At 36.7% G+C, this 71012-nt stretch overlaps 6 protein-coding genes across 8 annotated transcripts; 3 read left to right on the top strand and 3 right to left on the bottom strand.

The window, feature by feature from the left end:
- Positions 1-31330: 31330 nt before the first annotated feature.
- Positions 31331-33110, top strand: LOC121991447 (D-aminoacyl-tRNA deacylase 1-like; the record flags this gene model as incomplete). The annotated part of the gene is made up of 4 exons (XM_042545447.1): positions 31331-31505; positions 32780-32805; positions 32884-32939; positions 33065-33110. Coding segments are annotated over 4 exons (303 nt in total), but the record flags the coding sequence as incomplete, so codon positions are not given.
- A 4497-nt stretch (positions 33111-37607) lies between these two features.
- On the bottom strand, positions 37608-40587 carry LOC121991446 (RNA-binding protein 25-like). Its single transcript, XM_042545446.1, has 2 exons — positions 40328-40587; positions 37608-37986 (listed from the first exon to the last, which is right to left on the bottom strand). Exons 1-2 carry the CDS (start codon positions 40585-40587, stop codon positions 37608-37610), a joined length of 639 nt encoding a protein of 212 aa, XP_042401380.1.
- On the top strand, positions 37620-47401 carry LOC121989166 (signal recognition particle 19 kDa protein-like). Of its 3 annotated transcripts, XM_042543041.1 has the most exons (5): positions 37620-38003; positions 39454-39497; positions 45593-45789; positions 45883-45982; positions 47004-47401. In XM_042543041.1, exons 3-5 carry the CDS (start codon positions 45613-45615, stop codon positions 47135-47137), a joined length of 411 nt encoding a protein of 136 aa, XP_042398975.1. In that variant the 5' UTR covers positions 37620-38003; positions 39454-39497; positions 45593-45612; the 3' UTR covers positions 47138-47401. The 3 variants fall into 3 exon arrangements, with proteins under 3 accessions (XP_042398975.1, XP_042398974.1, XP_042398973.1); XM_042543040.1 differs by lacking the exons at positions 37620-38003; positions 39454-39497 and adding an exon at positions 43047-43230; XM_042543039.1 differs by lacking the exons at positions 37620-38003; positions 39454-39497 and adding an exon at positions 44278-44387.
- Positions 47402-48758: 1357 nt separating this feature from the next.
- On the top strand, positions 48759-51408 carry LOC121991445 (sucrose transport protein SUT1-like). The gene is made up of 14 exons (XM_042545445.1): positions 48759-48947; positions 49086-49151; positions 49229-49327; positions 49405-49469; positions 49543-49627; positions 49703-49736; positions 49826-49925; positions 50011-50086; positions 50175-50348; positions 50432-50575; positions 50657-50893; positions 50971-51034; positions 51099-51142; positions 51231-51408. The coding sequence occupies exons 1-14, from the start codon at positions 48759-48761 to the stop codon at positions 51402-51404; spliced, it is 1551 nt and encodes a 516-aa protein (XP_042401379.1). The 3' UTR covers positions 51405-51408.
- A 298-nt stretch (positions 51409-51706) lies between these two features.
- Positions 51707-55616, bottom strand: LOC121989165 (cyclin-A1-4-like). The gene is made up of 11 exons (XM_042543038.1): positions 55213-55616; positions 53990-54359; positions 53725-53858; positions 53351-53443; positions 53152-53285; positions 52977-53052; positions 52828-52904; positions 52715-52748; positions 52441-52590; positions 52183-52317; positions 51707-52106 (listed from the first exon to the last, which is right to left on the bottom strand). Exons 1-11 carry the CDS (start codon positions 55396-55398, stop codon positions 52044-52046), a joined length of 1452 nt encoding a protein of 483 aa, XP_042398972.1. The 5' UTR covers positions 55399-55616; the 3' UTR covers positions 51707-52043.
- Positions 55617-57621: 2005 nt separating this feature from the next.
- On the bottom strand, positions 57622-61372 carry LOC121989164 (50S ribosomal protein L21, chloroplastic-like). The gene is made up of 5 exons (XM_042543036.1): positions 60997-61372; positions 60802-60882; positions 58286-58387; positions 58132-58206; positions 57622-58037 (listed from the first exon to the last, which is right to left on the bottom strand). Exons 1-5 carry the CDS (start codon positions 61306-61308, stop codon positions 57954-57956), a joined length of 654 nt encoding a protein of 217 aa, XP_042398970.1. The 5' UTR covers positions 61309-61372; the 3' UTR covers positions 57622-57953.
- Between the last annotated feature and the right edge of the window lie 9640 nt (positions 61373-71012).

Genomic DNA, 71012 nt, shown 5'->3' with positions numbered 1-71012 from the left:
TGTAATTAGGAATTAATTTATCTTAACTATATAATTACACTAGTACACTTAGAGTGTATTGAGTAGGACCATTAGAGGTCGTTTCTTTTATACTGACTTTATAAAGAAACAAAGACCTCAGTTATTATGGAAGTGTGTGCTCTTAATCCTAATATAATAACAAGCAAATATATTTGATATTTATTTCTTTAATTTATCAATGGGTGAGATTTAGTTCGATGAATCAATAAGCCCGATAAGTTGGGAAATAATATCACTTATAGTGTGTGTTGTTGATTATAGAAGGAAACTGTGTCCTAGAGATACTAGGTTGATAATGCCCCCAAGAGGAGCTCATAAGGATTGTCATGTTAAACCCTGCAGGTGGACTTAGTTCAACATGATGATAAGGTTGAGTGGTACTACTCTTGGACTAAGATATTAATTAAATGAGTTGTCAGTAACTCACTTAATTAGTGGACATTCGATATCTTAAACACAAGGAGACTAACACACTCATAATAAGAAGGAGCCCAAAAATGTAATTTGGGATTGGTGCGGTAGTTCAATAATAGTTCTCTAGTGGAATGAATTATTATTGATAAAATTAAGTTGTGTGTTCGGGGCGAACACGGGATGCTTAATTTTATTGGGAGACCAAAACCAATTCCTCCTCTCGGTCCCTATCGTAGCCTCTTATTTATAGAGTACTATACCCACCTATACCCACCTTCTATACCCACCTAAAAGGGGGCCGACCAAGCTAGCTTGGAATCAAGCTAGGTCCGGCATAAACATGGTTGGGGGTGGCCGGCCCTAGCTTGAATCCAAGCTAGAGGGGGTCGGCCATAATTAAATTAAAAAAGAATTTTAATTTTAATTTTTATTATGTGGAAGATATAATTTATTAAAGAGAATTAAAATTAAAATATCTCTCTTAAAAGGATCTACAAAAGATTAAAGAAAGAGATTATATCTCTTTCCTTATTTGTAGATTGGAAAGATATTTTATTTTCTCTTTAAAAATTATTCACATGTTGAAAAATTAAAATTATAGAAATTTCTTTTTATCAACCATGAAGGGATTATAAAGGGAAATTTTATTTTTTAAAAATTTCTAAAGACAAATAAGGAAGTTTTAATTGTTGATTAAAATTATCTTATTTGCTCTACATGAGGTGGCCGGCCACATACAATTAATTAGGAAATTTTATTTAATTAATTGTTGTCAAAGAAAGTTAAGGAAATTTTATTATAAATAAATTTGTTCATTTGCCAAAGCCAAGGAATATAAAAGAAGGGGTAGGGGTGCCTTCATGGGTTACAACTTCTATTGTTTTCTTCCCCTTTTCCTTGGTGTGGTGGCCGGCCCTTCCCTTTCTCTTCTCTCCTCTTGTTGTGGCCGAAATCTATCATCTCTTGGAGCTTGGAGGATGTGGCCGGATCAAGGAAGGAAAAGAAGGAGAGAAAGCATGCATCCCTTGGAGCTTGGTTGGTGGAAAATTCTTCATCCTTTGGAAGTTCTTGTGCTTGGCCGAAACTTGAAGGAAGAAGGAAGAAGATGCCTAGGTGGTTCTCATCTTGGAAGATCGTTGCCCACACAACGTCCGAGGTTAGAAGAGGAATACGGTAGAAGATCAAGAGGTCTTTCTAAAAGGTATAACTAATAATTTTTCTTTCCGCATTATACTAGTTATTTTTGGAAATAATACTAAATACAAGAGGCATACGATTCTAGTGTTTCGAATTTGTTTTCGATATAGTGTTCTTTTGTTTTTCTTTTCCTTGTGATTTGATTATTCTTTTCGGTTGACCTAAAGTTATTTTAGGAAATTAAATATTAGCTTTCTTTAAAAGGTTTTGTCTAGTCGGTGGTGGTTGCTCCCATATCCAAGAAGGCCATGTGCCTCGCCATGTCAGTACTGGGAACCAATTTTGGAAATTAATATTTAATGGAATTAATAACTTAGGTGATTTGGATCAAACGTGTTAAGTTCCACAGGAGATCCAAGTCAAAACCTAAAAGAACAAATAGATTAAATTTTAGATTAAACGTGTTAAGTTCCGCAGGCGATCCAAAAATTAATTTAAAAGAACACATGGTAGCTAGGAAAAGGTTCAGACCTTTGTACAAAATTTTTGTACAGTGGAACCTCTAGGTTTTCCGAGTAGCAACCAACATCCTCATAGTCACTCCCCTCCAGTGACTTACCTTCACTTACCTATCAGACGTCCGGTCAGCCCTTCGACCCGTCTGGACTTCGCGCCAGCTATCCGGTCATCTCGTCGACCTAGCTGGACTTCGTGCCAAACGTTCAGTCAGCCCGTCGACCCGTTTGGGCTTCGTGCCAGCTATCCGGTCGGCCCGTTGACCTAGCTGGGCTTCGTGCCAGATATCAGGTCAGCCTGTCGACCTGTCTGAACTTCTCCTACACACTTGGTCAGAGTGTTAGATAATAACGAAACTAACTTAACCTATTTTATCATTCATCAAAACTCAAGTTAGACCGTTAGTGCTAACCGCACTAACAATCTCCCCCTTTTTGATGCAATGACAATCTGGTTAAGTTAGTGAAAGATATGCAAGTAAAAAAAAACAATCATAAAGTTGTTAAGTTGGCGTTTAAGTTTTATTAGTGTTGTTTGTTTAACTAACTTAACCACCTAACCCTCCCCCTTTGACATTCATCAAAATAGCATAGAATAACAAGGTAAAAAAATGCAAGGTAAAAGAAATGTAAGTCAGATTATCTCGGGGGAGTATAACATAGAAAAATGGCTTGAGTTTTTAACTTTTATCTTTTTCAAAAATTAGCTACGTTTAATTTTTTAAAAAAGATAATTATAATTTAAACTTTAAACTTTAATCTTTAAAAAATTTTGCAATTTGGAAAGAAAATTTGCAAAGATAGTGAAAAAAAATATATTAGGGTTAAGTTCAACTTACAAGTCAAGCTTTTAAATTGAGTAAGATACGTTTGATTTTGTAAAACTTAACTAAGTAAAATAAGTTTAAGTTTGTAAAAATTTAACTAAGTAAAATACGTTTGAGTTTGTAAAAACTCAATATAATTTTGTCTGACTTTGTAATATGTTTTGGAACTCAAATAATATTTTCAAAACTAAAGAATCTAATTTTCAAATATAACTCTTTTAAAACTAAGTTTAGAAGGTTTAAATCAGAAACCAAGATTAGAAGGTGTCATTTTCAAGAATGAATTTGAAAAGATTAAAATTTTGAAAATAACGCAGGTTTTCAAAAACTGATTTTGAAAACTAATTTTAAAATATTTGAACACTTAGTTTTGACTTGATTTAAAAAGAGGTAATTTAAAAAAAAATAGAAAAATAATTGACTTCCCCCTAAACCTTACATTACAAAATCTATCTAACTAGTTAGCTACTCACTAACTATTAGAGGATAATAACTTTCACTTGGTTAATCAAGTTAAGTCTAAGTATCAGGTAGTGTTTGATTAAACTGAATGACTTAACTTGATTAATATCTATTTGGTATTTAACGCCCAGACTTATGTTGATGCACTGACATAAGTATCTTAAGTCCAGGCAATTTACCTATGCATCTGTAGCGACCACCCTTCTTACTACTACTCTCTATGGGCGACCGTTACTTAACTACTATAAAATTCTTACTTAACTAGTATAGTAAACGACCAAACCTCCCTACTACTCACTAGAGGTGGACGCTACTTAACTACTAACTCTACTTAACCAATATGATCGAAACCACGAAGAGTCTTTATCGAAAAATTTCGGCAGCATCTCCCCTATACCGGTGACCATAAACTGAGATACATACATAGTATACATCAGCCACAGGTGGCTGGAACATATATCAAACACCCACGCAATTAAATAAGTGTCAAACACCACTCACATAAAAAATAATCCAAAAACAGAAGAGAACTATCCATCTACCATGTCCTAATAACAGCAAGATAACATACACGATCCCAAATACTTCTAACATAGCAATAAGGAAAGAAAACTAAAAGAACTCCTTTCTAGCCCCAAGATCTCCATAGTCCAAGCATCGCACATCCACCACACACCTCCTTGTCGCCTTCCTTCTGGCTATAGCTTCCCTTTACCTTTATCTGCAGTAAGAGGAAATGCAAACTATAAGCGAATGCTTAGTAAGCGCTGTCTAACTCACAAAAACTCAAATGTGCATGTCTACAAGAAGAAACTAGAAACTGAATGCTCTAAAAGAAAACATATATAGTTGCTCATGTTAATCTAATATCAAAGAAATAGCATTATAGTTCAATACTGCTCTTGCTCAAATCCATAGCAAAGGAATGGAAATAAGATTCTATACTGCTCATGCTCAAACTATAGCAAAGAAATGGAAATAGAAAATGAAATCTGATTATGCATATTCAATAGCAAAGGATCTAGAAAATCTGCTCGTGCTATACTAATAGCAAAAATGAAAACTGCACATGCTCAAATAACAGCAAATGAAAACTGCACATGTACATCTATAGCAAAAGAAATTTGCACTTCTATTAGCAATAGAAAACTACTCATCTAATAGCAATAAGAAAATCTGCTTGTGCCCAACTAATAGCAAAATGAAAATCTGCTAAAGTTTAAAACTTATGTAAGGCTTGTTTCATTTGTTTCAAAAACTTATACTCTTATACTTCAAAGTAATAATAAACTTCTTCTTGGGCCCAGGCTTAGTACCAATGCGCGCTCCCTAATAGAGATTGTGGTAGCTAGTCACCAGTCCTACGAGGGTAAAGACCTTGGTCTTACCTAGGCTAAGACCTTGGAATTGGTCACCTGGATTTGTTTAATGACAACGTTGGAAGTCGGGTACTAGCCTCTTCAAAATAAAATACTTATTATCTTTTATTACTTCTAATATATAATTCCTCGGCATTTCTTCGAGCACCTGGCGTGCTGCTGATCCCAAATTCTGAAATTTAGGGATCCTATCAAGACCTTGGCCTCTCTTTATTATAGCTACTTATAAACCTCTAAAGAATTTAATAGAACTCTTATTTTTTTTCACCTACAAGCAGATCCTGGAGTTTTTTTATAGAGCAACAGGATTCTTTAAGCATGTATCAACAGAATAAATCAAAGGAAAGCAAATCTGACTTCTTTAAGCATGCTACAACAGACATAAATCAAAGGAAAGCAAATCTGACTAATTAAACCTTGCAGTATCTTGTCGACAAGAAGCTGGTGGATCATAATGGACATTAAGAAGTGTTCATCTCCTATGTTTCCATGCCTAAACATTATTATAGGAATTGACTAAGGCTAAAACCATATAGAACGTGCATATAAGTTTCAGTAATTATATACAAGTGTAGCTTTAGGCATGCAACGATACTGCTCAATGAAAATCAAGGAATAAAGTTACCGTATTATACCATTGCATGAACACAGAACAAATAATAACATCTATCATATCATCACTTGCTCAAATAGTTTTGGTTAATAAAGTTTTCTAACGTCTAAGGTAAACAAATGGTAAATCGTGAATCGAACTATAGAGTAACCTCAACCTGATTAACTCTAAGATAGTAATTAAATCCGAACCCTATAAAATCTGAATTCCACTAAATTATAAAACTAACTAAAGCATTAAACAAGGTTGGGATCATGCACTTGAAGCAAATCAATCACACATGCATGATAGGGTTCCACGGCTACCATGATCTTTACAGCAGCAAGGAAAGGAAATCTCGGAACTACTCTTACTTACAGTGTTATTTCTTGGACTTACAGCCGAGGAAGACCTTTAGGATTTCAGAGAAACCGCAAGACTCGGCCCTTCCTTGTGCCCATGAACTCTCCTCGACGAAAGGATCGTGAGGAGACAAAGGACTCTCAGATCTAGACCCTCGTCGGCCGTCGGAGAGAAGCCCTAACTCGGCTTTGTTTTCCGCCCAAGAGAAGTCGCCGACGCTGCGCACACGTGAGGGAGAAGAAGATTTTGAGAGAAAAGAAAATAACCTAATCCCTCTATTAACTTATCCTTTTATAACCTTAAATATTTCTATTATCAACTATCCTTTAAATATATATCGTCCCTTATTTGATCAACATCGCTCGCTTGCACACTTGGTCAGCCGGATTCGCTTAGGGTTCTGCTTAATCCGAGGTCTCCGGTTCGAATCTCAGTTTGGACATTGTTTTTTCGAAACTTCTTTCGTTTAGTAAAAATACCAAACGACCTCCAAAAATTGCATAAAAATACTCTAAAAATTTCAAAAAATCTCTAGAATATTTCTATAGCATTTCTAAATACTTTTAAATACTATTAAGACTCGAAATGAGGAAATTTGGGTTGTTACAGCATCTCACCCCTTTCTATATTTTGCAATCACAAACAAGAGAATCCTAGGGTGTTGGTGAGATGCTCAAGTACTAGCCCTAGGGGAATATGCTTTCTAAGGGATTAATCTAGTTTAAGGCTAAAACTTTTTTGAAATTCTAAAAATAGGAAATTTTGAAAACATAAAAGCATTTTACCTTAGAATTTGAAAGTAACTATTTTTTAAAATAATTTTAAAATTCCTAATCTATTAAACAAATCAGAATCAATCATTTTCAAAGTTGAGATATACCTAAGTAGGTGTAGTCCAGAATATCATAATTCAATGTCAAAGTCAAGGTACAATGATCATGATAAAATATATATAGTGGTCAGGATGTCTATCAAGATGAGGAGGAGGGGGGTGGTCCGCGTGGTCCGGATCCCAAGGAACGGAACATCTCGATCAGCTCAGTGTGACGGGTCTAGGCATCCTCTCGGGAACTGGATAGATCACGTCGAAGGTCCGAGATATCCCGTCTCACGTCTCGTCGCAAGTCAGAGACCTCCTGCCGAAGACTCGTCATGGGTAGCTCGAGTCCGGCAACTCGATCACCTAGAGTGCAATGAGCGAGACGAGGTGATCGGCCTAGAGGTGGAGGTGGTATAGGGGCCGAGCGTCCTCACTGAACAGCGCAACCATGAACTCATCCTACTCTGCCTCCTCCTAGGCATTTGGGTCTGGCTGGTGCTGTGCCCCCCTCCGCCAAGACATGACACCATCATCATCTACATGGACACCCACTAACGAGAAGCTCCTAGGTCCTATGACGTCGAACTCAGTCATGGTCCAAACATTACCTCGGGTGACGTCAATATGTAGGTGGGCGAAATATGCCGTCAAAATATGACAATACGACATATGGACTCGAGCGCTGGTGATGTATCTAGCTGCGTAGATAATGGTCTGAAATATATGTAGACTAATATCTATGTCTAATCTATGGCAAAGTGCGTACAAGAGAAAGGAATGAAATGGACGCATCATCGCTATGTCGCGAGTGGATAGTGGTAAGACGCAGAAAACTAAAACCCTATAGAGTGCATAATCATGAACTTGAAAGCCTACTGACCTAAACATAGTCACCGTGGGTGCTCGCTCCCCTCCGAAAAAAATACGAGTAAATCGTATCCAGAGTAATGTGTGAGTAGGGATCACCAAATAGTAGATCCCTAGGAGGGTAACATTGAAAAGGACACGTAGATGGTCGTAACTCTAACAAGTCCTGAATAGTAGTAGGAGATAATGTAATATCCATACCGGCTACCCTAGTAACATAAGTGAGATCATCTACCCTAACTAAGTTATTATAAAATTCAGCACATAAATCTATGTTTACTGAACTAGTACAGTAAATAAGGTTCCGCAAGTTATAGTGGCTAATAACCTCTACAACTGGAACACATGAACGTAAGAAAAACTCTCTATCTAGGCACTTAGTCCTAATAGGCATATAAATGGTCGACTCAAACTTAATCCTAAGTTCGTCAGTAGGGAACCTAGGGTCAATACTAGCAGTTGAGGGTCCAACACCAGTTCTAGAGTGTTTTCTACATTATTTAAAAAAATTATACTTAAGCAAGTAATCAATGAAATAGTTAAAGAAACTTAGGAGAAAAAAGAAATTTACCGAGGCATCGAGACTAATATTTTAAGAATTGACGACCTCAGTTGATTCGCAGCAACATAATAACCGTAGAATAAAATTTTAATTTTGATCACTCTTGTGGTAAAGCTCGGAAAGAGCCTTAACAAGAGTGAAAAGTGTGTGGTGCAAAGGGTGGGGGTGCCCCTGCCCCCCTATATATAGGGGACTCTGGGAGCCCGGACTGTTCCCGAGCGCCTCGGGATTAGCCGGGGCGGGGCGCCCGGAGTCCCTTCCGCGCGCCCTGGAAGAGAATACCAGGGGCACTCGCCCCTGGGTTTTGACTTCGTTTTAATTTTTTTTAAAGAGTTTTTTAAAATGATTTTTAAAGTTTTTTTAAAGAATTTTTAAAATGATTTTAAAAGTTTTTAAAAGAATTTTTAAAGTTTTTCAAAGAATTTTTAAAATAATTTTTAAAGTTTTTCAAAAGATTTTTTAAAATAATCTTTAAAGTTTTTAAAATAATTTTTAAAGTTTTTAAAAGAAAATTTTAAAATAATTTTTAAATTTTTTAAAAGAATTTTTAAAATATTTTTTAAAGTTTTTAAAAGAATTTTTAAAATGATTTTTAAAGTTTTTCAAAAGAATTTTTAAAATAATTTTTGAATTTTTAAAAGAATTTTTAAAATAATTTTTAAAATTTTTAAAAGAATTTTTAAAGTTTTTAAAAGAATTTTTAAAATAATTTTTAAGGTTTTAAAAAGAATTTTTAAAGTTTTTAAAAGAATTTTTAAAGTTTTTAAAATAATTTTTAAGGTTTTTAAAAGAATTTTTAATAGAATTTTTTAAGTTTTTAAAAGATTTTTTTTAAGTATTTAAAAGAATTTTTTAAAATGATTTTAATTTAATTTAATTTAATTTAGTCCTTAGTCATCTCACCTGATCTACGTTTTCAATCAGGGAATCGTATAATTTTGTGAGATGAATTAGGTTCAGTTTTAGGGTTTAGTTTAACTTTGTGTTAGATTCAAGTTTAGCTTTGGGTCCAACAGATAGACATTCTTTAGATAAACTTCTGGGCTATGGTGAGTCACTTGGACATTATTAGAGTAACCATGCCTTCGAGGCTTTTCAAATAGTCCTATCCACTGGACTTAGTACAAAACCTTGGTCTAACTGGTTAGGATCCATAAAGGGTAGCTTCAGTCAGTTCCACTTAGCCAAATGCACCAGGTCGAAGCCAAATCTTCTTAGACATGCATAAACTAAGCTTCCCTAACGTACTATCATCCAAAAATTCGCCAGTACCATGTCTTTCTAATTAGTCCTAATTACCCTGCCGGGTAGCTTAGTTTGGGTTACCCTGCCGGGTAGGTTAGTTTTGGAGGTGCTAGCTATTCTGGAGCCTCCCCCTGAATTATTGGCCTTTATTTAATTTTTGGTTCTTGGTTTATGTCTATTCTTTTTATAATTATAGTTGACTTAATGATATTCTAAGTCTTGGTGTGATTTAAAATATTTAGATTTTGAATTTGTTGGTCTAGGTTTGTATTTTATTTTTTGATTTGATTTATTTGATTTTATATAATATATTTTTTCTTTAAGTATGTAGTATTGGTTGAGTCCTACTTGCGTGGTTAAGCACGCTTTCAGAACCCAAGCTTTACTTGATTGTTTGTGTTGGGTTATTAATGATTTAAATGTTTTATTCGAACTTGACTTGTAGCCAAGTCCAGTTTTGTTGTAAATTACTTTTTGATTATTTAATATTAAATCTAAATTCTTAGATCTAGTTGTAAATTTTTCTAACATTTCTTTTAATTTGTTAATTTCTATTTTTAGTGATAAATATTCCTCCTCAAGTGTTAGATCTTGAGTTGGATTTGATTTTGTGCTTTGTTCCTTGAGATTTTGATTCTCCTCAAGGAGCAATTTATTTTCATTTTCTAAAGTTATCAATTTCTTATTCAAGCAAGAATAATTTTAAAGAATTTTTTATTTAAATTAACATTTACCTCGTCGGGGCTTTCAGAAACGAGTACGGACTCGTGGCTCGATTCGGGTTCTGACCCGTCTTCCGATTCTTCTTCAAAGGTCATCAGCGCGAGGTGGCTCTGGTGCTTCTAATCTTCGGCCTCCAATTCGTCCGAGGAGAAGTCATCCCAAGTCGCTTTGAGAGCCTTCTTCTTCGATGCCTTTGTCTTGTCGCTCTTCAGTTTCGGACACTCGTTCTTATAGTGTCCCTTCTTGTTGCATCCGAAGCACGTTACGTTCTTTGGTTCGGGGGAGTTAATCTTCTGTAAGTCCTTCTTGCTGAAGCTGTTCTTGTTAGAGTGTATACTAAAAGCCTAGTTTTTGGTATAAACATTTATCTAGAAATAAGAATCACATTGGTCAAATGTCTACATTAATGATAAATGAAGTTGTTCAATTAATTTATATTGTAGATAACATGGTGTGTGGTGTCACACACAGAGGATCATGTTATCAGTACCTTATAAATTATAAACAGTAGCTCACGACCATAATGGAAAGGAACAAACCATTGGAAGGTCGTAGTGTAATTAGGTATTAGTTTATCTTAACTATATAATTACACTAGTACACTTAGAGTGTATTGAGTAGGACCATTAGAGGTCGTTTCTTTTATACTGACTTTATAAAGAAACAAAGACCTCAGTTATTATGGAAGTGTGTGCTCTTAATCCTAATATAATAACGAGCACATATATTTGATATTTATTTCTTTAATTTATCAATGGGTGAGATTTAGTTCGATGAATCAATAAGCCCGATAAGTTGGGAAATGATATCACTTATAGTGTGTGTTGTTGATTATAGAAGGAAACTGTGTCCTAGTAATCTAGGTTGAGAATGTCCCCAAGAGGAGCTCATAAGGATTGTCATGTTAAACCCTGCATGTGGACTTAGTCCGACATGACGATGAAGTTGAGTGGTACTACTCTTGGAGCTAGATATTAATTAAGCGAGTTGTCAGTAACTTACTTAATTAGTGGACATTCGATATCTTAAACACAGGGAGACTAACACACTCATAATAAGAAGGAGCCCAAAATGTAATTTGGGATTGGTGCGGTAGTTCAATAATAGTTCTTTAGTGGAATGAATTATTATTGATGAAATTAAGTTGTGTGTTCGGGGCGAACACGGGATGCTTAATTTCATCGGGAGACCAAAACCAATTCCTCCTCTCGGTCCCTATCGTAGCCTCTAGTATATAGAGATTTATACCCATCGCATACCCACCTTCTTACCCATCCAATGGGGCCGGCCAAGCTAGCTTGGAACCCAAGCTAGGGCCGGCCAAGACCAAGTGGATGAGTCATGTAGGTGGCCGGCCACTAGAATATTAAAAGGATTTTTATTAAAATTATTTCTTATGTGGATATCATGATTTTAAAAGAGAGTTTAAAAATTAAAAATTTCCTTTTATAACTTTCTACAAAAGATTAAGAGAAGAGATTAATCTCTTTCCTTATTTGTAGATTAAAAGGATGGTTTTAATTTTTGGTAAAAACTTTCCTTATTTGTAAATCATCTACATGTTTAAAAGAGAGTTTAAAATTTGAAATCTTTCCTTATTTGTTGATTAAAGGAGGATTTTAAATTTTAAGAAAACTTTCCTTTTTAACCATGTTCATGATTTAAAAGAAAGTTTAAAAATTAATAATTCTCTTTTATTAGTTTCTACAAAAGATTGAGAAAAGATTTGATATCTTTCCTTATTTGTAGATTAAAAGAGATTTTAATTTTAGAGATAACTTTCTTTTTATCCACATGTTTAAAAGAAAGATTTTAATTTATTAAATTTCCTTTTTATAAACCAATCATGAAGGGATTAAATTATTGAAGAAATTTTATAAATTTCTGGAGACAAATTAGGAAGTTTTAATTAATTAAAACTCTCCTTGTTTGTAGCTTTGGTGTGGCCGGCCATGTAAATTGAGAAAAGGAAAATTGTTTTTAATTAAATAAAATTTTCCTTTTCATGGCAAAAGAATTAAGGAAGTTTTTAATTAAATTTCCTTATTTTCCAAGACCAAGGATTATAAAAGAGGGGGTAGAGAAGGCTTCATGAGAACAACCTCTATTATTTCTCTCCCTCTATTCCTTGGTGTTGTGGCCGGCCAACCTCTCTTCCTCTCTTCCTCTTGGTGGTGGCCGAACCTTCTCTATTTGCTTGGAGCTCTTGTGGTGGTCGGATACTACTTGGAGAAGAAGAAGAAGAAGGAGAGAAAGCTTGTATCCCTTGGAGCTTGGTTGGTGGAAAAAGATCTTCATCTTTTGGAAGCTTTGTGCTTGGCCGAAACTTGAAGAAAGGAGAAGAAGGTGCTTTGGTGGATTCTCATCTCGGAAGATCGTTGCCCACACAACGTCCGAGGTTAGAAGAGGAATACGGTAGAAGATCAAGAGGTATTTCTAAAAGGTATAACTAATAATTTTTTCTTTCCGCATCATGCTAGTTATTTATGGAAATAATACCAAATACAAGAGGCTTACGATTCTAGTATTTCGAATATATTTTTCGAAGTTGTGTTCTTTTGTTTTTATTTTTCCTTGTGATTTGATTGTTCTTTTCGGTTAACCTAAAGTTATTTTAGGAAATTAAATATTAGATTTCCATAAAAGGTTTTGTCTAGTCGGTGGTGGTTGCTCCTATATCCAAGAAGGCCATGTGCCTCGCCACGTCAGTACTGGGAACCAATTATGGAAATTAATATTTAATGGAATTAATAACTTAAGGTGATTTGGGTCGAACGTGTTAAGTTCCGCAGGAGATCCAAGTCAAAACCTAAAAGAACAAATAGATTAAGTTTTGGATCAAACGTGTTAAGTTCCGCAGGCGATCCAAAATTTAATTTAAAAGAACACATGGTAGCTAGGAAAAGGTTCAGACCTTTGTACAAAATTTTTGTACAGTGGAACCTCTAGGCTTTCCGAGTAGCAACCAACAGTTCTTTCTCCTTGTGAACATCTTCCTTACCAAATTCACCAGGTACTCTTCATCTTCGGTCTCTTGATCTGACTCTTCTTCGGGTTCAGGCTTGTTTTTAGATCTTTCCTTGGAAGAACCTACAAACAAAGCTACACCTTTCTCGGTCCTTGCATTAGTTTGCTCATGCAATTCTAATTCACAAAAAAGCTCGTCTAATTTTAGTTTGGATAAATTTTTAGAGATTTTATAGGCGTCCACGATAGATGCCCACAAATTGTTGCATGGAAAAGCGTTCAGGGCATACCTTATTAAGTCCCGGTTCTCCATTTGATGTCCTATTGCGTGGAGTCCGTTGAGGATGTCCTTGATCCTTGTGTGGAGCTGACTTGCCGTTTCTCCTTCCTGCATTTTAATGTTAAATAATCTATTTAAAAGCAAGTCGCGTTTTGTTACCTTGGCATCGCTCATTCCTTCGTGTAGCTCGATCAACTTGTCCCAAAGTTCTTTCACATTCTAGTGAGGTCCTACCCGGTTTAGTTCTTCCTTCGTTAGCCCGCATTGCAGCGTGTTGAAGGCCTTGAAATCTGTTGAGGCTTTCTTCTTCATGTGTGGAGTCCATTGTTTCGGCTCCAATGGAACTCCGGAGTTGTTGACCGGCGCCTTATAGCCTCTGGTGACGCTGAACCATTGGTTGAAGTCCGTCTTCAGATATACTTCCATTCGCTTTTTTCAGTACGAAAAGTCATCCCCGTTGAACAGGGGAGGACGTACTGTGCTGAAGCCTTCAAGTTGAGACATCCTGCACACAAGTAAAAAAAACAAACAGAGTCCCAAGACTAGGTCTTGAATTATTAGTGTGGGATTAAAATAGAAATAAATTGAGAAACTGATTTGGTGTTCCACCAAATCAAATTAATAACAACGAAGAAAATTCCCAAAAAGGTAATAATACCAGTTTGAGATAAAGACGAAAAATTGAAAAACGTCAAAGAACAGGAAAGAGAATTACACACCCCCTGTCTGATTGGTGGTTGCACCAAATCAGAGCGGTACCTGCTCTGATACCACTTGTTGGATCGTAGCGTTCGATAAGGGGGGTGAATATCGATTAAAAAATTCTCAAGTAAAATGCGCAGCGAAAAAGCAAACAAGCCAAAGAGAACACAAGGATTTACTTGGTTCGGAGCCTTTGGCGACTCCTACTCCAAGGCCCGCACACAAGGGTGCTTTCGATGGGCAATCACTAATAATTCGAAAATTTGTTACAAACTAAGTACAAGAATTATGTAGTAAAAAGGAAAATCGACAATTATGAAAATAAGACAGGAAAGAGAGAAAACTTTGTCAGAGATCTTTTCTCAACGTCGTAGGAGCACAAAAAAGTAGACTCTGAGTTGTTGATCTGACTCCAGCCTTGACCCTCCTTATAAAGGTGGTTCGGGGCGCTTAGAACCTTCAGGGCACCCTGGTTGTGACGTAGCTGAGCCAATCAGTGAGCTCCACTTGGCGAGGCGACGCTGGGATAAGTTTTCACCTCCGGACACCCGGAACCATCCCGGGCGCCTGGACCCTTATTTTTCAGCAGATTCATTCCTGCAAGAAAACGTTAGTCCGGAGATAAATATAAGATATATATCCTACAAAACAGAGTATTAGCACAGTTAAAAATCATATAGAATATTAATCAGATTCCGTCTTTCCGAGACCGGAATCTAGTCAAGATCTCGACTTAGAATTCCGAAATGGTTCTAAGTTGGATCGGCGCCTAAGTTCCCTTCCTGGGAATGCATCCTCACAGTCACTCCCCTCCAGTGACTTACCTTCACTTACCTACCAGACGTCTGGTTAGCTCTTCGACCCGTCTGGACTTTGCGCCAGCTATACGGTCAGTCCGTCGACCTAGATGGACTTCGTGCCAAACGTTCGGTCAGCCCGTCGACCCGTTTGGGCTTCGTGCCAGCTATCCGGTCGACCTGTTGACCTAGCTGGGCTTCGTGCTAGACATCAGGTCAGCCCGTCGACCTGTTTGGACTTCTCCTGCACACTCGGTCAGAGTGTTAGATAATAACGAAACTAACTTAACCTATTTTGTCATTCATCAAAACTCAAGTTAGACCGTTAGTGCTAACCACACCAATAATTTTGATATTCAATGTTCTAGTCTAGTTGACTCAAATTTCATTGGTGCTCTTAAAGACTCAAGACAACCATCTATTTCACAAGTATATCCTAAAGTCCTCTTATATGTGCCTACTTGTGATAAAACCCTAGAATTTTCATCTACTGATTGGTATATTGACACTAGAGCAACTTATCATGTCACATCAGATTATAATATTCTTACAGACATAATGTTATATTATGACTCAGATATGATTTAAGTAGACGATGGTTTAGGTTTGCAAATTGCTAATCTTGGAAACACATATGTTCATTTATCTAATCAAATTTTTTTACATGTGGAATGTCTTTCATGTTCCATCTATCACTAAAAATTTACTTTCTACATGTTAATTTTGTCTTGATAATTACAATGTCATTTTTGAGTTTCATCGTAATCATTATCTTATAAAAGATAGAGGAACAAATATTATTGTGTTTTATGGGAGAATAAAAAATGGCCTCTACTATCTTTAGAGTTCTTCCATCAAAGCTTTTATTGGTGAACGCACAAATAAATCAGCTTGGCATGCTCAACTTGGTCATCCTTCCCTTTGTATTGTTCAGTCAATCATCAATAGGTTTGGTTTACCTACTTCTATTACCTCCTCTCCATCTCACTCATGTAGGGTCTGCATAGAATCTAAAAGTCATAAACTACCTTTCTCTTCATTTGATTATGTTTCTAATTTCCACTTGAAATAATTCATTCTAATGTTTAGGGCCCTGCACCTATTTTGTCTAATCAAGGTTTTCAATATTATGTTACCTTCATTGATTATTTTAGTAAATATACTTGGCTCTATCATATGAGAAGGAATATGATTTATTTGATATATTCTGTAATTTTTAACTTCAAGTTGAACGATATTTTAATCGTAAAATACTCTCTTTTCATTCTGATTGGGGAGGCGAATATCAAACTCTCCATCGTCATCTTGTCTCTTGTGGAATTGTCCATTGAGTTTTTTGTCCTCACACTCCAGAACAAAATGGTCCTACTGAGAGAAAACATAGACATATAGTTGAAACTGCCTTAGCTCTTCTTCATCATGCATCGGTTCCGCGTAAATTTTGGGATAAAACTGTTAGCACTGCAGTTTATCTCATAAATCGATTTCCTACTCCATTGCTCAATCATAAGTGTTCTTTTGAAAAACTTTATAATCAAACCGTTGATTGTACTTTCCTTCAAATTTTTGGTTGCGCATGTTATCCATTGTTACTCTCCTATTCTAAACATAAACTTGACTCTCGTTCACTACAATGTGTTTTTCTTGGTTATAGCAATTTGCACCATGGTTATCATTGCTTGCATATACCAACAGGATAAATTTATATTTCACAATATGTTACTTTTGATGAGTCTCTCTTCTCTTTTTCGGTAGCTTCTTCGATCTCTCCTCCAGATACAAGTGGCACATTCTTAATGCCACCTAATATTATCAGAAGTGATGACATCCTAGGTCCTACTCCGAAACTCTCTAATAACTCCCCTATACCATCAGAATCACCTCAAGTCGCTGCTCCAATCTTGGAAGCCTCGTCGGTCGAAGATAATATGCTCCCTAGTTCTAGATTCTCGGATAATGCAAGTTCATCATCTACATCACCATGTCAGCCTATTTCCTCGTCGCCATTAACAAGTGATTCAGATGATAATGCTCCTCGTCGCATGTTTCCTGTTAGTGGCATTTATAAGCGTTGCCCACCAAATGCAACTCGATATCCCCTTCCACGAGCTCTAATGGTCTCTTCAAAATTTATTGAACCAACTTGTTTTACACAAGCAAGCAAGGATCCAAACTGGCGTAGTGTAATGGCTACAGAATTTGATGCACTTCTTCGAAATGGAACATGGAGTCTAGTTCCGTGCACTCCCTCAATGAATGTTGTGGACTCTAAATGGGTATTCCGTCTTAAGCATCGAGCTGATGGTTCTCTTGAATGACACAAAGCTTGACTTGTAGCTATAGGATTTACTCAACAACCAAGTATTGACTTTAATGACACTTTTAGCCCAGTCATCAAAATTACATCTGTCAGACTATTATTATCAATAGCTGTTAGTTCTAATTAGCCTGTACGATAATTGGACATTTCAAATGCGTTTCTCCATGGTCATCTTGAGGAAATTGTATTTATGGAGCAACCACCTGTGTTCATTCATCTACAATTTCCATCTCATGTTTGTCAACTTAAGAAATCCTTATATGGTCTTCGACAAGCTCCTCGTGCATGGTTTCATCGACTATCTAATTGATTACAAGCTCAATGATTTTCTGTATTAAAGACTGACTCATCTTTAATTCACAAATATAATAAAGGATCTATGATATTTTTTCTTATTTATGTGGACGACATTTTGATAATCGGCAATGATCACAAGGGTATTACAACTTTATTAAGTCTTCTCAATCAAGAATTTCTTACTCGAGATTTGGGTATTGCTCATTTTTTTCTTGGTATTGAGCTTATTCTATATGAGGATGGCTATCTTCTCTTTCAGAGCAAATACATTACTAGACTTCTTCAAAGAGCCAAAATGGATGGAGCACGTCCGGTCTCTACATCAATTGCTATAAACAACTCTCCAACTTCATCCTTTTCTACTTTGTTTGATCCACAAATTTATCGAAGTATTGTTGAGCCTTACAATATATCACTATCACACGCCCTAATATTACTTTTACGGTAAATCGTGCTTGTCAATTCATGTATGCTCCAACTGAACAAAATTGGGATAATGTAAAAAAGAATACTTCGCTATCTCAAAGGTACTATTCTACATGGTCTTCTTTTATATCGTCAATCGTCTCGAGATTTACATGCATATAGTGATGCAGATTGGGCAAGTTCTCCTGAAGATAGATGCTCTACTAGTGGATATGCAATATTTCTTGGATGAAATCTTATTTCATGGAATTCGAAAAAGTAACCTACAACATCTCGTTCAAGCACTGAGGCAGAATATAAAGCTATAGCAAATACAACGTCAAAAATTATTTGGCTTTAATTACTTCTCTCTGAACTTCATCTTGCATCAAATATTGCACTAAAAATTTGGTGCGACAATATTGGAGCAACATATCTCACAGCAAATCCAATCTTTCATTCTCGTATAAAACATGTAGAAATTGATTTTCATTTTGTTCATGAATGTGTGGCCACAAAGCAGTTATCTGTCTCTTATATTTCTGCTGAAAATCAAATCGCTGATATATTTACTAAGCCATTATCTAGACAATGTTTTAACAAGTTAGCAACCAAACTCAACGTCAAAGATCTCCCGTTAAGTTAGTCGGAGGGTAAAAGAGATAAAAGAGAATTACCAGAATTGACCAGATTAAATCACCAAATCAAATCAAATTAGTATTTGGATTATTCTAATAATTATGTTATAATTATTAGAATAATTCTATTATTTATTAATTGGTTAATTGACCAAGTACTTTTTGAACATTATGTATTGTATTGTCCTTAGGGCAAATATCAATGAACAATAGATTTTATTACTCTCATATTATTCATGCTCTTTCTCTATTCTTCTTCTTACATCCTTTATATCAACATATGTCAATTTATAATAAGGAAATGTTGGCTATCATACATGCCGTTACAAAATGGGGACCCTATCTTCTTGGCCGATCAAGAGAAATTTAGGATATGATTATGAAATCGTTTATAAGAAGGAAACAGAAAATACAGTAGCTGATGTTTTATCTCGTCTTCTTAACCAAATAGAGTTTGCTACTATAACTTTAGTAACTTGCAAAAACATGGACAACATAAAAGATATTACACTATTCAACGACACAGGCTCTCATCCAAAACATATTACAAAATTCATTGGCAGAACCCCACTATTCTTAGGATGGAGAAATTTTGCGATATAAAAACACAATCTTCCTTCCAACAAACTTAGTTGAAAAGGAAGTAATACTGGAGGAATTTCATTGTTCACAAATTGCAGGGCATTCTGGCTTCCTACGCACATATAAATGGATTTCAAGAGCTTTCTATTGAAAGGGAATGAAGAAAGACACCAAAAACTTTGTTGCTAAATGTGATATATGTCAAAGAAACAAAGGAGAAAATGTAGCAAGACCATGTCTTCTTCAATCCCTTCCTATACCTGAACAAATATGGGCTAACATTTCCATGGATTTCGTAGATGGGTTACCCACTTCACAAGGACAAACTACTATCATGGTGGTCGTTGATCATCTGACAAAATATGCCCATTTTTGTACATTATCACATCCTTATACAACTGCCCGTGTTGCTTAGCATTTGTTGACCATATAATCAAACTACATGGTCTACCAAGATCTATTGTCACTGATAGAGATCAGGTTTTCACAAGTAAATTTTAGAGAGAATTATTCCAATTGCAAGACACTAAACTTAATTTTAGCACATTCTACTACCCACAGTTTGATGGACAAACAGAGGTGGTTAATCGATGTTTAGAGAATTATTTACGTTGCTTAACTAGTGATAGACCTAAGGAGTCGGTTTGTTGATTTCCTTGTGCAGAATAGTGGTACAATATGACCTACCACTCAGCTACTAAGATTACCCCATTTGAGGCCGTTTATGGATGTATACCACCCTCAGTTAGCTCATACACACGTGGATCAACAAATGTGCATCAAGTCGACCAAAACCTACGCACAAGGGACACTACAAAAAAAACCAGCATTACCGACAGATTTATCCGTCGGAATTCCGTCGCTATAGACATATAGCGACGGAATTCCGACAGAATAATTTCTGTTGGTAAAATATCCGCCGGCTTCTATTACCGACGGAAACAGAATTCTGACGGTATTTTATACCGACGGAAATTAAGTTTCTGTCGGTAACGTACCGACAGAAAATACATTCCGTCGGTATAATAACGATATTCTCCATCACCGATTGAGCGACATTCTCCGACGGAACAACATCTTCCGTCGGTAAATACCGACGGAAAAGGCTGATCCGTCGGTATTTACCGACGGAACAGGATAATCCGTCGGTAATTACCGACGGAAAATCCCTTTTCCGTCGGTAATTACCGACGGAACAACTTTTTCCGTCGGTAATCACCGACGGATCATCCTGTTCCGTCGGTTGCCCGAAGTGATGCATCGAACTAAAAGTTCGATAATTACCGACGGAATATTTTCCGTCGGTAATCCGTCGGAATTTCAAAAAAAAATTTCCAACTTCTTTTCGTTTACACGTTGTTCCCATATACATTTTCCACATATATAAACAAACCATCACACTCGATGGTTTCATACAATATCCACACAACAAATACAATCCACAATAAATATAATCTACATCAAATATAATCTACACACATATATCTATCATATGATAATCACAAACTAATAAAATCCACAAAAAAAACCATATTCCATATAATCCATAGCTAACTAAATCTACAGAATATATATTCTACACATATCCATATCAAAAATCAAGTTTACATAACACATACCGAACTAAAATGTAGTCCCAATAATACAAGAACGGGAAATCGTAGAGAAAATCCTGTAAAAAGACAAATACAAAATGATGTTTAAATAAACAGTTTGCATATTTATATATTAAGAATTTTATATGAAATAATACCTGAACAAAAAGTGAGCAAATGATGTAGTGAAGAGCCAATATGTATATATAACTGAACGTGACTCCTGAAACATATAGTAATAAAACCTTTAGAAATAAACATGTTATAATATCAAAACAGGCTCACGTTCTATATAATAAATAAAAAACTAAAGTATAGCTGAACTAACAAACCTCAAAAAGCTAACGACCACCGTCTGATAGATCTGGAGTCTCCTGTGACTCAGATCCCTGTGATGCTTGGGTGAAAGAAGCCACGATTGCCCGCATTTGGGCCATGAGATCTTCATTACTCTTGTCACGTTCAGCTCTCTTCTTCTCCTCATCAGCTCTCCACTGATCCATATCAGCCATCCTCTGATCCATTGATTTCAGCTGAGACCGCAGTTCTTGATTTTCACGTCTTAAAGACTGCATCTCACCAGAAGAAGAGGAACTAGCACGGCCTACTGGATTCCTCAAATGATCAAATGCCACTTTGGCCTGAGAGCCAAGGCCGTAGAGGGTGGAGTTTTTTGTCCTTCCACCGACAACATCATAATATATCTCATTTAGATCGTCGGTGGATAAAGACTGTGACTCTCCACCCTCTGCTGATGGCTGAGATGCCTGAGCCACCCGTTCTGTCATTTCTTGCTGCATAAAAAATAATATAGTATCCAATTTGATATGTATTACTAATTACTAATCAAGATATAAATGAACAAATGTAATAAAGTTAATTATCTTACATGTAGAATTTGAGATCGAGAATCAACAAATGACCCATCTTTCTTCTTGTGGGTCTTCAGAAAAATCTCCATACATGTAGGCTGTCGGGCAAGCTCACGTTCCTACATTTATAAATTAAGGAAAAAATTAATATGCTCAACAATACAAGGTTGGTAATAAATACAAAATTTGTTATAAAGTATAATTTTAAATTATACTCACCAGATCAATGGTATGCTCAACAATAGATCTGGATCCTGACGTATGCCGAGCGGTTCCGGTGCTCGGGCCACCTGGTTCTGTATTCCTATTTGCTTTTGCCTTTTCGGCATTAGCTTGCCACCTTTCTGCAGCCCAGGTGGCCGTCCATGCACTCCATATCACCTCCGAAACATACGCAGGCCTAGTGCCCTTCTTTCTCATGTAATACATATGATCTCTGTAGAGTTTGGCACAATAAGTATTCCATGTAGCTTTAAATTGATCTTCTTGTCCGTCCACCCAAGTATATCTTTTCTATAATTATAAGTTAAACATTTAGTTTAAATGATATAAATGATAACTATATTATAGAATATGAATTAAATATATTAAATTTACTCACCACAAATTCATTATAATAAAATAGCTTCATCTCCTGGTCTACATGCCTCCATGTAGTACCAGACGCGCTAACTCGTTCCTTAAATTTTGCAGTGATATATGTGGCAACTCTGTGCCCATCCGGAGTGAACCTGCACAAAAATAGACCTTTAGGTTATGAGAAATATATTATAACTAATGTTATATATAAACTTGAATAATTAATAAGACAATATACTTACGAGTCCCCGACAACGGTAAGGACTTTGTGGCCACGGGGTGCCACAGCCTGCTGCTCTGCCATGATAATATCTACAAAATAACATTGCAACACATCATAAAAGGTCTAAAAACCTGATAATATAAATACAAAATATTAAGGAAATCTACTTATCGACGGAAATAATAATGTTAATATTTAATCATCATTAACATCTGACTAGTCAACATTAACAGTTTCTATGTCCTCATTGCTAGATGAGCTTAGTTCAACTTCATCCTCACTGTTGGACATCTCCCCATCATCCATCTCTTCGTAAATGTCATTAGCATCTACAAGCAATTGAGAAGTAGATTGGTGTTGTAAATCAACTGAATATATCTCCACTTCATTATTCTGAAATGCATCATGGTTTTGAGCAGTGATTGTATTCGGCATCTCTATGGTCGAGCGAGGCTTGATTCGACAAACAGACAACCATTCACTAGATCTTCTTCTCTTCGTAGGGTATTCAAGATAAAAAACTTGACCCGCTTGTATTCCGAAAATAAAAGGCTCAAACTTGTTGAATCTTTTATTTGCATTAACCTCAACTAAATTATAATTTGGATGAATTCGAGTACCTATTCTTGGGGTCGGATCATACCATGAATATTTGAACAACACACATCTCTTTATTGGTAATGCAGGATATTCAATCTCTATGATTTCATCAAGTCTACCATAATAATCAAATTCAGTGTTATTGTTGTCCACATATCCTTTGACGCAAACACCAGAATTATAAGTTAATCTTCGTGAATCTCGTTGTGCCACGTGGAATTTAAGACCATTAACATAGTAACCAGAATACACCTTTATTTTACGAAGGGGTCCTGATGCAATATTCATTATCCTATCATCTTGCACATTTGATATTCTACGATCTTTCACCTATAAAAATAAGTAACATATATCTTAGTACACTTCTTAATAAACATGAACTTAAAAATTTCACAAATTTTCTAACTTACATATATTTGAAACCACAATGCAAATTCGGTCTCTAACTTTGTAGCTACCTCAGTTGCACCAATTGATGGATTTTGGAGATATAATTGTTGTTCGTATAAGCTGAGAAAATAAGTAATTATATTAAAATTGGGATATCAAGCAAAATAATTAAACAAATGATAATTGTTTGATTTAAGAAGTTTACTTACTTTATGTATGGTTTGACCTCTTCACAATTTAAGAGTATATATGTTCTTGCAGCATGATATTCTTCCTCGGTTAACCATCTAGCAAGCGATGCACCCATTAACTTACCAGAAACTTAAAAATAGAAAGCATAGATGGATCTATCGACTGACAAGCATCATCGAATTTCTAGGACACTTGCGATGTCTTGTTTGCACACTATCAACAAAATAATATGAGCAGAAAGAAGATGCTTCTTCTACTAGATAAGCATTGCATATTGACCTTCAACTCTTGCTTTGTTACGAACATTATTTTTAATTTCCTCAAAAACCGTTCAAATGGATACATCCATCTGTACTGCACAGGACATGCTATTTGTGCCTCGTATGGTAAATGTACTGGTAGATGTTCCATTGAATCAAAAAAACTTGGTGGAAATATGCGCTCCAGTTTACATAATATGAGTGGAATGTCTGTTTCTAGCCGAAGCATATCATCTATCGTAATACACCTTGATGTCAAATCTCTAAAAAATAGACTCAATTCAGTGAGTGCTTGCCAAACATTTTGAGGAAGTAAGTCATGGAAAGCTACTGGAATAAGTCTTTGCATAAATACATGACAGTCATGACTTTTCATTCCAAACATCTTTAATCTATTCATATCCACGCATCGACCCATATTTGATGCATAACCATCTGGAAATTTGATTTCTTTCAACCAATTACATAAAGCTTGCTTGCCATCTTTGTCCAATGTATAACAAGCCTTTGGAAATCTATTAGTTATTTCATCTTGATGCAACTCTGGTCTATTGACTAGGTCTTTTAATTCCTCACGTGATTTTGCAGTGTCTTTAGTTCTTCCAGGCACATTCATCACAGTATTAAAGATATTATCGAAGAAATTTTTCTCAATATGCATAACATCTAAATTATGTCGAATAAGCAGATACTTCCAATACGGTAACTCCCAAAAAATACTCCTTTTCTTCCAACCACACTTGCACATCCTAACAATATATTTATTTATCTCATCAGAACCAGATTGTGATACTGGTAGAAATCCATAACTATCAATTTGCTCAATGATTTGTTCACCTGAAGCATGGAGTGGCGGGGATTTTCTGACTACAACATTTTTTAAGAAATTTTTCTTATTTCGCCTAAAAGAGTGATCAAGTGGTAAAAATTTACGGTGATTATCAAACCAAGACACCTTCCCACTGTAAGGTAATGAAAATGCATCAGAATCAGTCATGCAGTGTGGACATGCTAATTTACCAGCTGTGCTCCAACCCGATAACATTGAGTATGCTGGAAAATCACTGATCGTCCATAATAATGCAGCATGCAATCTAAAATTAGTTTTGCTTGCAACATCATAAATCACCGACCCTACATTCCATAATTCATTTAACTCTGCAATAAGAGGTTGTAAGAAAACATCTATCTTCTCTTTGGGATTGGTTGGACCAGGAATAAGTACTGTAAGGAACATAAATTCATCTTTCATACACATCCATGGCGGTAAATTGTAAGGTGTTAATATAACCGGCCAAGATGAATATTGTTGTCCTGACTGTCCAAATGGTTGAAATCCATCTGCAGAAAGTCCCAATCTCACATTACGTGGTTCCATTGCAAATGAAGGAAATACAGCATCTAGATGTTTCCATGCAGGTGAATCAGAAGGATGACACATTATACCTCCATCGTGCTCATGCTCATGATGCCACGTCATATGGCAAGCTGTAGTAGCAGATGCATACAAACGTTGAAGTCTAGCAGTTAACGGAAAATAATACATCACTTTCCATGCTATTTTTTTCTTCTTCTGCCCAGGTATGCGAGTATCATGCTTATAACGAGGGTGTGTACAGATTTTGCATTCACGCAGATCATTGTCTTCATTCCAAAATATCATGCAGTTATTTATACAACAATCAATTTTCTCCACAGGCAAACCTAAACCTCTGATCAATTTTTTTGTACTGTAAAAACTATCCGTCATTATGTTATCAGCAGGAAGCAATTCTGACATCAACTGACAAATGTCGTCGTAACATCTTTCTGAAAAATGATGTTCTGCTTTCATATTTAATAACCTTGCAGTAGCTGATAATTGAGAATGACCTGAGGGAATGTCTTTCCACACTTCTCTTTCACTAGCCTTTAACATTTCATATAGTTGCTGATATTCAGGTGTTGGTGTTTCATCTATATTAGAATAATCAACTGTAGCATTTATCGTATCATGAACCATTGATTGCATTGCGATATCAATATTAATTGATGCTTCAGGATCAGTAACTGTTGCCCTGGATGACGAACCACCAGAAGGTCCAATTGGTTCATATAAATAAGGTTCTCCGTGACAGTACCAATTGTAGTAATTTGGCACAAAACCATTTCTACATATATGCATTTTTACAGTATCCTCATCACGGAAAGCTCTATTTTGACATTTTTTATGATTGCATGGACACCGTAACTCAGCACCATTCATACATTCAGGGTGACTTTTAGCAAAGTTCACAAACTGTTCAACTTCAGCAATAAAATCATCTCTGATAAATCCTTTTTCTAATCGATTGTACATCCAAGCTTTGTTCATAGACATTTTTACCTAAAACTAATATATTGAGAACTAAAAATTAACATACATTAAGATACTAACACAAAACAAACAAACGGACTATATTATGCTATAAATTAACATACTAACATAACATATTTCTAACTTTAATCATGTTAAATGACATACAGTATAATTTAGTAAATTTTACCGAATATGTGTAGGTCAATTGGAGAAGAGCAACAAATGCTACATGTTTACAAAATAAAAATAATTTAGCTCGGAGAGCGAGAGGGAGGAGGACGAGGAGAGCGGGCGGCGGCGGGGTAGGTGGGGGCAGGGGGGTATAGGGGGGAGGGGGAGGCCGGCGCGAATTGTCCCCAGGGCGGCGAGGAGGAAGAGGAGGAGAAGGAAGGGGAACGGGCGGCGGGGGAGGCCGACGAGGAGGCGGCGGCCGCCGCCGGGGCGGGAGGCCTGCTTGCTGGGTGGCGAGAGGCCGAGAGAAGCGGCGGCGAGCGAGTGGAGGATCGCCGACGGCACGCGCAAAAACCCGCTGCGGGCGAGGAAGCCCACTGCGGGCACGCGCCGCCGCGTGTGGGCGAAGGCCGGCGGCAACTGCCGCTCGCCGGAAAAAAGGAAAAAAAAACAAAACCAAAAACTAACCTGCGATCGGGAACGGGAGAACGAAGCGATCGGGAACGGGAGAACGAAGCCGTCGGGCGCGCGCGCGTGAGGGAAACAGGAGGGAGGTTAGGGTTTTTTTAGGGGAACTTGCCGACGGAATTCATATTCCGTCGGTACACTTTAAGTTTACCGACGGAATTAGTAATTCCGTCGGTAAATTACCGACGGGATCGCTTATTCCGTCGGTAATATCATTAGTTTACCGACGGAATATTAATTCCGTCGGTATCACGCTGTTATACCGACGGAATGATTTATTCCGTCGGTAAACTAATGATATTACCGACAGCATATTAATTCCGTCGATAATTCCGTCGGAAACACTGGTTTTTTTTGTGGTGGGACCAAATATTGCAACTTTTGAAAAACAACTTATGCAATGCACAAACAAGAATGAAGCAACTGGCTAACAAGCATCGTTCGGAAAAAGAATTTGCAATAAGAGATTGGGTTTTTTTAAGACTTCAACCATGCAAACAAGTTTCAATCCGTCCTTCAACCTCAATGAAGTTGTCATCGAAATTTTATGGCCCTTATAAAGTGATAGAGCGTATTGGACCTATTGTTTATCGCTTGGAGCTTCCAAAAGATTCTAAAATACACCCTGTATTTCACATGTCTTGTTTAAAGAATAAATTAGGCGATAAATTTACTTCTCAACAATACCTTCTTGAAGTGAATTCAAATGGTGAAGTTAAATTTCAACCTTATGCTATTTTAGAAAGGAGACTTGTGAAGAATAATCAGGTGACGGTTGAGCTATTAATTCAGTGGGACAATTTATCTATCGGCGATGTAATATTGGGATTTATATGATACTATTCAAGAAAATTTTCCAGAGTTTATTGATAAACAATCTTAAGGATAAGGTTGTTTTTAAGGGCGGTGGAATGATAAGACCCTTTAATATATCTATTCAAATAAATCCTTTAACTTTATTTCCTTTTTTAAAATAAGTTTTAGACTTTTTTTTTTTTAAGATAAGTTTTAATAAGACATTTTCTTTTTAAAATATATTTTTTATTTTATTTTTCTTTTAATTTTTTTTTTGAAAAAGTAGTTTAGGTCTTTATTTAAAAAGACCTTATGTAATTTTGGAGGACAAATAATTTCTCTTTTAGTTAATCAATTTCATTTGATTATTGAAGGTCGATCCCCTCGAAGTGATCACTCTATCCCTTTTATATTTTTTTTCTTTCAATTTTTCTACGTGATATACCTCGGGTTTCTATCAGTAGCGCTGTAGTGCAGAGAGGGAGGAGATGGCGTGGAGTAGTGATGAGCATTCGGTCAAAATCGAACCGACCGAACCGAATAGACCGAAAACCGAATAAATCGATTTTGTTTTCAACCAACCGAACCAACTGAATTCTCTACAACAACTGAACCAACCGAACCGATAAAAGATCAGTTAATTCGATTTTTGACCGAATAAACCGATTAAACCGAATTTTAAAACTTTATTTGATTTTAATTAAAAAAAGAAGAGATTTTATTTTATTTATTATATTTTTAAATAAAAATAAATTAATAAATATTTTTATTCGGTTTAACCGAATTACAAAACATAAAACCGAAACCGAACCGAATTCATCGAAAACCGAACCAAATTTAAAAAAAAAAAATGAAAACCGAATTAACCGAACCGAATTTCTAAATTCGGTCGGTTCGGTTCGGTTAATTCGATTTTACCGAATTTTTGCTCACCCCTAGCGTGGAGAGAAGAGGAGACGATGTGCAAAGAAGAAAGAGCGTACTAATGATTTAGGGTAACAAAAATTAATATGTTTATTAATTTATAAGTATAATGACATTTATAAAATTTGTCACGGTAAAGGATCTAATTAAATATTTTATTTTTAAAATTAATCCATTTTAATAAGTGTCATTAAAACATAATTATAGATCTCACAGGTCATCCGAGTTGGTATGTGGTGGGATGCTTGCCACATGAAATCATGGGGTCGAAACTCACCCACCTATCACATGTTCGCTCAGGATGCTGTGATTTATGGAAGAGTCGAGACATGAGGGCGGTGGTGCAGCGAGTCCTCTCGGCCAGAGTCGAGGTTAGTTTTCCCCGTCGATCTATGGAAGATTTCTCTTCCCAACGGTCTACTTTGTGTGCAGGTGGAGGACCGCGTGGTGTCGGAGATCGGTCCCGGCCTACTCGTCCTCGTTGGCGTCCACGAATCCGACACCGATGCAGATGCCGAACACATGTACGCTTGCCTACTTCTTTGATCTTTCGTTTGTTTACTTCCTCTCTCTTCTAGTTGTTGGATTCTGTTTACTTGACTTGTGCCATGCACCATTCATTTGTCATATTTACTGGGATTTCCATGTAGATCCAAACTTTTTCATGTTCAATTGAGACGGTTACACATTAACGATTCTTGATTGAGTTTATGACTTGTAGAAGAGCAATTTCCGTATGAAATGGAGCATGTGAAAATTGATTTGAAGTCGTTGACATTTCATAATGGAAGACATTTATGTAGGATTAGTGATGGTGCGTGTTACAAGTGGTTTATTCTTTACAGTTTATTGCTTGAGAATTAATAGAATAAGGATGATACTGGTAATGGGTCATCCCAAAGAAGTCAAAATAAGAACCAAAGAAACTAATCTATAGGGTTGGGCTAAAGTAAAACGTGCCTTATCTGATAGTGCAACTAGAGGAAACAGTTTGTAAGGCTAGATTCACTATGGAGTTGTTAATGTAGACGAATGATTTCCTTCTCTAGTCCATGCTTGTTGGATGTCATGTCATTCCCATGGGACTGAGGATGTGTAAGATGCAAGGTTACAAGAGTTGTCAACGCCCCTATCAACAATAAGAAAATGAGAAGGTTCTTAAAAGATCCATCATATTTTACATGTGAATTATTGAAAGCCCAACCACACAAATCTGCGAAAATCTAAATGCAGCATTCCATGTGAATTATTGAAAGCCCAACTACACAAATCTGCGAAAATCTAAATGCGGCATTCCATGTGAATTATTGAAAGCCCAACTACACAAATCTGCAAAAATGTAAATGCAGCATTCCAATCCAACGGATCTCACTATCAAAGGAAGGTGGGTGAAGAATCCTGGGCGACTTGACAAATCACACCAAGTTAGAACGGGCAACCATACTAGTGGCATGACATCACAAGGCATGTGATGTGTACTTAAGTCAGCATGGGAGAGTGTAAGACAAATTCCCTTACACCTTGCACAAGAGGGTATGATGTAGTGGGAAGTGTGTTAAAAGTGCTTAATGCTTATGGTATACAAACTTCATTGGCAACCCAATATTTTCGCCCTCCCCCCCAATTTTCATACTAGACTTAGGGTCGATTTAGAGAGCTTGATATTCCTATGAATCTCATTCCTAGAAAAAATGGAAATATTCCTAGGATTATTTCTCCAAGGAAAGGTTAACACAACCATGTCTTGACACAGAGAGAAATGGTAAAATATCTAATTGTTTTGCGTATGTTTGACAAATACCAAAACATCCTCTCCATAACATGCAAAGCTAAATATGTAATAGCATCTAGTTACATAGAGAAAGCCATCTAAATGGTAATATCTTTCTAATAGGAAACTACACAAACCAACCTTCATTTGGCTTGTATGCTTAAATTGATTTGAAATAGTATTTTACCCTTTTTTATTGCTTAAATGTAGCCCATCCAGTTAGACCTACCTGCATCATTCCAATCAGGATGCTAGAATTCTTAGTGCAACTGTTTAACTACATGATCATCTACATCCAGCCTTGATGGTTTATGGCACCACCACATCATGCTTTGAACTATTCTGCCCTGTTTGCCATAACTTAGCCAAGGGTACATGATGTTCCTTCTCCTCCTCACCCACATGTGACTCTGAGGAAGACCTGACATCAAGATAGCTTTCAGACAAAGGTGCCAGCTTTACAAAAAAAATAATAAAAAAAAAACTCAGTTTGTGCTACTTTATTAGCATACTCCTTTCCTCTCTAGCTGGACCTGGACGGGTTGGAGTAGATGGTCCAAGCCTAAATAACTGATTTAACCGTTTCTTTTCTTAGTTAGTGACACTGCCAGTGCCACGAATAAATTTACTGCTTTTAGAACATGGTAAAGCTGATTAGTTGACAACTTATCCTAAAACCTCGTCCAATGAAATATAATTATGCAATTTATAGTCAGATTTAAGTAGCTCTTGTGCTGTATACTACTAGTTTTTTACATTCTTTCCTATCTTACCTTCAGATTCATTTGCAACAAATGAAATAATTATTTTTTTCTGTTTTCTAAACCAGATCTGGTATTGATGGGTTCTTACAAACAACTTCATCTTCTTTATGGGTTAGATATAAACAAATGCATGCAAGGGAAGATATAATGTTCACTATTAAAGTAATATGTAACATTTAAGCATCCTTTTTTGCAATTCCAGCTGCAGGAAGGTCTTAAATATGAGGCTGTTTCCGAATTTAGACACTGGGAAAGGGTGGGATCTGAGTGTAAGCATTTCCGGCAAAAATAAACTGCAATCATCCTGCCTTGGAAAAAAAAAAGCCAGAACTATAGATTAAAATTTGTTCTAAATGTTATCTTTCTTTTAAATCTATGGCAGGTTAAACAGTGTAATTTTGGAGTGCTGTTGGGTATATCTTGCAAATCCAAGTTTCCTCGATTGAGAGTCAAATTTCATATGCTATATAGTCCTTGCTGAGCTATCTCTATTGTTGCTTCTTTCAGTGAGTCAGTTCACCCTATATGGAATTTTAAAGGGTAATAAACCAGATTTTCATGTTGCTATGCCACCACACAAAGCAAAGCCTTTTTATGAGTCACTTGTTGAAAAATTTCGCAAGGCATACACTTCAGATGCAGTTAAAGGTATGAATCATATCTGATTTGATAAGACACTCATTATGGTCTCTCTACCATGATACATCCGCTGTGAGATGTACAGATAAGGTGCTAGAGCAGCATATTTCTTCTCCAATAATTGTATAGTCATTGATGAAATGCATCTATGAATCACAACTGCTATACCTTTCGTTTTTTGCCAATTTTTTTCTCTGAAACACACAAGTACTTGCAAATTTTTGTTTAGTTATGTGTAATGTTATCATTCCATGGTTCCTGATGTATTAATAAGTTCCAGCATCCTATGGCATCACTTTCAGACATTTGGATAAATAGAACAAATAATTTGTTTCTGCATGTTTCCATCTTCTCAGGTTCAAAATTTATACTTAATAGTTGAATGGATGAAGATCAAGATTTGGCATTATAAAGAAATCAGCCTTCTTAGTTGAAAAATGTCTTCGTTTTCTTTATTCTTTGCTCAAGAAGTTGAGGTGGTAGAAAGTTGGATTCCTATTCATTCTTCTTGAAGTGAAAACCATACAAATAATAAACTGAGTGATCACTTTTGTTTGGATTATCAAATGGAGCTGTGATGTGATACAACTTAATTAGGTAGATATAACATCTTAACTCTAGTTTCAAATGCCTTCTGGCGTTACCTTCACATATCTCCTCTTTCATCTAGTAATTGAAAATTTGGTAGTATTTAACCTAATATATGTTTTTGATGCTAGCAATTGTTGTCCTTCATTTTTTTAGTACATCAAATCCTCATCATTATACATATCCATTGCCACCATGAGATGCCCAATTTGTCTGATGGAAACACAATGAATTACATATCATATTCTTGCCGATTTCTAGTAAGATCTAGTTCTCTAGATCTGATTATCCCCTTCATTGGTTCTGTGAATTGTAAGATTAACTTAAACATGCTTTTGTATGTGTTCATACGTAGATAACTAAATTTATATATTTTCAGAAATACTACTTGGCTTTTATTTATTTATTTCCCCCCAGCTTAATTAAATCATATCAATTTAAAAGTAATGTTTTCTGCCATAATGGGTTTCTGAGAATAATAACTATATCTGATCTCCATAAAGTCCTGATCATTTTGAATTTTCTATTTTTTGGATCAAAACTTAATTCCATGATATTTCTATAACATCCATTTTTGTTATTCTTAAGAGGCTCCTAAGATAGTTTGGTTGATCATGATTTATTTCTCATCTTTCCTTAGTTATCATGATAATTATGCTCACTATATCCTTATCATGCTATCTCAATTTGTGCAGATGGTGTTTTTGGAGCAATGATGAAGGTCAGTTCAGGCAAAGGAATTGTGATACTTCATGTGCCAGTCTCCCATTACTGTTGCCTCTTTCTTGAACTCATGCAGGTTAATTTGGTAAATGATGGTCCAGTCACAATGCAACTTGATTCATCACAATCACGGTAAGTACATTCCAGTGAAAAAAAAATCAACAAAATTTATGACATCTATTTTTTTTTTTTCTTTTTTGACATCCTTGATTTAACTTTATTCTGCTCTTGGAATGGAACATTTTGATTGATCTCAGTGTTGGCGCTTCACTGGAAGATGGGGAACATGATCTACCATTGTGAAAAATGAGCAGGGGCCTGTCTTCAAACATGCCAATTCAGACTCCCATTCATTCTATCCAAAAATTCCTTTTCTCCATCAAGCTGTTTCACTAAACAACTTGATAAACTGTATTTTGTATCAAAATTATGTCAAATATCATCTAAGTTAATTTTTGATGTAATTCCGATCAAGATTTTCAATTTCATATTCTTGCAGACTTGTTTTAATATCTGAATGCGTTAGTATTATCTAGGACAATTTCAATAAAAGTTTGATATGAAATATGACTTTTCAAGCTGTTTAGTTTTTTGAAATAGTTTGATAGCTTGATGAATTTTCAATTTCATATACTTGACCATTCGTCTTAATATTTCAATGCACAAGTATTTAAAAGGACATTTCCAGTAAATTTTTGATATGGAATATGATTCATCAAGCTGTTTAATGAAATCATTTTGACAAAGAAAGTGTTCCGGTACCATGGGTTAGAAGGAACATAATTAGGATATTTTCAAATATGATGTCTGAACTTAAAATTCTTTGGTGCAATGTGGCCTGCTGTTCTAAGTGTTCGTATTTGATAACAAGTGTCAAGCCAAATCCAAGCAAGTAACAAAACTAAGTGCAATTCATATGCATAAAATTATCAATAGTTTGATAATAATTTATTTTTTTCATAACAAATGTGTTAATGTTTGATCAACCTATGAAGCAAAAATTGTGATTTTGCTCCCCTTAGCGGTCCTTATTGTTGGTCTCGTAGTAAGATAAAGAGAGATAAATTACATATCAAGTGACCTCCTATACGGGAGGACATTTATTCTCAAAGAAATGAGTCTCGTGAGAATTTATCTCTTTACCAAATGAAGCAACTCTATCATCTAAGTATTGACTTGGCTATACTATGGAGATAATATCTGATCAACCTATTAGAGTAGAAAGGTGAAGCCATCATCTTAACGACCCTTTAAGGATGGATCCACATTCTCTAAAACGGGTCAATTATGAATTACATTTGTCCTAGTACAGTGCCTATTTATATGAAAAAATTAGACATCCAATGAAGTATTTTATCCTCACTAAGAATTGGTCCTAAAATATGTAATCAACCTAGAAAGTTCAAGGTGGAGTGGAAGGTGAAAAGAGGAGTATTTATGTATCTATCTTTAAACATTTCTGCATTATTGCTCTTTACCTCAAAAGATGGGAAGGGAAAGGAAATGAATTAACGGGGGAAGAAAATTAGTAGGGAAGGGTAATGCTATATTTACTTGGAAGAGCGTAAAGTAAGACTAAGGAAAAATTTTTACAGTGAAAAGTTTTTGTTGTTTACTTCATTAAAATTTTGAGAGGGAAGAGAAATTTAATCCATCAGCGGATGATTTTAGAGCCAAAATCGATCACCTCAAAATTGGGCTGAAAACAACGGATGGAAAAAAATGACACATATACATTTTTTATTCACAAAATTACATCATATATAAAAAAATTGACGCATGTACCCTTTTAACTCACAAAATTATACTATATACCCAAAAAATGATACATATATCATTTTTCAATTACAAAAATTACAAGGGAGAGGGGAAAGAATAAAAGGACTCCACGGAAAGAAGGGAAAGAAGCTAAAGAAGAAAAAAATAAAAAAGAATCGCGAGGCCAAAGCGTCACTCCTTGTAAAAATCGTTGCACGTCTTCTGTTTGATTTGTCGGATGGTATTTCTACCGCTCGCTGGTGGTACGATTGTTAAGCTGAGCTCATGATCTCGGCACCGGTGATCGTGAATGTTGGGACTCGGGATTGGAGATCCAGTGGCAGGTTTTGAGATGTGGCAGGTGACTGCGATCACATGAAGGCAACGAAGATGTACCTGATGAGGTGGGCTAAGGCAGAGGAGGAGCGGGAAGCACTAGCGGGATGTCGGGTCTCCAGAAATCCAGCAACAACACTAACTTTCTTCTTCTCCCATTCACTAATATCAAACATCAAGTGTAGTAAGTTTGTTTTTCCTCTCCTCATAGCAACAACAACGATTTCCAGCCGTTGCTTGCCGTCTCCCTCTCTTTCTCCTCTTCTCAAGAGCAGCACCTTATTGTTTTTGTTATCTTTTCCAATTGATCCATTAATAATGAGGGTCCCACCAAAGATAGGTAAAAATAAGGAATATCGACTGACGTGGAAGACAGAGTGAAACGAGGTATCCAAGTCGGCCTAGCAGACCGTGCATGGTCGAGCGGGCTAGGTACAACCAAGTGGGTTGGTTACTATCGAGCGGATGGTACCAACTTAAGAGATAAGTAAATCGGGCTCTCCTCGGTAAGGTAAAATGACCCTCTGGACAAAGAGAGCTAAGTAGTAGCTGGTCGTGCCAACCGAGCTCCACGTCCGGTCAAAGCGAGAGACTGACAATAGTCAGGAAGCAAGGTAAGAGATGAGTCGGCAGGTCCTAAGGAAACTGCTGAGCAGAGGCAGCCCAGCTAAGCAGACTCCGGTCGATTGCACATGACCTCACTAAAATATTTTTTCACATCCTTTTGGGAGTTTGTGCCGCTAATAACAAAGCATGTCCAGCAAACAATCATACTTTAGAAGTTTTCCCACTGTCACATCAGAGGATTGTATGATTGTTTAAGGAATGGTGTCAGAGACACTTTTTAACTTACCTTTTTCTATATCTAGGGAAACATGCCTATGCTTTGGGATGCATGCATGACCACTATAGTGACATTATAAAAGGGGGTTTCCATTTACAGGGAAAAGTATGTGCAACTTCGTTTTCTACATCTCTTATCTATAGTTCTCCATTTCTTGAGATCGCTGGAGAATGACTTGAGTATCGGAGGGTCAATGTCAGGAACACCTTCCTGGCCCAGTACTGACACTTTTGTATTGCAGGACTACATGGAGTCTTTACTGTGTCAACTTTAAAGCCACATCCTTAGCTTGTCATCTTCGCTGTTTAAGGATAGGATTATATTTGGCGTCGTTTGTAGAAATCTTACCTGAATATGAAACGTAGAGATGGAGGAGCTGGAGGACTCACCACCGTGACATTGATGCAAGATGAGTTGGCATGCTGATACAAGCACGGGCGACTAAGATGTTGGAGCAGCAGCAGGCGATAGTTGATCGTCAGGCAAATGAACAAGCAGCATCGGCAATAGGTCAACAAGCTGATCATAAAGGTCGAGGAGAAAACATTGCTGCTGGTCGTCCGGGCAACAAGCCGATCGACACATTTGGAGAGACACCGAATGTGCCAATCCCCTACCACCGAGGGTTGTTCCGCACCCCTTCGGAGGAACAAGGCCGAACGGATAAAGCACAAGGATCCTCATCGGAGGAAGCGCCCGCTTGGGACAAACATAAGGGTAAAGCACTAAGGCTCGACGATTCTCCTGAACGAATAAATAGGCAATTCTCTCAAGAGATCCTGGACGATCGGCTGCCGCAATATTACTCGCCGCTAACAATCAGAGAGTACACAAGGGCAACCAACCCTGAGGATCATCTCATCAAATTCGACAACATGGCCATGCTTCATCAGTACATCGACAGAGTCAAATGTCAGGTCTTCCTCACCACGTTATCCGGATTAGCGCAAAGGTGGTTTAGGCGGCTGCCGATGGGGTCGATCTACAGTTTCAAGGACTTCCGCTCAGCATTCCTGCAACACGTCGCGAGCAGTCACAGTCTCCAGAAGACGAATGTCAACCTGTTCGCGGTTAAGCAAGGGTCTAAGGAAGCCTTGTGGGCCTACATTAAAAGATTTAACCAAGTGGCTATGGAAGTCCCATCAGCCACTCTGGAGATACTTGTGAGTTCATTCTCACAAGGGCTTTTAGAGGGCAAGTTATTTTGGTTGCTCATCTGGAAGCTCCCATGAGACTTCGATCACCTACTCGGGCGGGCTACCGAGTACATCAATATTAAAGAGGCCCAGGCGGCTCGGAGGAAAGAATCGGTCCCTGAGCTAGCAGCCGTCCCTAAACGTCGAATGATCCATTCAAACCCACCACCAAAGGGGGCTAGAGTAGAAGCAACACAACAACAACAAGAGCTCTGTACACACGTGGTCCAGCATGTGGAAGCCGAGTGGAGAAGATCCACTGAACGATGACAATGGATGCCGCTCTTTTACACCTTTCATTAGGTGGCGACACACAACACTAGAGATTGTTAATAATAATAATAATAATAATAATAATAATAAAATTTACCTATGTGGGGACATGCCACATGCGGACATTGATTAAAAAATAAAAAAAATACATTGAACGCATTGAATGAGTAGGCCAGTGTAAAATACGATAACAAATAATAATTAAATAATAAGGTTTAATAGACAAATATCTTTAACAGAATTTTTTAGAAATTTTTAGAAATTGTTTTTAGAATTAATCTCTAACGGCGTATTTAGATGAGACTTATGGGCTCGAGAAAAGCCTGTTTGAAATACTCGGAGATGAGAGTTGATTGAGAAATGGATCTAGGGTTTAATTTTAAAAGCCCTAAGTTATAAGATTTTCTCCCGTGCACTATTCTCCTTCCCACGCCGAAACACCTTCTCCTCCTCCTGACCTCGCGACGTCGCCTCCTCTCCTTCGCCGACCCCAAGCCGTTGCCGGTCTTCTTCTCTCTCGAGCCGGAGTTGTTGGTCTTCTTCTCTTTCGAGCCTCAACCGCCGGCCTCCTCTTTCCCGAGCCCTCACGTGACTTCCCTTCCTCGCGATCTCGCCACGCCGATCGCCTTCTCGCGCTCTGCCTTCTCTCAGCATCGTCTCTGCCTGACATCGCCGGCGCCCGACGTCGCGCCACTCGTCGTCCATCTCCGATTCAGCCCTAGCAGCGGTACTCATCCTGATCCCCTCCCTCTCCCTCTCGCGGCGTTGTGCCCTAGCAGTAAGTTTGAGGTAAGTGGTTAGATTTGGTTATGGGTTTGGGCATTCGCGTTTGATCTTATTTTTGTTTAGTTTTTTTTTTTCGGATTGAGTTCTGGCCAAGTTCTTGATGGATTCAACTAGTTCTGATGAAGTATTGCTCCTTCCTACAGCTTCTAAAAGTTCGGATTTAATGTCGATGTTTAAAGTCTTGATCGAGGATACTTCTATTTCCTATTTCTTATGAAAATGTTGGACTATTTTAGGATTTCGATTCGTAGTGGTTGGTCTTATCGAAATGCAGTGGATTGTGTGGTCTCTAGTCGATCTTGTTCTGTTTTTCAGTTAGCAATGGAATTTTGGGAATTTATTCAATTCAAAGGTAGGGAGCTAAACGTGATCTAAAACTTGGTTGGCTGTTTTGCAAGGATACGGTGTTGATGGAATTGCCGGTTTCCACGAATTGGTTGTGAAGTAGTGGACGAAATTTGGTGGTGGTATATGGTTTTGATTTTTGTTCATGTTGCTGTGATAGTTCAATTTTGTTTTGGACAGATTTATTTTGGGTGTGAGATGTTGGCTTGATCTTGTATTCTGGTCTTGTGAAGGTTCCAAGTCTTAAGGTGGAAGTGATATTGTTTTGTGATAATTTCTGGTTCTTTGTGATGATGAATTCACGGGTCAAGGGAGCTGGAGAATCTTTGTCCTACTTCATGTTTTATCTCTTGTGAAGGTTGATTTCAGTTTATGGTATAGAGGATTTGAGTCAATGACGTTCTTTGTTCTTTAAGTCACTATGTTTTTTTTTTGGGTGAACCGATTTAGTAGGATGGAATGTGATTGCAATGGGGTTTCTGTTTCTTTTGGAGGGCTGTGGATTTGTTTGGACAGATCTAAGGGTTGTGAATTGATCTTGATGTAGTTTTTGTGTGGATTTGTTTGGACAGATCTAAGGGTTGTGAATCGATCTTGATGTAGTTTTTGTTCGACAAGACAACTTTGGATTTCTGGGCAGATTTGAATATTTTGAATCAACCTTAATATTGTTTTAGTTTCGACAGATAGCCTTGAATTCGGGATAGATTTGGAAGATTGTGAGATGAATATGTTATATGTTGTTTGTGTGTATGTATATTGTTTCATATTGTCACCGGTACAGGGGAGATCTTGCCGGATTTTTGTCTGGCAGAGACTCCTCTGGGGGCGTGACAATTTTTGGTATCAGAGGAGGTTTGCGATGCCATTTTTTGTCTCGTGGATTTTCGAGTTAATCTGATACCAATTTTTGGTATAAGAGCAGTTTTATGATGTCTGTTATTTTTCGTATTCTGGATTTTCGAGTTAATCTTTCGTGTTCTGGTTTTTTGAGTTAATCTGATATCAATTTAGTGGTATCAGAGCGAAGTTTTACGATGCCTATTTTTGGGGTTTTGGTTTTTTGTTTATTTTCCCTTTGTAAATTGATTCCTCTATATGACCTTAGAGTTTTGGGACCAGGCAGCGACAGGAATCTCCAAACTATAGGAGGTATGTGATGTACTATTATCATATATTTCTGTTATTACTTGACTAGTTGTTTATATCATGTATGACATGTGTTGGGTCAGTCACTGTTTAGATTCATCATACTCTTGTAGAACCACGGTTTAGGTCCATTAAACCATACTAAGGAAGAGTTGTTAGATTTTGCTGGATTTGCATTCCTGTGACGAATTTTCTAGTAGATTGTGCTTTGCTCTTTTCATGTAGATGCCTTTACTTGGTTCTTTAAATTAGCCTAAGCTTTGGGACAAATACGATAGATGGATAATCGGAGTACGCTATACGGATGATGGAGGATATGTTGATAGCGTGTTATGGATTTTGGAGATGGTTGATTTACCCACGGTTGGCTAGATAGTAGTGGAGGAGTAGCGAAAGCAGGGTGGACTCATAACCCAAAGAATAATCCTTTTCGGTTAAGGATTTGATCATGATATTATGATGGACTAGTATATGGGTGTATTATTTGGTTGTTACCCTTAGATGAGGATTCCCGGGTTGAGCAGGAAATTTGGGGACCAAATTTTTATTAGTGGGGGAGAATGTAAAATACGACAACAAATAATAATTAAATAATAAGGTTTAATAGGCAAATAGCCTTAACACAATTTTTTAGAAATTTTTAGAATTTTTTTTAGAATTAATCGGAGCTCGAACGACGATTTAGATGAGATACACTTATGGGCTCGAGAAAAGCCTGTTTGAAATACTCGGAGATGAGAGTTGATTGAGAAATGGATCTAGGGTTTAATTTTAAAAGCCCTAAGTTATAAGATTTTCTCCCGTGCACTATTCTCCTTCCCACGCCGAAACACCTTCTCCTCCTCCTGACCTCACGACGTCGCCTCCTCTCCTTCGCCGACCCCAAGCCGTTGTCGGTCTTCTCTCTCGAGCCGGAGTTGTTGGTCTTCTTCTCTTTCGAGCCCAACCGCCGGCCTCCTCTTTCCCGAGCCCTCACGTGACTTCCCTTCCTCGCGATCTCGCCACGCCGATCGCCTTCTCGCGCTCTGCCTTCTCTTAGCATCGTCTCTGCCTGACATCGCCGGCACCCGAAGTCGCGCCACTCGTCGCCCATCTCCGATGCAGCCCTAGCAGCGGTACTCATCCTGATCCCCTCCCTCTCCCTCTCGCGGCGTTGTGCCCTAGCAGTAAGTTTGAGGTAAGTGGTTAGATTTGGTTATGGGTTTGGGCATTCGCGTTTGATCTTATTTTTGTTTAGGTTTTTTTTTTTTCGGATTGAGTTCTGGCCAAGTTCTTGATGGATTCAACTAGTTCTGATGAAGTATTGCTCCTTCCTACAGCTTCTAAAAGTTTGGATTTAATGTCGATGTTTAAAGTCTTGATCGAGGATACTTCTATTTCCTATTTCTTATGAAAATGTTGGACTATTTTAGGATTTCGATTCGTAGTGGTTGGTCTTATCGAAATGCAGTGGATTGTGTGGTCTCTAGTCGATCTTGTTCTGTTTTTCAGTTAGCAATGGAATTTTGGGAATTTATTCAATCCAAAGGTAGGGAGCTAAACGTGATCTAAAACTTGGTTGGTTGTTTTGCAAGGATACGGTGTTGATGGAATTGCTGGTTTCCACGAATTGGTTGTGAAGCAGTGGACGGAATTTGGTGGTGGTATATGGTTTTGATTTTTGTTCATGTTGCTGTGATAGTTCGATTTTGTTTTGGACAGATTTATTTTGGGTGTGAGATGTTGGCTTGATCTTGTATTCTGGTCTTGTGAAGGTTCCGAGTCTTATGTGATATTGTTTTGTGATAATTTCTGGTTCTTCGTGATGGTGCTGAATTCACGGGTCAAGGGAGCTGGAGAATCTTTGTCCTACTTCATGTTTTATCTCTTGTGAAGGTTGATTTCAGTTTATGGTATAGAGGATTTGAGTCAATGATGTTCTTTGTTCTTTAAGTCACTATGATTTTTTTTTTGGTTGAACAGATTTAATAGGATGGAATGTGATTGCAATGGGGTTTCTGTTTCTTTTGGAGGGCTGTGGATTTGTTTGGACAGATCTAAGGGTTGTGAATCGATCTTGATGTAGTTTTTGTGCGACAAGACAACTTTGGATTTCTGGGCAGATTTGAATATTTTGAATCAACCTTAATATTGTTTTGGTTTCGACAGATAGCCTTGAATTCTGGATAGATTTGGAAGATTGTGAGATGAATATGTTATATGTTGTTTGTGTGTATGTATATTGTTTCATATTGTCACCGGTACAGGGGAGATGTTGTCGGATTTTTGTCTAGCAGAGATTCCTCTGGGGGCGTGATAGTCAGATCCTCTGATCCAAAATTTTCTGGATCAGAAGAGGTCCTATTCATTCATTGATTGGGTGGGTTGGACCCCACCTGTTAAATAGGTGAGATCCAACCCATCCAACTAATTAATGAGCAAGGGATCAAGATTGGTCTAAGGATCCTGGACCAGAGGATCCCTGTCCTTCAATGAGTTGAACATTTTTAATGTTTTGGTGGATCTCATGCATGTTATAACCATCCTTGCATTGGTTTTAACGTCCTAGAAATGTTATAACGTCCTAATAATTTACCAATGCAGTTGCACTAAGAAATTGAATTGCGTTCCGCCCGATTTGGGGTGGAAGCAATTTATCTATCCATTAAGTAAAGAAAAAAAGGAAAATATTTTTTTATTTTTTTGAAATAAATAAGAGATAGGAATATAATAGGGATGATAATTGATCGGATTTTATATCATCCGTTCCCATACCATAGGGTGTAGGATAACCGAGTATACACATATGATCAGATATCTTCTATACTTTATAATTTTTTTTTCTTTCTATTCAATTATTATCATTCATAAAAATATATTAAGCACCTATATAATCTCCTATTAATATCAATAAAAATAATTAATCCTATTAATATCAATAAAAATAATTAATTGATTTTAATATATATATATATAATTTAATCGAGTATTTAGTCAGATATTAGGTATAGATAGTCCTATATTCTCTGGATTGAATATTAATTTCTCTTTATTTGGATATTATGCTGAAATTATCATCCCTAAAATATAATCATTTTTTTTAACGTAATAAGCAGAGAAAAAATTTCCAATTTTCTCATAATTTTTATTTCCTTTGTACCAAGTAAACAAAGCCTCATTGTTTCTTTAGAATTTTTTTTCTGACTTTCCTCGCTCTTTACACCCTCTTTGGAAATAACTTAAGTCATGAAATTGAATTGAATTTCATTATGAATTGAATTCTATAAGGAATTGAATTCAATTATCATGTTTGGAATAAATTGTAACTTAAATTATGGAATTCTTATGTTTTATCATTTTATCCTTCTCTCTTTTTTCTTTTTTTTTTTTACAAAGAAGAGAGAATGAGGGCACAATGGACATAATATGGAGAATTAAATTTCCTATCTAAATCACACCTATTTACCTTATTTGATGGAATTGGAATTAAATTTTATATCAATTTTTAGCTAAAAAATTATTTCAAAATATGAAATTTAATTCCAATTTTAAAAGAAATTGAATTCCAAAGGAGGCCATTGCTGGCCTCTTCGAAGTCCAAGCTCGATTCGACCCCCTTCTTCCTCTTTGCTAATCCCGTCCCTCTCCAGCCATCTGCCATTCCTAACCGCCGCGAGAATTGACGAGGGTGCTCTGCTCGGCCCGCAGGTTTTATCTTTTCTCATTTTAGAATCGGCGAGGATCGAATACGCTGCAGGTGCGTCGCCTCCCTAAATCTCAAATTTTGATCTTGAACATGTTGGTTGTAGGTAGATCGGGTTTTGTCAGATCTAGGGTTTTTTTTAGTTATTTTCAGTTTTATGCGTCTTGTTAGATTTTGTTTCTTTCTCCATATTAATCAGTCGCAATCTTCTTGTTGCAAATCTAAGTTTGTTCATCTTTCATGTTTGTTTGTTTAGGTTGTTTTCCTTGCCATAGAATATTTTGTATGCCGGTTGAAGGTACACCAAGTGAATCAAGGTCCATGCTCGGGTGTAGCCGAGAGCAGCTGGTGAGACCTCGTGGTTCGCGAGGCCCACGCCACACGCTGCCGTTTCCGCTTCTTCCTCAACGTGGACAGCATGTATTTTCCGCCTACGTCTCTCTGTGTAATCCAAGTTTCGGAGTCGCCTGAGTAATTCTGCTTCTTGGAGAAGCCTTCCACCTCGATCTTCATCGACCTTACCTCCTTGTTTTCTCTTTCTACGCCTCGACGCCCTTAACCTATGTGCTTTTTTTGCTGATTTCTCCAATATTTGTCTATTTTTGGCAGTTTCTGATTTCTCCTTGATCTTCTTCCTATTCTTGGTGGCAAAAGGTGGTTTTTTTGTCACCCTTTTTAACAATAACGGAAGGACGGGAACGATCTTCTTCATATTCTCGGTCTTTTGAAATTTTGCCCAAAATTTAGGCAAAAAATAGGGAGATTTTGGGCAAGATCATTTTGGATGCTAGGGATCCGATCCAAATTGGATACTAGGATAGGGACTAGCAAGTTTCTTAAGCCACCAGTTCACCCCTGATTGGCCGCTAGGTTGAATTGACTCATATGGTTTATTGTAATTACTTTTTTATGAAAAAAAAGTAAGCCTGGTAGAAAATGTGTTTTTTGAGGGCTCTTTGTCATCTTCTATCATTCAAACTATGTCTCTATGGAATTTTTGATGTTACATTTAAGTCAATGTGTTACATTTAAGTGAATTATTTATTAATGTATTTCACCAGAGACGGATTGGGCTATACTGGGCTGTAGCCCAGCCCTGTTTCCCAACCATTTTTTATTTTTTTATTATTATTTAAAAAAGTTTAGGTTTCTTTCTTTCTCTCGTGCGACGAGAGAACGATCCACTGCGACGATCGATCTTCGAATCTAAGGTACTTCTTCAGTTCTTCCCATCCTGCTGAGATAGTCTCTCTTCCTGCGTTCGCCTGCGCGATCGAATCGCGCGCTTCCTGCTGCTCGCGAGACCAACTCGTATAGCGATGCTTTGGCCACGGCTTCTGCCGCCCGCTCGGCCACGGGAGAATCTTGCTTTTCCGCGATCACGCGCGTTGACTGCCGCGGGCCAAAGCATCGCATGCAGGAGCTGCTCGTGCGCAACCAAAGCATCGCACAACGTCGGCAGGAGCTGCTTCTACTAGCTTGAATTATTTCCTTATTATTTGATTCTTAAAACACATCGATGCCATTTCTATCAATTTCCTATCATTTTGCTGTTCTCAAAATTTGCATTTTCATTTTCTTCAGATTTTGCTGTTCTCAAATTTGGATTTCATTAATTATTCTGATTGACTTTTGGTGACCACGGAAAAAAAGTAATTTAAATCTAATTTAACCTAGGAATATAAAGATAAGGTTTCAATTGGATGTGCTAGGAATATCAAGATGTGGCCTCAATTGGATGTGCATTTCATCTCTCCAGGCTATCCTCTCTCCTCATAAAGTGTTGTGTTGCCAGCCCCTCTATAGTGGTAGAACTGGCAGAGCCAGATCTTAGGGTCCATGTGGATAATTAATAGCTAGCTTAATCTTTTTTTTTCTTTATTTTTTTTTTTTTCACTTTTACCAATATGTGAAACATAGTGGTTTTAGCAATGACTTTCTTGAAGATTGTTTGATACTCTATATTGAACGAGATTTAACTAATAATATAGATGTAAATTCTATTATAGATGAAGTTTATGTTACAAAATCTCATAGGGCACAACTTTGTTGAATAGTATAATGTAAATGACATTTTTTTTTGTTATGTATTTATATATTATTATATTAAGTCAAGCCCCCCTCTAATTCCTAGATCTGTCCCTGTATTTCATTGTTGAAGGAAGATCCATGATAACTTAAAGGTGTGATTAGTAAGTTTGTTTGTAGAATATTATTATGATATAATATTCAAGATAGTTTGTCTTCTATGTTGTATATTGTTTGTAAAATTATATTTAGATTTTCCTACTGTATTTGATCTCAATGTGTTGATGTATTTGGTGTATTCTGATTTGTTAAGAGAATGAGTTCCAAGTGGATTTTTTTATTCTATTTTCTATTCAAATAATTTCTTAATGAGTGGAATTGCAAGCAGGAAACAAAATTTTGTGAAGAATGCAGATTGAACCATCAAATATAAAGAAATGGAATATAATCTATCCAGTATACATTAACTCAAAGAAGACAGTTGCTGAGGGACGAAGAATCAGTACAGCAAATGCATGTGAAAACCCCACATGTGTTGAGATTAGTGATTGCTGCAACTATCTCAAGATTCCATGTGTAATTGAGGTGTCAAGCTCCACTATGACTTTTTTTCTTGGTTATATTGAGGCTGTCAATTTATATTTTGTTTATCCCTGTAAATGCTTCCAATAATTGCAGATAGACAAGGCATATCCTCGGGACTTCATGCAAAGAGGGAGGATTAGATTCCAGCTGAAAAAGGAAGATGGATCTCTCTGGAATGCCGAGATTGGTTCAAGTAAGGATTCATTATCCATAGTTGTACGTTGCTTATAATCCCACATCCAATTAATAGATAAACTAAACATTAATTATATTATTTAAGAGCCAGATAACCAATTGCACTATATAGTTATGGTGTATTTGAAAATATTAATATGATCTATGGTGGGGCATTTGGTGGTATATTTTGTATTTTGTTTTTGTATACTTTTCATTGTAGAGTATTCAACATTTGAACTAATGTGTGTGTGAACTTATGACAAATTCAATAATCAAAACGCTAACTCAAAAAAAAAAAAATGGTCAAGTTGTTTTTATTTAGTTTTTAAAACATTTGCATTATAGTTTGAACTGCATATTTCGAGAAATTGCTTTGTAATCTGGTTGGAGGCTGGTGATATAGTTTTTGGACGTTTGATAATAGTCTAAATTGTACCTGTATGATTTTCTTTCCTTTCCTTTTTAGTTGCTCAACTATAGCAACTAGTAACTACATGTGAAGCACATGATCTATATGATGCATAAATTTGATCTGAAAGCCATCTTTCTATACAAGAAGAATTCTGTTTTATTTCTTTGTTTGGGTCAGAGTTCTATTTAGTTTGAGAAGAACCAAACTACTTATTTTGTTTGGTTAAGTTGTGGAAATGCTCTTTTGATTTTGATCATTCATAATGGTACTCCGTGCGAAATAGAACTTGTAAATTCTCATTTCATAAGCATTCATATGCATTTTTCTGAACGAGATGATTTGATATCCAGTCTTGTTATTGTAGAGAACTTGACAGTTTTCTGTGTCGTTGCTATTTTTTCTTGGATCTTTGAAACCTTCAACTTCTGTGGTTTGTTGTCATTTGTTGACGCACAGCATTTTTTTTTGCCGATGAAATGATTTGGTATCTGGTCTTTTGTTGCTATAGAGAACTTGATAAGTTCTGACTTGTTGCTATTTATTCTAGAGTTTCAGAACTTTCATTTGATTTCTGTCATTGCTTTCTCATCAATGTCCTCACTGATCTTTTGATGTTACGATGCAGAAAAGCAACTTATGCTGAGGGTTGCAGAGTTAATTCCAAAGCATCATGGAAGAACAAAGAAGCAGGAGCCTGCAAACGCCTCGACGGCCGCTGGATCTTCAAAATCTGGAAAGGGTGGAAAGAAAAAGAAATGATCATCCAATTTGAAAATCTCCCCAAAACATTGAAAAAGAGTGATGGTCGAAGAATTTGCTACTTCATCCCAAGCTTACTTTAGCTGTTGTCAGTTGAATTTGTATTCATAAAAAGTAAATCACACAGGCTTCTCTACATCTATCCATCCGACTATTTATTTTCCTTTTTCTCATTGTCCTTTTATGATCTAACTGCTTGCATCAAAATGTCATTCCCAATTTTTCCTTTCCATATGAATACTTATTGAAGGGAGTGTTTATCTATGACTGCTGTACCGACTGCTGTGGATTTGGACAGCCACACAATTCCACTGGACAGCCACTCCACATTTGACTCAGTTGGTAAGTATATGGAATAATGATTGTAGTGGTCAGGAGGTTGAAATTAGACAAGAGATTTCATCACATTTGTACTTGTCAATTTGGGTTCCTATTAAACTCTCTCTCAATGACGTTCTTGTCAATTTGGGTTCCTGTTAAACTTTCTCTCAATGACGTTGGACAGTCGTATATAGCAAAAGTAAAGTTGGTTGTTAAATGATGGGAGAATCCAAAAGTCACCACCCTAATATAGTAGTAGATCATAAAGCATAAAATGGTTTCCACATGTTAGAGTATATCTTAATAGATTTTGGAGTTAATTTTCATGGGTGTTAACTTCTCTTATAGAAAGGGCAAATGTGTCTCATGATCTATCTCTTTTTAGACTGTGAGAGATTGTTTTAGAAGGGCTATTAAGATGACGGTTTTATTTTTTTTTTTAATGGATCAAATTCGGGCAGCATACCTTGCCTACATCTGTTAAACTACTGAGATAGAAGAACAATTTTAAAAAATGATTGCTTGAACTAAACTTGATGGAATTGCTTCATCACCCAAACCCAACAAGGAGCAAGTAAGAGCTATTTTTTTTCTTCCTCTCTTCTTCCTTCCAAATAAGCAGAACAATTCATAAGCTTATTTTGCTTCTTTTATTTCCATCCCAATAAGCACACCAAAAAAAAAGGATTTGAAAGAGAGTTAAATATTAGTTTCTTAAAACTTATCAAGCATATGAAAACTGAAAATAAAATATTTAGGATTTTAGAAGAGTGATCGTCATATAACAAAGGAAAGGAAGAATTTAACTCAGGTTCAAAAGTAATTTAGTTTCTTCTTGCCTTATATTAATCACACAATTACATTTACTAGAGAACTTAATTGGCCATTAATTGCATTTTCTAGGAAACAAAATTCAAAACAACTTGACTAACCATTACATTTAATTCCTAGATAACTTGAACAATCCAATTTAATTTAGTACTTATGAAAGCTTTTGCACAAAGCAATTTGATTTAGACTTCCAACAATCCAATTTAATTTAGAGTTCCAACACCACAATTAGGATGATCAAATTTTTTATATTTTATTTTATTTATTTATATTTACATTATCCTTATTTACTACTCACTGCAGCTTAAGCGCTAATTCGCACCACCTGTCACCTGATCCTGCATTTAAGTGCTCCCGCTTGCTTTGCGTTGCCGATGTCATCTACGTTTCTTCTTCTATTTATATTCCCTTTTCCTCTTCAACAATTTACCATATTTCTTTGTTTGTTTTCCCCAACACTTGGAATATCATGGCTAAGAACGAAGAAGCCGAAGATGGCAGCGGCAGCGTTGAAATCGCGAGCAACGACAGAGGCGACGTCGGACCCCCACAGGCGAGGCCCATCAGCTTAATGAGGCTCTTCTTCGCCTGCATGGTTGCCGGCGGGGTGCAATACGGCTGGGCACTGCAACTTTCCCTACTCACTCCTTACGTCCAAGTATATATATATATCAACTTCATCATAAACATTCTCAAAGATTTTCATCCCAAATCTTTCGTAACTAGTGGACTTTCATAATCATACTTACATATACACAACAACAAATCAGTTTAATTTGTTTGAATTCATTGGCAGACATTAGGATTATCACATGCTCTCTCCTCTATCATATGGCTCTGTGGTCCAATAGCCGGCTTTGTGGTAACTTCCTCTTGTAGTTTTTTTATAATTTCTTTCTTCTATGTTAGTTAATAAAGAATAATGTTGCATGCATTCAGGTTCAACCTATTGTTGGACTTTGGAGCGATCGTTGTCGATCGAGATTTGGAAAAAGAAGACCCTTCATATCTGCCGGATGTTTATTGATATGTACAGCTGTGTGTAGCATTGATATATCATCCATCAATAAATACTTGTCGCATAGATTTTCTTTATCATACTCCTCGATCTTTAGGTAATTGTGGTAGGATTTTCTTCAGATATTGGGTATGCACTCGGCGATACAAAAGAGCATTGTAGGTGAGTGCGACTGCTATTTATCTTCCTCCATGTATTCGATAAATGATGACTCGTATCTTCTTCGTAAATGAAGCATCTATCGCGGCCCTCGATGGCATGCAGCCATTGTGTACTGCCTTGGATTTTGGCTGCTAGATTTCTCCAATAACACAGTTCAAGTAGGGTTCTTATATTCCCTCCCCTACTTTGAAAAATCAAAATCCAACTCCTAAATTTTGTTTAAATCTTCGAAGGGGCCGACTCGAGCACTCATGGCGGATATCGCCGGTAAATCTTCTTTTATCAAGGTTGATTGCAAATTAAAGGCCCTCGTTTGTGAGTGTTGATGCAATGGAATTGAGTGTTTTGTGTGGCAGGTCAGCATGGACCCAATGCAGCAAATGCTATATTCTGTTCATGGATGGCTGCAGGAAATCTATTGGGATACGCCTGTGGCTCCAATGGGAATTGGCACAAGTATGCTCAGCTAATTATGATCATGAATGATCATCTATTTAAGCATTTAATTTAATTACTTGTGTTTTTTCTTCCTTATAATTAGGTGGTTTCCTTTCTTAATGACAAATGCTTGTTGCGAAGCTTGTGCAAATCTAAAGGCTGCGTTTCTGATTGCTGTGGTAGATCCTCTGACTAATTTGTCGATCGAACTTAGATTTTGTTATCCAAAACTTTAATATTTTTATTTTGGATTGAAAACAAAAACAGGTATTTCTACTCATGTGCCTCACGGTCACTCTAATGCTTGCAAATGAAGTCCCTCTGCGTGATTCTCATCTGACAAAAGAGCAACAATCAACAGGATTTTTTAATATATTTAGATCTTTCAAGAACTTGCCCCCTGGAATGCCTTCAGTTCTTATTGTCACTTCCATAACTTGGGCACGAATTCATCACTTAAAAACAATAATAAGTATTATTATTGTAATTGTGTTTTTGATTTTGTGTGTGTGTGTTGTTTATAGTTGTCGTGGTTTCCATTTTTGCTCTACGACACTGATTGGATGGGTCGCGAAGTGTACCATGGTAATCCAAGAGGAACTGATGCACAAATAGATGCTTATAATCAAGGTGTCAGAGAAGGTGCAGTTGGATTGCTTCTGAACTCGGTGAGAAAATTTGAATGAAGTTATTTGTCATCAAAGTTTTCGATGTTCCTACAATTCATCTGTCTTGCGCCTTGTCGATAGGTTGTGTTGGGGCTTTCTTCTTTCATCATTGAGCCGATGTGCCGGAAAGTGACTCCAAGGGCGGTTTGGGTGTTTAGCAGCTTCTTTGTGTTCCTAGGCATGACAGCAATTTGCCTCACGAGCGTTTGGTCCTTGAAGAAATTCTCTCAGGGCTCAATTCAACTAGCAATCAGTGCAGATACTGATGTTAAAGTTGTTTCTCTAGTAATCTTCGCAGCTTTAGGTTTACCTCTAGCAGTAAGTTCAAATTTGTTTACACTCTCATAAACATTGTTCTCGAGCACTATTTTTTTTTTTTTTTTTTACACTTGCAGGTTCTGTTTAGTGTTCCTTTTGCTGTTGCATCTCAATTGGCAGCTAAAGTGGATGGTGGCCAAGGTTAGTGATCATATTCACCATTTACATAGTTCAATTTGTCTTACTATGCTGTATCTTTTTACAGGTCTTTGCATTGGAGTCTTGAACATCTCGATAGTAATTCCTCAGGTCTACTTTCTAATGATATGTTAAGTGATCGACAAATTGTTCAACTTCATCCTTTTTACTTGATACCAAGAGATGGTTGGTGATGTAGGTGATTATTGCTCTTGGAGCTGGCCCATGGGATGCAATCTTCGACCAAGGGAACCTCCCTGCTTTCGCTTTGGCGTCGGCTTTCGCCTTCCTATCTGGCGTTGCCGGAATCTTTTTGCTTCCCAAGCTCTCAGGCAATAGCTTCAAGAGTTCAGGGCTCGCTGGAATGCATTGATCTATCTTTAGCTAAATGAAAGAACTCTAATTTTCAAACAGTTGTTGTGTTAAAAACTATATTTATCTATGCTCTTGTATCAACTAGATCCAAGAACCCTTTCTCTCTCTCTCTTTTTTTTTTTTGTTTGTAAGAAGGAACATTGTAAAATATAATGATAGGTTGGTTTATAATGAAGGAACATTGTAAAATTTAATGATCTTTAGATGCATTTGATAAATGTAATTGCTCAAGTTCTGATATCATCTCCAGGAATCAAAGTAGTTAGTCAAAGACTAGTGCTAAAGAGACGGGAAACAAAGTGAGCCATGATAGAAAACTACACTAAAAAAAATTGAGAGAAATATTGGAAACACACGAGTAGATAGAACTTGGATCACGTTTAGTCATTCACACACCAAAGGATTCAGCTGTTGATCACTTCACCCTCTCTTCTATAACCCTACCTTAGTCAACGTTTGCAATGAATAATTGCAATGTGAATCAGCGGCACATTATGCAAGCACATGCTACGGGGAATGAAACGGCTTTTCAGCTGAATACACTGAAAGAAAAATTCAAGAATTATATTTCTTGATTATGGTAGAATCTTCAACCAGTTGCCATGCAGATTGTAGAATCATCAAGTCAGCGAATTCACTAATCCTGGAAAAATTCTGGAGGTATGGAAGCAGGGCAATTCTTCTTGGCAACAAACTTGTACTGCCAAAATATGAATAAAGCGTCAACAAAGAGTGTGAATTTAATTATTTAAACAAGCACAAAGTGCGATTGTTACCTTGTGCTGACTGTACTTCTCTCTGATCGCAGGTAGGTTGCTGCCGGCGCTTGCACAGAGAAGGCTGTGCAATGCCTTCACACAGCTTGAGAGATCAGATGGTTTGTATAGCGTGTAGTGGCCTAGTGTCGCATTCTGCAGCATAACTCGAAAAATGACAAGAATTAAGCCCAAAAGATAGCAACAAGGTGGAATTGGTGATTCCTCATTTCTTTTTGATGAAGAAATGATCATAGAAAGAGGAGAGCATGCACGTACCCAAGGCCTCTTCGTTGGTTGCAGAATGAAATTTGCCAAAAAGATAGCCGAAGCTGCTACTAATGACGGGGCATAGCAAAGGAAGTTGTACTCAAGAAGCGATAGCTCTGCGACATAATTGGCTAGAAACTCGATTTGCATTGCAGGAACCTAAAATAAGGGTAATAGATGACTCATGGCTGTGTACAATTTCGTTATATTTTCTCCTATCCCATCTACTTCTCCAACAAAGTCTTGATGAAAGAAAGAACTTAACGAGGGTACAAGAAATTACCTCATCAGACACTTGAGCAGCACGGATGAATCTCCTGTTGATTTTGAAATCACATATAAGAACAAGACAGGTAGGATGATCAATTTTACACGGCAAAATAGGCAACAGTCTACCTCAAGAAACACTTGGCAGTTGGTGCTGTCATTTCAAACTTCAGATACTTCAAAACTTCGGTTTCCATTTGCAAAACCTGTTCAAGTACACAATAATGAAATACACAAAGGCAGAGTACACTACTTAATCTGATGAGAAGATAACCCACCTCGTCCTTGAAATATGTGTTATCTGTTATGTAGCAAAATTCTTCAACTTGTGGGGCACAGATCTCCTCATATTTTCTGAAGGATTTAGCAAGAGATACGTTTATTTTCAACCGAAAAAAGAGACTAAGATATTATCAAAGGGAGTCTAATTCAATATCATAGATAGGTTCTTACGAAGCAATAAGCATACAAGCAACACCAAGAAGTTGTAGCCGTTGGCGGTTGATCTCATTTCCCGAAAGATACCGATCAATGTAATTGACAGTCAAATACAATGTATCAGGGACAAGTCGATATTCTTCTGCAACCTGCATTTAAGAGAAGGTAAGTGAATCTGTACTTAGCATTTTAATGAAGTTTGCTTAAAATGTACCTCCACTAGCCAATCTACTAGAATTGAACGCATGCTAGCATTAATGTCCTTCTGGATCATTTCCATGAAATCCGTGGAAGGCCTTTTCTTAGTCTGACAAAAAGATAGACAAATTGAAGTAAGATAACAAAAAGCAAAGACTGCTATTTAACCTCATATAACAAATTGAAGGCAGCGCTTCCATTTTTACCTTATCATAGTATCTTATAAAATTTTAAGGAACTAAGCGGAAACAATGTAACTACAGACTGTATTAATGTTATGATTATCAATATATATTAAAATAACTTTGCTAGTATACTTGCTATGATAAATGTAACCACAATAACAATGGAAATAATAAAAAAAATAGGAGTGGGACCAAGGATTGTCACCTCAGCTATGCGTAAATGTTTGTAAATATCACAAGCAAGTGTGGTGCAAAACTGTGGATTATTATGATTTGCGTCAACATCAATGAAATCGTCAACTTCCATGGGTGTGGAAACATCAGTCTTCCATTTGAATCCTGATAAGTGGAGTAAAAAGGTTAGCGACATCGAAAACTGAACCATCACAGCTTATTGATTATGGATTAAGAAAACAAAAATCCCACACAAGAATTGTGCAGAATTAAATTCTCAGATTGTTCGGAAGTACCAGTTTCCTCTGCCCGCTCAGAAATGAGCAGATTTTCTTTGGCTCTCCTCTCCAATGTGGCAATAGCTTGAGAGTCTCCATTGTCTACATACTCAAAATCAGGACTTTTCATGGAGTCACAGCTTGACATTGTTTCATCCAAGGAAACAGAATCTCTTGAGGAACTAGGTGATTTAAGTGTACTGTTGGGAGCAAGGCAAGTAGCAAGTTTTGCCTCATTGTTTACTAGGACTGAATTTTTAATGTTAGCCACAATGGCATCTGTTCTGACAACTGGCGTAAATGAAGAAATTGCACTTGATCTTGTATCACGATTACTAGTTGTAGGTCTCTTCTTTATATTTGAAGCTGAACTTGCTGCATTAGGTTTCTGGATGATAAAAAAACCAAAAACATATTTTAATCGTATATAAAACAAATGCATAAAAAAAAGAAGTGCAATAGGCTTAATAAAGGAAATCTTTTTGTACAAGCTTGAAGCTGCATGACTGGAAATTAGAGAAGCATATGAAAATAAGGACCGTTGTATATTTCAAAGATGCAAAAAGCAAGCTCCGCAAGCAGTCAAATAGAACAATCTTTAGTACCAAAAAAGATTAGTCTATCAAATCAGACAGGCTTCTTACTAAAAGCCATTATCAATCACATATCAGTAAATCAGAGATAATAGCATGACAAACACGCACTTCAATAGACACAAAAATCAGGAATAAACTTCGAATGTTCATAAAGGGCATGGAAGTTAACTATTATTCACTCACTATTTTATTTTCTTAATAATATAACCCAATCAAATCCGACATTCATATCAATTTTCGGATATCAGTCAAAAAAAGACCTTGCATACTGTGAATTATAGAGTATAAAATAGAACACGATACTTCGTTAAACAGGTGGCTTTTATCTAAAGACTTCTATGGTCGATTCTGTCACAAAAACATAACCCATTTATATGATAGACCATTTAAAATCTACACAAAATTAATCCAAGTGGAGACGAACTTCAAAAATGCAGAAACCATATCAAACAAGAGGAACTTTAGAGCACGAAAGATAATGGTATAGGAGTTCCTGCAATCTTCATACATCAATCAAATAACAATCTAAAACGACATATAACTTCAAACATCGATGCCATGATTCCACCCAAAAAGCACACCTTCCATCAAAAAAAAAATGAGAGAAACCAATGGCAAAGAGGCAACGATGCAACGAATACCCACATTTCCCCCTTTAGCTCCAATCGTCCGGTTAGGGTTCTTTCCCACATTGTTCTTGTTGGTGATATTCCCAAGCGCAACCCTCTTTTTGGCTTGCTCTGCAACAGCTGCCGGCAACTTGGCAGGGTTATCCGACGCCGCTGGCCTCTTCACCGAGGCCGACGATGACAACGACAACCGCCGATTCATCCCCGAATACCAGAAGCCCGTCAACCCAGTCCCCTAAAATTCGCCCGCCCTTGCTGCGAGACGGAGCAGAAGGTAGAAGCAGGGATCGATCTGCGTCAAAAACCCTAATCGATGAAGAAATCGATCGAAATCTTGTAGCAATACGTCTCCGTCGTCGCCTCTTCTCTCCAACAAGCGCAGAGAATCCGAAATGGTAAGCGTCGAGGGATGGCCGGTTTATTAAGAACTTCCATTTTTTTTAATAAATCAAACAATTTGTTGGAGGGAATCTATTCGTTTGAAAATACAAGATCTGGACCGTCCATCGCACGATCATGATAGAGTCGCCGCTTCGGGATCGCCCGCTAAGAATGGGGTCCGAGGTTCCATCAATCACAAGAGAGGTGAGAATGTAGGTGAGCTGAAAACGGTTGTGTCGCGTGTTTGTGTGACCGCTGGTAGTCGTAAGGAAGTGCACACCGCGAAGGGAATTGAGATAACGGTCGACGTACGGAGGGGAGAGGTGGTGAGCGTTTCTCGTCGCTTTTAAATTCGAATTTTGGGTGTAAAAGTGGGCTCGAAAAGAAACGTGCTTTTGGTTTTCTTTCGATAAAGGAGCCTCCAAATTAGTCGAAGATTGAGTGGGGCCGTCGCACTGTAGCCTAAGGAAGGGGACCGGATTTGAGATTTAAATTTTAAACTTTTGCTTTAAAAGTACTTTTTGTTCGTTTGAAGTTCAAACTTTGAATGGCGTCGCTTTTGGAAAATTCTGAATGAGAAGGAGGTGGCTTTTCAAAATAGAATTTAAAATTTTAGGTGAAAGCCCATATATAGACTTTTTAATATTTATTTTTATTTTTAAAGAATCTTACTTAACAACTTATGTATAGAAATAAGATTGCAAATTAATTAAACGTTCGTGAATAAGTTTAGTATTCAATTTGATAAGAATTTGTTTATATTCGTTCAATATATACAAGATTAATTAAATAAACAAAGTTGAACAACTCATTAAACTAAACAAACAAGTTTGAACACATATGTGTTCAGCTCGTTAACATTCGTGAACAATATTCACGAACCATATTCATTAATAAAAACTTTTTTCAATATACTAAATAAATAATAAAATAAAATAAAACAAATAAATAAGTTTAAATTATCAACCTCAATAACCAATCAAACAACTAAGGGTGTGTTTGGTACGCGCATTTTTCATTTTCATTTTCTGAAAAACGCGCGTTTTCTGAAAAATGATATTTGGTTTGTATTTTTCGTGCCTGTTTTCTAAAAAAATAGATAGCGTTTTCTAAAAAAACAGAGAATGACAAAAAGTCATTTTCTGTTTTCTAGAAAACGCGCGTTTTTCAGAAAATGAAAAACGCGCGTATCAAACGCACCCTAAAGTTTTCAAACAATCAAACAAGTTTGAATTGAGAGCTTGATAACATCTAAACAAACCAAGCTTGAACCAAGTTCAAGCCAAATTTGAATTGAGAGCTCGATAATATCTAAATAAAGCAAGCTCAAACTCATAAAGAATAAACCAAGTCAAGATTGAACAATCATTTCAAAAGCTTGATTTATTTTAAACTCGGCTCAATTATCTTATTAAACAAACTTAAACATCCCAAAATTCGATTGAGCTCGACTTATTTACAGTCCTAAAAAGAATCAAAGGAGATGAAGAGAACTTGTGTTGACTCGTATAGTTATGGAAAATCAAAGTAAGCATGTTGTAAATGTTTGATTTAGACAAAGTACTAAGAAAAAAATTTCTCATACCCCAAATCACTTTTGACGATAAACTACTAAGAACGTCTGAAATAAACGTTTTCTACAATTGATTTAGGCAAAGTAACCTATGGCCTTCACTTCCCACCAAATGATCATCAAATACAAAGGGGCTTGTGAGCTTGTGCATGTGAAAAGAGGAAGACATGTATCATCCTCGATAATAATCTTCTCATATTGCAATTTGTTTTGATAGAAATGAACAATTTGTACATTTTCTTTTGAGGAGAGAATCAAAAAGATACAATGGCATATAGGCAATAGTAGATGTCATTAAAACAAGAAAAACTAGTCATTCTGCTAATGGCTCAGATTCCACATGAGTGATATTAAAATGAGCTTCACCAATTGGAGTTTGACATCAAATCCCAGAAAATATAAAGAAATTGCAAAAAAAACAGTAGCAACACGAGCAACTCTTAGAGGAGCAAAGAGTGCAACACATCCGAATTGATGGAACCATCACCAAAGCATAGCCATTCACTAACAGTTTTACAGACTCACAAACTTCTCTTTTCAACATACAAATATGTAAATGCACAAATTTAGGACAGGATTCCAATGCCTTGTACTCATTCGGCGGCAGCGATAATGCATTGATGAGCAATTTAGCTGTGAAGTTGACTATTTAGCTATGAGCTATGAATTGAAGCGCTGAAGGGGGACCGGCAGTTTAATTTCAAAACCATCAGTAATGTTGACAGAACTTAACGACTACAAACCAACAACCTTCACCCAATGTGTTCCGAGCGAATAAGAATGGTGGTCTCCCCCCCTCGCTCCTATGCAGGCACATTCTCAGGCATAGTTTCCGCAGGAAAATTTTCATATCCAGTTATGCCGGTGATTCTTATCCGTGTTCTTGGCTGTGTGCCAACATTGAACATTTTCATCAACCTTAACGTAGTACATAGATCCAAACAATGTTCATTGCTGATTATATTATATGAATTAAATTACCTGACGATGACCAATGTTCCGGCGGTAGTTCTTCTTTCTCTTGTATTTAAAAACAATTACTTTGTGATCTAATCCCTGCATGAGTAATAGAAGATGAGTTACAACCTAAAGCAGTTCATATGAAGGATTGTTAGTGCTGATGATAAAAATCTACCTGTTCCTCAACAACAGCATGCACAGCAGCATTAGTTACAATTGGTTGTCCAATGTATGCCTTTGTTCGAGTTCCAACCAACAAAACTTTGTTTAGAATAATCTGCAGAGAAGTCCATGATAGAGGTTTGAGTTAATGTCATAACCAGTGCTTTTGATGCAGGAGTGGGAGTTAAATAACCAATCAAAATATCTAGTTCAAGTGGAATGTCTTTATCATCTCAACCTGACTGGATTGACCTCCAATTCCTCATTTAAATGGTCAAAAACCAGCAAGTCCTATTCTCTCAGCTGGTCAAAAATATGTTCAACTAAGATGCTTCTATCATCAAAACCAGACTGGATTCACTGGATGGGCCTCCTCTTCCTGGTTTAACCAGTCAAATTGGCTGGTTCAGTCCAGTTATAAGACAATGATGACAACTTGGAAAAAGGATAATGGTAAGTGCCATGAAAATAATTATATTTTCGGTTTTACAGCCTCCAATGATCTTTTATTTCTATCATCCCAACAGATCAAATATATGGTTCAATCAGATGTTTCTATCATCCGAACCTGACAAAATTGATCTGTTGTTCATGATTTAACCAGTCAAACCAACTAGTCCAGTCAGTTAACAGAAATATTGATGATAACTTGAGGAAGGGTCATGGGAAGTGCCATGAACATAATTATATTTTTCGGTCTTACAGCCTCTAATGATATTATTTCTATCATCCCAACAGATCAAAAATATGGTTCAATCGGATGTTTCTATCATCTGAACCTGACTAGATTGATCTGTTGTTCATGATTTAACCAGTCAAACCAACTAGTCCAGTCAGTTAAAAGAAATATGATGATAACTTGGGGAAGGGTCATGGTAAGTGCCATGAACATAATTATATTTTTCGGTCTTACAGCCTCCAATGATATTATTCCTATCATCCCAACAGATCAAAAATATGGTTCAATCAGATGTTTCTATCATCTGAACCTGACTAGATTGATCTGTTGTTCATGATTTAACCAGTCAAACCAACTAGTCCAGTCAGTTAAAAGAAAAAATGATGATAACTCGAGGAAGGGTCATGGTAAGTGTCATGAAAATGATTATATTTTTGGTCTTACATCTCTGATGGATTGTTTGTAAAGGTTGCATTTGTGGCCACTTCACAAATACATTTTTGCTCTAATATTACAAAGAAGCAATAAGTTTCCTTCAACATGTAGAACTCGGCAGACATGGCCATCCACAAACATATACATCAATGAGTTATAAAAAATAAATGCCTTGATAATCAGACCCAATATTTGAGAGGACAGGTGGGTTTTGGAGGCCCCTGGATCATAAATGCAGCCTAATTCTGTAAATTACCTTGATGGATATCCATAGGTCAGATCTAAACCTAGAGAGTGTAGACAAGTTCTTGGAGGCCTCTGGATCGTAACTATTGTTACTTTACCAATTGAACTTGTAGAAGGCCATCACTTTGATGGGCAACCTAGGGGCACAAATAGGTTTCTTGGTGACTAGGGCTGTAATGAACCAAGCGTTCGTAAACAAACTTGGTGTTCGGCTTGGTAAGAGTTTGTTTATGTTCGTTTAATATACATAAGATTAATTAAATAAACAAGCTTGAACAGCTCATTAAGCTAAATAAACAAGCTTGAATAAATATATGTTCAGCTCGTTAACGTTCGTGAATAACATTCGTGAACAACGTTCATGAACAATGTTCACAAACCATATTCATTAATAAAACTCTTTTCAATATGCTAAATAAACAATAAAATAAAATAAATAAATAAATTTAAATTATCAAGCTCAATAACCAATCAAACAACTAAAAGTTTCAAACAATCAAACAAGCTTGAATTGAGAGCGTGATAACATCTAAACGAACCAAGCTCGAACCAAGCTCAAGCCAAACTCAAACCAAGCTCAAGCCAAGTTCGAACCAAGCTCAAGGCAAGCTTGAATTGAGAGCTTGATAACATCTAAACAAACCAAGCTCAAGCCAAGCTTCAAACAAGCTCAAGCTCATAAAAAATAAACCAAGTCAAGCTTGAACACTCATTTCAAAAGCTTGGTTCATTTTAAGCTCGGTTCGTCTCGGCTTGGTTACCTTATCAAACAAGCTTGAACACCCCAAAGCTTGGCTCGGCTTGTTTATAGCCCTACTTCAAATCATGTCCGCATATGTACTCTCCATAACCAACCTATGGAAGACCACCATGGTTTTTTTTGTAACCTGAAGGCGCAGGTATCCTAGAGCCTCTGGATCATAACTATGATCCAACTCTACCCATACTTTGTTTCCCCGTGTTACTTAATGATATCTGATATTGGCCTCAAATAAGACATTTCGGAATTAGAAATCTAGTGTGACTTTGTTTAGTAGGAAAAATGAACATGATCATTAAATATTTTGAAGGTCTACATTCTTAAACAAGGACAAATCAGTTTAGGACGTAATTGCATAGACGAGTCTTGAAGAGGAATTGCTAGAAAAACAGAGAGGCAAACTTATAACCTTGTCATTGACGTTAGCATCTTTCAATCTCTGCGTGTAGAGGAATCGTCCAGGGATCACAATGTACTGCCGTGAGCCGACCTGAAAATTTTACCCAGAGTTCAAATTTTAAAGAACAAAACTACAAGAATGAATTCACCGAGAAGAGCTTAAGCAACAAATTGTGATGAAGACACAAACAAATTTTCGACTCACCATTACTACCGCAAAGACGTCTTCCTCTTTGGCGGCGGTGGAAGCGGCCAACTGCTCCTCCACCGGCGCTGGAACCGCCGGATCAACATCCTCAGTCTGGATGGACTCCTCTTCGGCAGCCGCGCGCAAGTTCGACTTGCGGGCGATTGAAGATGAAAGGGGGAGGAAAGGCCTTTGAGATGAGGAAAGGCGGGTCGGGATAGAGGGGAATCGAACTTTGGAGGAAACGGAGAAGGTTGGGAGACTGCGGGAGAGGGAGAAGAGGCCGACGGGAGGCGAAAGGACAGCGGCGGCACCGAGGGCGGAAGCCATGGCCTGCCTTTTGATGCGGTGGATTGCAGAAGGATAAGGCGAGGATGGAAAAGAGTATGAAAAGAATTTTTTGCCCTAAATTTAATAATTTATCCATCCATTTCTTTTTCATTTATTTTTTCGACTGTGAAAATTTCCAGAACTAGTAAAAAAAAACAAACTTATACAATGAAAATTGAAAACACACCCATTAATAAAATTTTAAAAATATAAAAAGCAATTATTATTTTATTTTTTGTTTTTTATAATATAGTTGTTTCAATTTTACTTATTAATTTCAATCGCCCGTTTAGGGATTTTTCATTTAGCTTATCTAACTTTCAAAATAATTAAATCACGAAATATATTTTCAAAATGTCCCTCCTATGACTTTTTTTTTTTCATCTTAGAAGAGCTTTGCCAATCTTTACTATGTTTAGACCTAGTAAATTTTTTTGTATGTCGACTATAAATTAATTTTATAATTTATCATCCTTTATATAATTTAGAGTCGGACTGTGATGGACGTCTAAAATGAGCATAATCATCCTTTTGCTATATTGAGTGATTTTTTTTATATTTTTAATCTACCCCTATAAAAATTTGTTTAAATTTAGTTTTGAGGGGGTGGAAATATTAAGAAGACTTGATAAGCTTAAAGAATTAAGAATTACTTCAAACTCAAATTAATGTATTCATATAAGTCTTCTTAATGTATTTCTGCCTTAGATCTAAATCCAATAGCATAAACTTAAAGCAATGAATTTTTAAACTTACAAAGTCTTGATAAAATTTAGCATAAACTCATTATAAGATCTTCGACAATGATACTCACTAATCAACACTACTAATAGATTCTCAAGACTCTCTTAATTCGAAAAATATCAAACTTTTAAAATTTTAAATAGTGTAAGTCCATAAGTCAATTTCATTCCAAACTGGCTGATAGACTTAGAGAATTTTGAGTCCAATTTCTAATGATAGCAGTTGATGGAATTAGAGAACTTTGAATTATTAGAGAATATTTTTTAGAATATTTCCTTAGTGAATATTATTAGGATATTGATCACCAGCTAGAGGTAGTGAATAGATTGTCACTCACTTCGTTTGTGTTTTCTAACTTGTTAGCGCAACGGAAATACAACCAACAAATACGAAAGCCAATTCTAAAGACAAGAAGAAAGAAAACAAATCCTAACACGTTTGTTTAGGTCATTCGGAGATAACGCTCCTACTCCACGGTTATCCATAAGGTGCATGATCCCTGATCAATTCATGGGTGTATTAGTCCCCGGAACTCCAACTAACTCAACCCTCCTTGTCGATGGAGAAACCTCACCACAAACTTGATCAAGAACTCTTGGATTGCTTTGAGCTTTGCAAACTCTATTAGGGGTTAACAACCTTTAATTTCATCACCAAAGCTAGGCAATCCTAGTCCCATTATATAGAACTTGGGAGGAAACACACAAGTTATGTTTTCACTACCAGTCGACTGTCATACTTATCAGTCGACTAGCCTCTATGGAATTCGATTGTTACAACCTAAAGGCTCGATTCCAGTCAACTGCTTACTATGGATCAGTCGACTGGTCTTTATGGGCTGAGCGAACAAAAGCATTCTGTTCACACCTAGTCGACTGATAACTTTATCAGTTGACTTATACCCTAGAACCATAAACCCTAGAATTCTATTCCCAATTTGCTGGTTCTCAACCACTAGTTGACTGAGACATATACTAGTCAACTGGTAAAATCCTAACTTATGATTTTACCCCGAGTATAATATGTGAGGTACAATAATCAAATATTATGTGTTAAGAAATAATCTTATAGAATTTTCTAGAAATTTTTTAAAATTTAAAGAGTTCGTATAATATGTTTAAGGGGATAAACTTGTTTGGCCATAGAAAGTTTGTTTAGAATACTCAATTAAAATGGAAATTGATTAAGTATAAAAACCTAAGTTTTATTTTCTCTTCCCCTCTTCATCGTGCTCCTAGCCTCCGCCTCGCATCTCCACCCGATGTTGTCGCCGCTAGATGCCGCGCCACCCTCAGCCCGAAGCTGTCATCCTCACCGTGCCACCAATCATTAGTCGTCGGCCGTCACCTTTGCCCACTCGAGCCGCTAGCACCCTACCCCTACTCATCGCCCTGCAGTAGCTTCCTTGGGTCCGTCCCTGATGCCATCTCGTCTCTCCGATCAATCCATAGTGGATTGATCCATTATCGCCCCTTCTACTCGATCCGATCTCACCATGGGTATGAGTTGACCGCTACTAATCACCACCTGATCTCTCCTTTCTCCACTCGACTAAGACCACTAGTTGGGTGCCCTTGCCTCCGTCGGCCTCTCATCGACTCTGAGCCATCGTCAGCCACCTTCTGTTTGGCCTTCGACGGAGAGGAAGATGCCAACACTGAATTAGGCTCCACCTAGAGCCAACCACAATTTCCAATAGCAAGGTCTTAGATAGTAGGGTAAGTTGTGCATGGTGATTATATTTCATTTCTATAATGAATTGGTTAATTGTTGATATTGGTGTTAGGTTGAGATGGATTTGTATCAGAGTTTGGAGGTTGTAATCTATTGTAGCTTGGCTAATTAGTGATTGGTTACAATTGATATATGGTTTGGAAGGTTGGTTGTGTTGGGGTTGCAAGGTTGCAAACATAGTCCCATATTGGAAACACATGGGAAAGATCATGGGTTTATAAGAGAAAAGATATCTCCATTGGTATGAGGCCTTTTGGGGAGAGCCCAAAAGCAAAGCCATGAGGGTCTAGGCCCAAAGTGGACAATATCATGCTATTGTGGAGATATCTAAATTCTTTTCGATCCTACAATTGGTATCAGAGCCCGAACTGCCAGAAGGTTTAACCGCCGACTGTGCACAAGAGCTATGGTCTGATTGAACCATGTGAGTACAATATTGACCTCGAACAAAAAAAGTGGGGGCTCCTATGTTCGGATCAAGAGGACCAGACACCAGGCAGGAAGTCCTAGTAGGTCGGGTGGACCGAGGGGCAGGAAGTCCTAGTTGCGGCTAGGCAAGGAAGTCCTAGTAGGTCGGGTAGACCGAGGGGCAGGAAGACCTGGTGGGTCGAGGATCGGACGTGGGAAGCCCATGGTCCTTTGTTTGAGGGGGGGATTGTTGGGGTTGCAAGGTTGCAAACATAGTCCCATATTGGAAACACATGGGAAAGATCATGGGTTTATAAGAGAAAAGATATCTCCATTGGTATGAGGCCTTTTGGGGAGAGCCCAAAAGCAAAACCATGAGGGTCTAGGCCCAAAGTGGACAATATCATGCTATTGTGGAGATATCTAAATTCTTTTCGATCCTACAGGTTGATGGTTAGGCTAATTGAGAAGTTAATAAATGATGGGGATGGATGGATTAGGATTTCCTAATTGGATTTGAGATTTATTTTAGCTAGTTGATATATGATAGGATTTAGCTAAATTGTACATCTTATTGCATGACTCTGATTAGAGATGAGCATCTTGACATGAGAGTTATTGGATAATTGAGTTTTGATATGCATCAATTAGGCATTTCATTCTAGTCCATGCTTTACTAGTATACTTGTCCTCTACTTATTTTAACAACATTGTCCACTTAATGCTTTGGTAATGTTTATATTTCATGATGTTTTAATGAGTTACTTTATTTTCAACTAAATCTTGAGATTACTTTATTTCATCTTTATTCATCTTCTCATTTTATGATAAGCTCTGAAAATATTTTAATGTGCTACTTTATTTTCAATTAGGCATCTTTATTCTCAATAATGAAAAACTCTAAGACTGATTTGATGTGCTACCTTTGTTTCAACTAGACCTGCAGATTAGTGTATGATCATTATTCATTCTCTCATTATTAAAAAACTCTGAACATTCTTTAATTAGCATCTAATGATACTCTTCATGTGTTTAATATATTAAATAATTGGACTATTCAACCATTGGATTTAATTGAATTGTGCTAGTTATAAGACATGGTCAATTATAATCGCTACCTTAGAGATCTTAAAAATATGGTTACCCTTATATTCTATTTTTAAACTTTTCTTGTTACTATTGTATTTAATACTCACCATTCACCATAGGTTCAAAAATTTGGTATGTATTATTCACAAAATTAATAGAATCATGAATAATAATTGGATGGGGAATTCTTTAATGTTTTATTCAAGCACTCCATCGTTAACAAAAGAGTTATGGTGGAATGAGTTTAAAGTATTTGATTTTATATTCAACCGACATATAATTGAGATCCTATCTTTGAATTAGAAATTAAAAATATTTTCAAGAAAAAATGTGGTGATCACATTCACCATACTTTGAATCATGTTAAACAAAGGGGGGAAAGTCACTTTGTATCATAGAGGATAATTGGGCTAAGACAAATAATTTTTAGGTAACCAATGAAAGTAAATAACAGAGTCAACAGAATAGATTAAATCAATCTTATAATTCCGAAGACTCAACTGCGATATATGCGGGAGGTTCAATTAATATCGATGAGCATATACGTAGAATGGTAAATTTTTAACTCTCCTAATAATTTTTTTTAACTCTTCTACTAATTTTTTTAATCTACAACTATTTCATTATTTCTAATCCTGTTTTTTTAGACTAAAGATATGGGGAAGGAACCTTTATTCATAGAAACTTTCACCAATACTTTTACAAAAAAAAAAAGATAAGTCCTTGAGCGGGTTTAGAGCTAAAGCAATGAAGGTTTGGAGTAATTAAAATATATATGTGTTTTTAAATTATAGTTATAATAAATTTATTTTAATTTTGCTATTATAATATAGGAAAAATATGATGAAGTTGAGATAGCACAACCGAGTTCATGTGCTAGTGAGGAAACTGACTATTTCATTATTTCTAATCCTGCTTTTTAAACTGAAGATATGGGCAAGGAACCTTCATTCATAGAAACTTTCACTAATATTTAAAAAAAAAAAAAAAGACAAGTCTTTGAGCGGGACTAGAGCTAAAGCAATGAAGGTTTGGAGTAATTAAAAATATATGTATTTCTAAATTATTGTTATAATAAATTTATTTTAATTTTGTCATTATAAAACAGGAAAAATATGATGAGGTTGAGATAGCACAGTCGAGTTCATGTGCTAGTGAGGAAACTGAGTCATCTATCAGTAATAATTTAGATTTATGGCAGGAGGCTAGTGGGGGGATATAAAGAGGGAAGGATATTAGGAATAATTTCTTTAAGAAAAAATCATAGAGTTTTCTGTAAATTCTTTTCCACCCCATCAGTACTCACGACTCAGATCAATACCTTGACTAAAGAGGTTTCACATTTGAAGGACATAATATTATAAAGAGATGAAGAAAGTATAACTAGAGATGAAGAACTGAGAGCTAAATATGAAGAAATTAGAGCTATGCGTCAATAACATGATTGAATTATGAGACATCTTTAGTTAAATTCCTCTCAAAATCATATTCCTTCCGAGTTTGGTGATAATGGTGATGACGACAATGGTGGTAGCGGCGATGATGGTGGTGATGGATCTTCTTGTACGAATATTATTTATCTCATAATTAGTATTTTTGAACATTAATTATTTGATTGTTAATGTTTCTTTTTTGTTTTATTTATTAATACTGTTAATTTGTTTTAAACATGATTGGTGAGACAAATGAAAATCAATATTGGAGTAAGTAAGTATTAATTTTTGTGTTCATATATAGTAATTTTTTCTTGTAATCAATGATACTTTTTGTTTTATTTTTATTTTGATGTAGGAAAAAAATATTGGAAGATGGGGAAGAAAATACTTATTTTGGAAAAGTATTATGATTTGGTGATGTATGGGTATTAGATATTTGTTAAAGTATGGATCGTTTAAAACATCTTGTGATGTTTGTGATGTTTGGATTGTATGGATATTAGATATTTGTTATGTTTAGATTTTATGTATGAATTGTGATTTGGTTTAATATATAGTTTTATTTTGTTAGATATAATGTATTGGATAGGATTTGTTGTATGGATTTAGTGTTAGATAGATATTTTTGTATTAATCAAATTTAACATAGAAAATAGTTATTTTTGGATATATTTTGGTGTTTTGAGATAAATTTAGTGACAAAAAATTTTCATAGCAAATCTATCATAATGTATCGAAAAAAACTGAGACGAATTTCTAATTTCATCACAAAAATCTACGAAGAATTTGGAAATTCATCGCAAAAATCTACAATTAATTTTAAAATTCATTGGAAATTCTGCGAAAAAAAATTGTTACAAATATCCATTTCTAAATTTCCAATGTATTCTTTTTTGTTGCAAATGTTTAACTAATTTTGTGACGAAAATAAAATTCATCACAAAATTTGCGATGAAAATAAAATTCGTCATAAAATTTACGACGAATATGTTATTTTCATCGTAAAATTTAGAGATGATTTTTCTACAATGAAAATTTTTTGTCTCAAATTGTTTTTGCAATGATTTTTTTTAATTCATCACAAAACCCTATTTTTTTTGTAGTGTATTAAACTGATAAAAATAGATATTATTCTTGATTTTAACCAAAAGGCCAAGAAAGGTATGCTTTCTAATATAATTGACCCAAGATATTTATAGAAGATTCTCCGCTTGAAATGTTATCATCTTAATATGGAATAAAGAGAACTATCACAGTACACATTTTTTATATAAAAATAACCAGAGAAAATTACTAATAAGTTTTAAATTTATTTTCAATATAAAAATAAAAAAAATGACATTAATATAATTTAATTTTAACTTTTACCAAAATTAGTTATTAAACGTCATATTATTAATTAAATAGTATATATATATACAAAAAGTAAACCTCCAAATTTAATATTTAATATTTTATCATTATATCTTATCCTCTCTGAAAATCATAGAGATGACAAGTTGGGGATATGACTGCTGTGTTGACTAGATGTAGACTCCACTCCGCTCTGTAGCACAAGAAACATCAGTGCCGAGCTAGGGAAGGGGTCCCCGGTGTTGGCCCTCCTACACTCAAGTTAGTAACCGGAAAGAGGAAAAAAAATAGAGTGATAGTTGACACAAGTATGAATAGTGAATAATGTGTACCTTCACCGGTGTATGAACTCCCTTTATATAGTAACCTAGTGGGCGACGTGCATGCTTCTTGAGGCGTGGGCACGCTCTCCAACTGGTCGTGGGCACGTTCTCCAATTTATCCTATGAAAGGACTTGTCAAGAAAGTGTCTCTAACACAATACCTTAACAAGACATGCATATCCCTGACAAAATAGTAAAAGCTTCCATCATACGATCCGCCTGTTGACCATGCCTCGTGTCAGTAGCATTATCTCCCAAAAAGATATCTCGAGATATGTCAGTGATCTCATTCATCGATCGAGCGGGGAAGCTACTCAGCTAGGGACACCTCCGCTCGATCAGACTCAGATGTTCTTCCCCGCGATGATCTGACTCAATAGCTTATTTCCGCCCGACTGGACTAACGCTCCGATCGTCCCACCGCTCCTTTGCTCCGTGATGAGTGCCTGATGATCTTAGCTGCATTAGTGTTCTGCTTGGATCACCCCTTTGCTAATCGGGCGATTTATGCCCACTCGACCCCCTTCAGTGAGCCCGTTGGTTCTCTACCGTTGACCTCCTTGACTTCGACCTCCACATTAGTTGCTCTCTCCATCCTTTGCCACATACTTAGTGGGTCTCCTTTATCACAGCATCATAAATCTTCCCCTCAAGTCTAGTCGAAGGAGGTTGTTAGGACCGGTGGCGGTCGACTAAAGGGGATGAATAGCCCTGCAATGAAAAATGAAAAAACCTTTCTCAACTTATAACTTAATTAACATCAACACTTGCATATAAAGGAATAAATAAAATTGATTAAGAAGGAAGAGGTCGAGGTTTACTTGGTTACAACCGAGAAGGTTATTAATCTAAGGAAGTTGAAAGCGCACTAATGTCTCATTCGGACGAAGAAGCCTCTTATAGTAGTTGAAGTACTCAAAATACAAAGCTAGACAAAATAAATCGTTTACAAGTGTTGTCAAGCATAATGTCTCCTTTAGATTATGCTTGTATTTCGTTGATCTTTTGCCCTTTCCCTTCTTGTTTTTCTTTAGTTTTGGGCAGTCATCCTTGATGTGCCCTTCTTCTTGACAGTGGTAATACCGGACCTTCCTTTGCTCCGAGTTTGTTTCCTTGCCTATGACTTATTAAATTTATTAGATTTAATAAATTTATTGAATTTTCTTACTATTAGGGTTGCTTCGTCTTCGTTGATTGATGCTTCGGAGTTAGGATCTTCCTTCTTGGCTTTCAAGGTAAGATTGTTGTTCGACTTTTTTATTTCTTTAGAATCTACATCGAGTTTCGTGAAGTTCAAAAGTAGAAAAGAAATTTTCTAGTGTACTTACCTCGAAGTCCTTAGAGATGTAATGTGCATCTACTAAGGATGACTATTCTGCCGTTCTCGGGAAGGCGTTAAGCATATACCGAATTGAATCTCGGTTCATTACTGATTCTCTGAGATTATTGAGATGAGTGATGAGTTCTTTGATCCATGCTTGTAGTTACGCTACCTTTTCTGCATTGTTCATCCATAGGTTTGTTAGTTGAGTTCAGAGGATGTCTCGCCTTGCTAACTTTGCTTTCGAAGTATCTTCGTGGAGTTCCAGGAACTTCTCCTAGAGCTCTTTGGCGGAGTCATAGCTGCCGATTCAATTGACCTCCTGGGGCATAAGGATGCTCAGCAGATGGAACTCTGCTTTACCATTCACCTTTCTTGCTCCATGTTGGTCCTTGAGGGCTACAAAATCATATTTTATGATTAACAGAATCTCAAAATCTATTTAAAAAATATCTCCATCTGACGTTTCCATTGCACGAAGTCTTCCTTGAATTTTGGTGGATGAATGCTTACACCGGCCATCGTCTCGTTGCTTCAGTCGGTTGTTAGTCCTTCTGAGGCATCCTGGCTCTAATACCACTTGTTAGGACCGGTGGCGGTTGGCTAAAGGGGGTGAATAGCCCTGCAATGAAAAATGAAAAAACCTTTCTCGACTTATAACTTAATTAACATCAACGCTTGCATATAAAGGAATAAAGAAAACTTATTAAGAAGGAAGAGGCCGAGGTTTACTTAGTTACAACCGGGAAGGTTGTTAATCTAAGGAAGTTGAAAGCGTACTAATGTCTCCTTCGGACGAAGATGCCTCTTATAGCACTTGAAGTACTTAAAATACAAAGCTAGACAAAATAAATCATTTACAAGTATTGTCAAGTGTTGTTGTGAACCTCTGGGACCAGAGTTGTATTTATAGCCATGGTCGAGGCGCCTAGAAGGGTTCCAGTCACTTGGTAGGGGATAATGTTTTATCTCCATCGCAACAGAAAGCACCACGTTGCGTTCCGGATAATTTTCTGCTCCGAGCACCGGGACCAGGTCCAGGCACCCCAGACTAGCCCGAGGCGCCCCGAACCGAAAAAAAACAACTTTTGTTGATTTTTTTGGTCTCGGTTGTAACACCCCACCCTCCTCCCTACTGGTCTGTGAGGGTGGAGCGCTACTGGACTACTAACTTATCTTAACTAATGTTGCTCACATTAGTTAAGATGCAAGCTAATGTAACTTATCTCTTCTTGGGCCCAAGCTCAAAACATGCAATTAAGTAGCAGCGGAAAACTAAATGACTCATCTCTACAT

Source organism: Zingiber officinale, chromosome 6B, assembly GCF_018446385.1.
Source record: "Zingiber officinale cultivar Zhangliang chromosome 6B, Zo_v1.1, whole genome shotgun sequence".
Lineage (NCBI taxonomy): Eukaryota > Viridiplantae > Streptophyta > Magnoliopsida > Zingiberales > Zingiberaceae > Zingiber > Zingiber officinale.
This window is presented reverse-complemented; position numbering and strand designations above follow the sequence as displayed.

What these genes read in the sequence shown, in the direction of transcription:
- LOC121991446 (XM_042545446.1), bottom strand. Translation starts at nt 40,587, where the DNA reads ATGGGCGACGAGTGGCGCGACTTCGGGTGCCGGCGATGTCAGGCAGAG. An exon ending in GAGGTCAGGAGGAGGAGAAG is followed by an intron (nt 37,987 to 40,327) that starts GTGTTTCGGCGT and finishes ACTTACTGCTAG; the next exon opens with GGCACAACGCCGCGAGAGGG.
- LOC121989166 (XM_042543041.1), top strand. Translation starts at nt 45,613, where the DNA reads ATGCAGATTGAACCATCAAATATAAAGAAATGGAATATAATCTATCCA. An exon ending in AGATTCCATGTGTAATTGAG is followed by an intron (nt 45,790 to 45,882) that starts GTGTCAAGCTCC and finishes CAATAATTGCAG; the next exon opens with ATAGACAAGGCATATCCTCG. An exon ending in GAATGCCGAGATTGGTTCAA is followed by an intron (nt 45,983 to 47,003) that starts GTAAGGATTCAT and finishes GTTACGATGCAG; the next exon opens with AAAAGCAACTTATGCTGAGG.
- LOC121991445 (XM_042545445.1), top strand. Translation starts at nt 48,759, where the DNA reads ATGGCTAAGAACGAAGAAGCCGAAGATGGCAGCGGCAGCGTTGAAATC. An exon ending in GTCCAATAGCCGGCTTTGTG is followed by an intron (nt 49,152 to 49,228) that starts GTAACTTCCTCT and finishes GCATGCATTCAG; the next exon opens with GTTCAACCTATTGTTGGACT. An exon ending in TAAAGTGGATGGTGGCCAAG is followed by an intron (nt 51,035 to 51,098) that starts GTTAGTGATCAT and finishes ATCTTTTTACAG; the next exon opens with GTCTTTGCATTGGAGTCTTG.
- LOC121989165 (XM_042543038.1), bottom strand. Translation starts at nt 55,398, where the DNA reads ATGAATCGGCGGTTGTCGTTGTCATCGTCGGCCTCGGTGAAGAGGCCA. An exon ending in TAGTAGATTGGCTAGTGGAG is followed by an intron (nt 53,286 to 53,350) that starts GTACATTTTAAG and finishes TCTTAAATGCAG; the next exon opens with GTTGCAGAAGAATATCGACT. An exon ending in ACACATATTTCAAGGACGAG is followed by an intron (nt 52,905 to 52,976) that starts GTGGGTTATCTT and finishes GTACTTGAACAG; the next exon opens with GTTTTGCAAATGGAAACCGA.
- LOC121989164 (XM_042543036.1), bottom strand. Translation starts at nt 61,308, where the DNA reads ATGGCTTCCGCCCTCGGTGCCGCCGCTGTCCTTTCGCCTCCCGTCGGC. An exon ending in ATGCTAACGTCAATGACAAG is followed by an intron (nt 58,388 to 60,801) that starts GTTATAAGTTTG and finishes ACTTCTCTGCAG; the next exon opens with ATTATTCTAAACAAAGTTTT. An exon ending in ATGCTGTTGTTGAGGAACAG is followed by an intron (nt 58,207 to 58,285) that starts GTAGATTTTTAT and finishes TTACTCATGCAG; the next exon opens with GGATTAGATCACAAAGTAAT.